The sequence below is a fragment of the Eleutherodactylus coqui genome, chromosome 7 (genome assembly GCF_035609145.1).
Source record: "Eleutherodactylus coqui strain aEleCoq1 chromosome 7, aEleCoq1.hap1, whole genome shotgun sequence".
NCBI lineage: Eukaryota > Metazoa > Chordata > Amphibia > Anura > Eleutherodactylidae > Eleutherodactylus > Eleutherodactylus coqui.
The window spans coordinates 48,289,480-48,342,678 of NC_089843.1; the positions used below are offsets into that span (position 1 = coordinate 48,289,480).

The 53,199-nt window shown below is 45.5% G+C and overlaps 1 protein-coding gene across 2 annotated transcripts; it reads left to right on the forward strand.

The window, feature by feature from the left end:
* The first annotated feature begins 560 nt into the window (after positions 1 to 560).
* Positions 561 to 27,683, forward strand: CD8A (CD8 subunit alpha). Of its 2 annotated transcripts, XR_010785803.1 has the most exons (7): positions 561 to 672; positions 8,064 to 8,417; positions 8,616 to 8,696; positions 15,936 to 16,055; positions 18,710 to 18,743; positions 23,596 to 26,661; positions 26,726 to 27,683. XR_010785803.1 is itself a non-coding variant. In XM_066572968.1 (6 exons), exons 1-6 carry the CDS (start codon positions 573 to 575, stop codon positions 23,651 to 23,653), a joined length of 747 nt encoding a protein of 248 aa, XP_066429065.1. In that variant the 5' UTR covers positions 561 to 572; the 3' UTR covers positions 23,654 to 27,683. The 2 variants fall into 2 exon arrangements, 1 of the variants encoding a protein (XP_066429065.1); XM_066572968.1 differs by having other exon boundaries at positions 23,596 to 27,683.
* Positions 27,684 to 53,199: the final 25,516 nt, after the last annotated feature.

Here is a 53,199-nt window from a genome sequence, read left to right on the forward strand (position 1 = left end):
AAGCTCCCGTAGTCTAGGTGGTGGTTTCCTCTCCAATACGCCCCCATGTAGGCTCCTGCCAGCATTTTCAGCATACCCGAGAGCCCCTCCAACAGCACTGATAATAAACAGCAGATTTTTCTGGAGGAAACCATGGCCAGCCTCATATTTCACCTGCATTGTAGTATTACAGGATGGCCATTCACATGAAGTAGTATTAACATGATGGCAGAAGGCCTGCTCAGATGAGAGCTTCTCTTACTGACCACCTCTCTGTTCTAGGACATAGAGGACAGGTCCTGAGTGGAGAACCCTACTCTATGATGTTCATAAGCCTTAATGGTGCATATCAACAGGCAATGCCATCTTGGCGCAATCCTTTTAAGGTCCACTTATTTAGGACCCATCTATTTAGCAGCCATTGGAAGCCTATACAATACTATATTATACTCAGGTCTACCTGGGTGATTAGAATACCATAGTTATGTATTGTCTATTATGTTTAACTTGTTTTCTACATTTGTAATATTCATCTTAGTGTGTGATTCTGACATCACATCCTCTCTAGTGCTGAGACCCCAGGTGTGTGAATCATGTCCTGTGCTGCCAGTCAGCGAGAACTGCAGCGCGCAGTGGTCTCTCACACTATGTTAACCATCACTTCTCTTCCAATTCTTCTCTGCCTCTTCTTATGTAAGTCACATTTATATTTATCAATTTACATCAAATATGTTGTAGGAATGCCATTCATTTTTTTATATCCCCCCGGTGACCCCTGATGAAGAATTGCATATTGGAATATAAATTTTTATATATTTTTTGGTGTATTTATTATTTTAAAAAATTAAGGGTAAAAAAAACAACTTTTTTTTATTTTTTCTTTAATTAATTATCTTTATTATTATTACTTCTAAATGCATCAATTGGGATATTTTATCAAAATCTATACTCTTTCCTGAGTGGATGTTTTCTATTTTTTTTTCTTATAGTATAAGCTCCTGTTTTCACGGACGGGGATCAGAAATGCCACTTTGTGGCTATGCCCTATTACTAGTTAACATTCGCCTGCCCTCCAAATGTTATTTTTTGTATTAAAAGTGTATAAGCAATAGGAGTTTAATGGAGTTTTAAGACAGGACTTTGCATTGTGAATTATGTAATTAATGAATATTTTGGTTCCATATAAATATTTTATTTTTTATTATTATTATTAACAAAAAATATTATTGCTGCAATAAGAAAAAATTTTTTTTTTTATATTTATTTGCTTGTTATAGAGAAGGACGGATCCACGTAACATCACAGAAACGATGATAATGATGATGATGGATATTTTTAGTATTGGTTATTAGTTAATATTATTCAATGCATCTAATATATATTAGCATGTATGTTTACTAGGAAGAGGGGAATAAGCATGCCTTTGGGAGACAGTCAGAAAACACCATCTCTCCAAACACATTTAGTTATTGGGCGATTCTGTGTTTCGCTGATTCCTAATGAATTTTACCTACAGTGTTGAGTTTGTTGAATTTTTTTTTACATGTATTTGTTTTTGGAAATCTTTTTGTAATTAAATATTTAAAGTTTGATAAGTGAAAATATACAAACATGTCAATTCATGAGATCGTATGACACACGAAAGACCTAAGCTGGTTATAAACATTGGATAAAGGATAGCCAAATCTGACTGCTTCAGATGACAACTTAATATGTTTGGGAGAACCTCCCAACTGTCTCGATCCCAGAGATTTGAGGAAAGATGGACCATGCATGCTCAATGCCCCCTAAGAAATAGAATGCATGCACAGCCGAGCTAAGCTTGCACGTTGATGTTATGGTGGAGAGATAGCTTGATAGTAAGGTAGTATAGTGTAGCCTGACCGGCTTTAGATGCACAAGTTTAGCAGAATGTTTTCAAGGTGGCTTTGAAGGATCGATGAAGGATCTTTAGTTTAAATAATGTCTTACTGTATCAATGATATTCTCGAATGATGATGATGAATAGAAGTATTACTTATTTCTAATAAGGCTGCCTCACTACCCAGATATCACAAACAGCCTAATGTATAGTAGATGCCCGCATATCTCTACTGGCTAACATTGATTGATATGGTCAAGGGTGGACATAGAGGTGAGTGGGGCCCAGAGCAAAATGGGGTCCTTTTGGTGCTGGTTAATACACCACATACTTGTTTACTTACTCAGTAGGACCTGTGGAGAGGGAATCCCTGTACAGGCTCTTACCACCCACTATAATGATTGATTCCGCCAAGATCTACCTAGGAGCCCCATGACAACAACATGAGTTGCCTCTGTGGTATATATACCATTAGAGCTGACGGTTTTTTTTATGTTGACCATAGCTGTAACAAGTCTACTGAATCTGTCATTATCATTGGCTGCTGAAAACGTTTTTGCACCGGCCAGAACCATCATTAGGGTGTTGCGGTTACTGGATGGCCGGGTAGCATCTTGGTTGGGGCAGTAAAGTGGTCAATAGCTCCATTGGTGATGCAAGCCTGTGCAGATTGCAAATTAGGTGTCCACTGGTTGTAGGTTGTTCATCTAAAGCCGTCAAGTCATTAACAATGCACAGCCAGTGAACATTAAATTCATTAATGAGCTGCATGGACTTACATCACCATCAGGCATCTTGGTTGCATCTCTGCTGAAAGCAAGATGTAACCCATCCTATACAACGACCGCTAGATGAGAGCGGACCTTTAGGCTGCAGCAGCCTTCTACCACGACAACCTGCAGATCTCCGCTCATTGCCTGATGGCACTTGAAATTGATGAGCTACAGCTGGACTCACTACTTAATAGGTGCTGCCTAGCAATCAGTGGAGATCCACAGGTGGCTGCAGCAGAAAGCTGCAGCATGTATGGGAAGCCTTAGACTTATTTTCAAAAGTTTTTTTTTTGTAATCTCATGTAATTAACTTTTTTGATTTTTGTGTTTATTAACTATTGGATGAGAAAATACAAAAAGATAATGATTAGAGATGAGCGAGCATACTCGCTAAGGGCGATTACTCGATCGAGCATGGCCCTTAGCGAGTACCTGCCTGCTCGGGAGCAAAGATTCGGCTGCCAGCGGCAGGCGGGGAGCGGCGGGGGAGAGCGGGGAGGAACGAAGGGGAGATCTCTCTCCCTGTCTCCTGCCCGCTCCCGCCTGCTTATGGCCGCAACTCACCTGTCACCCACGCTGGCAGCCAAACCTTTTCTTCCGAGCGGGGAGATACTCGCTAAGGACAATGCTCGATCGAGTAATTGGCCTTAGCGAGTATGCTCGCTCATCTCTAATAATGATATTTACATGTAGGCTTTCCTCCAAGCAATCCCTCTCATCATTTCAAAATTATCTACTCCTTTACTGTCTAGGATCTAATAGTAAACGTTCTTGGAGTATTATCATTCGATCAGTGATAAATCTTCAAACTACTTGACAAAATATTGTGAACAAAAATGATGGGCACATTTTTTTATAATGAAAGCCCTGAGGTCGGGTTCATATCTTTCATTGTTTTGTTCTAGAATTGCTGCTATAGGAAACCACAAACAACATGTAAAACATTTGCTAATTTTTGCTCATTTAATGTAACGGTACAAATGTCACTAAATACGAGGGACGGGGTAGGCTCTTAATAGAAAAAACCCGCAGCAAATCCCGGGTAAGGCTGACTCCGGACTGAGCTGTGGGAATGGCATCTTCATAAATGCAATTCAAAAACATTTTAAAATATTCTGTTAATGAGATATAGAAAAATAAAAAAGTTTTAGTTTGTCCTAAGTAGCAATGAGGAAACTTCTCATAGTTGCTTGTGACTGATCCTGATGACCAATTAGTCAAAGAAGAAAGGAGGGTTAGTCAGGTTTAATTTTAATTTTGGCTTATCCTTTGTTGTTCTCAATTCAGATGAGATCTGAGATAAGACCATTCTCTGCATAGGCTGGGGTCACACCTGTGCTATCAGTTGCCATTGCTCAACTCTGTTCCATGAGCCAAAAAACTGGAAGTGTCGGATCTAGCATATGCCGGACACAAATGGCACCTGACTGATCCTATTGGCTATAATTGGGTCCATCCAGCTCTGGACATAATAATGGGGCACATGGTGCCATTTTGTCTGGAACAGTCACCGTGGATGTGAACATCACCTAAGACAAACTTGCCATGCATGTTAATAGGGAATTTGTAAGTGCTTACCGTTGGTCTAACACCAGTGGAAGCTCTTGGTGGCAAATTTTCATTACTGTACTTTCTATTAAAAGAGTTGTCTCACCAAGACATGTCCTTCTTGAAATGTTGCCGTGGTTGGCTTCTCTAATCTCCAGCGATTAGTTTTTATTGCCTGCCATGCTATAGCCATGTCTATTGGAGCAGGAGGAGCTTTTATAGAGTGGCACTCCATTTGTTCTCTTGGGTGGAGGGGGTCCCCACTCCAGGACAACCATAGGCACTAATAGGGCATGTGGACCAAAGTTGTGTCTTTACCAGAAAACACATTTAAGGAATCATATTTTTACCAATAAAGACAATGAATTCTAAAACAAAAATCCATCTTTACTCTTCTATGATGGAAATTAGAAATTTACGAATCAGTAAATCTTTGAAATTACACATTTTCTGGGTTCACGTATTCTCTTGTGCTATATGAAAAAGAAAAATGGTACTGATTCTACGATCGCTCATCAATACCACATGGCTGGGTTTTGTCTGTCATCCTTGAGGACCAGGCCAGTTTTTTAATGTTATCTCTTTACATTGTGGTGGTCATTCCTTTTTGGTAGTCATAGCTGTATAAGGCCTTTTTTTTGCTTTATCAGTTATGCGTTATTTATGTGCTGCTTTTTAGTATATATGAATTAATTTATTTTAATTTTTGCTTTATAAAAAATGCTGAGATAAAGCAAATCCACCACAGATCATAAATAATGTTATAAATTTATTGTATAAGTTGTTATATTTGGGGCATACCATAAGTGGAAATTGCTGATGTGCTGGTACTGACATTTAATTAATTGCATTTATTTTTACTATTTTTTTTTTCTTACACATTTACTTTTTGTTAACATTTTTTGATAAAATACCAACCAACCAAGATGATCGTGAGAGATCAGTGGTCTGGGCAAGATACATAAACCTAAAAGGTAGAAAAGGAAATGAGGGGAAATATACTGTATTGTGCCATCCTATATCACTTGACACAGCAGGTACGCGTAAAGCGATAAACAATATCAAAGACATTTTGATGATAACCATGAAATAACACCATCGGAGGGACGAAACTTGTATTGCATTTCTTTTAGTACAATAGAGAAGAAATGTATTCCTATTTCACCCCTTATTCTTTTCCAAAAATGAGGAAGACGTAGACCTAAAAGTCAACTTGGGGCAGAAATGGATAGCAACTAGAGATGAGCGAGCATACTCTATAAGGCAAACTACTCGAGCGAGTAGTGCCTTATTCGAGTACCTGCCTGCTCGTCTCTAAAGATTCGGCTGCCGGCGCGGGTGAGAGGTGAGTTGCTGCGATGAGCAGAGGGGAGCGGGGAGGAGGGGGAGAGAGAGGGAGAGAGAGAGATCTCTCCTCCATTCCTCCCCGCTCTCCCCCGCCCCCTGCCGGCAGCCGAATCTTTAGAGACGAGCGGGCAGGTACTCGAATAAGGCACTACTTGCTCGAGTAGTTTGCCTTATCGAGTATGCTCGCTCATCTCTAATAGCAACTTGACAATGCACAGATATATCAGAAAAAATACAATCAAATGACTTAGCAGCTACATTGGACGCTTCAACGCTCAAAGAACCACAATGGAGAGTCACAAACAAAAAGCTCAGAGAAGAAAGTAGAGTTTTTCTGTCATACAGGACGAGTTGAAATATTTGCCTGGTTAGAATGTCCGGCTACTAATATATTCTATACTCAGTTATCTGGAGGAAGTCTTCTTGCAGTCTCCAAAATACATATTTGTCCTCTGTAGAAGCCTTAGAGCAAGCCTGCACAGCATACAGCCTGCGGGTCACATGCGGCCCAGCAGAGGATTTATAGCGGCCCACAGACTGTGACCTGGCTATGATGTCAAGAGGATAGTTGCTAGCCTCTTGACATAATAGTCATGTTACAGTCCGCGGCACAGTCATGTCACACTAGCCACTGCTAGCGGTAAGGTCTAAACTTTACTGCTAGCAGCTAACAATAGCGGCTAGTGTGACATGACGGTGCAAGGTTAAAGGAAGGACAGTCATGGGACTGGCCACACTGCGCAGCACCAGGCCGGTCTCATAATTGTCATCCAAGTCAGGAAATGTCCTGTAGGCTGCGGAAGCAGCGGTACGGCAGAATCTTTCAACCTGTCCTACAGTATTTGGAGCCGTGTTTATGTTGCAGTAAGTGCACTGCAGGGTGAAACATTTTCTGTGATTTTACTTGGGCTATTTCTTGGGTTCCTAAGTATATATAGAGCAGCAGTTGCACAATAATAGTTTTTCTAAAAAAAAACTTGCATACACATTCTGTGTCCAAATACCAGCATGAACCAATAGAGGTCCGTGCTCAGATCTATTCAGCAGCAGACCAAGCTTCCTGATGTTTGCTATATAGTTCAATCATTAAGCTATAGAATAGGTTTTTAGTGGCTTTACTTATAAAGTGAGTCGCTGAAAACCTATCTGCAGCCCCAAGAGGTTTGCCGATTTTAATTTTGGCCCCTTCCTACTGCCAAGTTGTGCAGGCCTGTCTTAGTGTCTGCAATGAGTTCCTCCATTCTTTGTAGATAAAGTACTTCTTAAACCCTTTCCATTATGGAAGGAGGTCTGGATGCTGATATTTTTTGTTACGTTTTTATTTTTTATCCAAGATTGGATTTTTAATTTTGATCTTTTTTTTTTACAACAATGTAATGTAAGGCCTCCTTCCCACGAACGGATTTACGCCGCGTAAATCCGCGGAAAAAATCCGCTGCGTTGCCCCATGCTATTAGGTTCTATTGAACCTAATAGCACAATGCTCACGATGTGTAATTCCACCGCGGAATTTCGCACAGTGAAATCTCCCGTCCTCACCCGCAGCATGTTCTATTTGCCGCGGGTGTACGCGCTGACGGCTTCCATTGCAGTCAATGGAAGCCGTCCGTTCACGCTATCTCCCGCTGCAACCAGCGGAAGATAGCGTGAAAAAACGCTTCCCCGCCTACCGCCGCGCGTCATATGACGCGGCCGGCGCGGCACGTGACACGGCCGGCGGCGTCATGTGACGCGGTGGGCGTGTCACATGACGTGACGGCGGTGGGCGGGGAAGCGTCTTCACGCTATCTTCAGCTGGTAAGTATGGGGTCTCTGGGGGGCGCCGTGACGGGCTTCACTGCGGAATATTACGCGGCGGAGCCCGTCACGCTCGTGTGAATCCGGCCTAAGGCAGTTGTTGGGTAAAACCTAAGCAAGCCTTAACAAAAAGAAATATGGTTAGACAACCCTGGGGACCGGCTCCTTCAATGGGCTATCTGCCCTGTAATGCAGTCAAAGATAGTACCCCTTCTCTTGAGTCTCTGCCTTTAGATGCTCCCTCTAATCTCGGCCATTGGAAGGAGCAACCAGTTTGTAATACAATTTCTGCCCAACTCATTGCTAGGCAGCATGATGGCATGCTTGTCATGATGTTGCTACTTTCTCCTGCTCATGACAAGCATACGCATCATATGTCTAAGGGCGCCCACCCACTGGCGTTTTTTTACCTGCGTTTTGCGTTTTTCCTGCACAGGCATAGAGATAACATGTGTTCCTGTCCACTGGCGTTTTTTTTGCGTTGCGTTTGCGTTTTTAATATAGGAACTGTCAGTTGCATATGTGTCCTTATTTTTCTCGTAATGCACCCATGAATGTCAATGGAAATTAACAGAAAAGCCGCGAAAACGCCGCGAAAAACGCGCGGAAAAATCGCGGGACACGCGGCGAAAACGCTGCGTTTTTTTCCCGCGGAAAACGCAAACGCCAGTGGGTGGGCGCCCTAATAGTATTAAAAACAACATTTTGATGTTTCATCCAACACTGGTCTATGATTCCTTATGTTGCATCTTTTTTAGGTACTCACCAGCTGAAGCTTACCAGCAATCCTTTGCAAAGGGGCATCCGAAAGACAATGACTTTGAGCTGTCAGGTTGAATCCGGTGAAGCGAATGATGTTGGGGTCTTCTGGTTCCGTCATCTGAAATCGGCCACGTCACCAGAATCCATTGTGTATCTCAGTGCCACAAAAAAACCAACATACAAGGATCAAAAAAGTGGCAACGATCGTTTCATCCCAAATGCATCAGGATCTACTTTCACCCTGGACATTAAAGAATTCGATGAGAAAGACCAAGGAACTTACTATTGTTTGATTAATAAAAATTCAGTGCTACATATCAGCCCAGGTTATCAGCTTATCTATACTGAAGGTAACTACGTCCAGAAATGTATATATCTCAACAGATAATGGCCCATTGGCTCAATTCATGTGATGTTCTCTTCTGTTGTCACTTGCATAGAATTAAATGACAAATTAGACAGATTATAACCCATGGAATAGATGACATTGGATAATTACGACCAGATATTCTACTTTCAATTTTTTTGATGCTTTTTCTTTTTTTTAGTAGCAACACCCAAACCAAAATCGACAAAACCGCCTCCTGCTGCAACGACAGACCCAGGAGATCCATGTAACTGTGGCCCAGGTACGTGCTGCAAGATCCTATCAGTGGTAGGGCATAGCTAAACGGGGATTCTGGTGGAAAATGTGCCCTTGGAGTTTGGTGTCGGGGAGTTTGCTTTGGTTAGCGTATTGGTGACTGGTGATTGGTGAAGGTAGTGAAAACTTGTGCCAAATTTTTTTTTAATATCATAGTCTTGTATCTGATCAAAACATTCTTAAATGAGATTTCCGGTTTAATTGGATTCATATGAAAAAATAGATTTCTGTCTTTTATTAAAGAGGTCTTTTGATTTATATATAAAATGTGGCAGTGTAAGGGAATGATACAACATAATAAAAACCCCTGGTATGTACTTAGTATATCGCCAAATGCTGCAGTGCCACCATTCCTGCCCCCCTGTCTTTATTTACATTGTCTGCATCAGTGAAGTGTCTGTATACCTCCATGGCTGCTCCAGTCATTTGCCTGCCCCAAAACAGAGCGTCACTAGTTATGTCCCATTAACCCTTTCCAATCCAATTTGTATCCTGGTTTTCTTAGGGGGCTTACTCTTTTTCTGCCGCTATAAAACGGCACTATCTGCTGGCTAAAGCCAGTACTGCATGAGGGGATGCATTGAATAGGCTCCGACAGCAAAAAGGCTGGCAAGATACAATAAGAAAACCCCGACGGATGTTTTCCAACATCAGAGCTGTACAGCCCTAAATCATAATGTCTTTAGATGTCAGACAATGGATTGGAAAGGGTTAACAGTGCTAGGCCTATCAAATACTAGCCAGAGTGACTTGTATATGAGGTGTCATAATGGCCAAAAGACCGGTGATGTCACAGGTCACATGATGTCTGCAACAGGGGTTTACATTTGAAAAATGAAATGTGGGCAACAGCTTTTCTGATGTGGTTACACTTGGAATTTTTGCAACCGATTTGACGAGGAGTCCGCACTGATTCTGCGGTAATTCTTATCACTTTCCATTGGAATTCCCATTGTAGTATTATGGTGTGGATTTTTTTATGCATGTAGCTTTCAAATCCGCATGCAGGAAAAAAGAAGTGACAGTCCACACGCAGATGTGCCCATTTCAAAGAGGTTAATCCACATGTGGATCCATGGCCGTGCAATGCCAGCTGCAGGTTTCTAGCGACCGGATTCTGTGTTGAATTCCACCTAAGGCCTCAGTCAGACGGGAGTGTTTGCTGCGCATGTTTTCTGCATTTGCGATTCGCATCTATTAGAACCAATGTTTTTCAATGGCAGCGGTCACGTGTCCGATTTTTACATGCGCAAAAAAGTCCATGACGCAAATTATAGGACACTGTATTTTAAAACTCAGCTATCTGGGTTCGCAAAGAATTTTCTCAAAAACGCAGGACTTGCCATTGCCTGCTATTGTGTTCTTTAGAACATGCCGCACTGTGCAAAATTCTATGGCCATGGTAATATGTAATAAAGAAATAAGCCATACTCACCTCCTTAACCCCTTGAGGACACGACCATTTTTTTTTCTAATTTTGCTTTCTCCTCCCCATTTTTAAAAATGATGACTTTTGTATTTTTCCATTCACAAAGCTTTCTGAGGGCTTGTTTTTTTCAGAGCGAGTTGTATTTTTCAATGGCACTATTTAATGCACTGAAAAACCTCAAAAATGTTTTTAAATGGAGTCCAATGTAAAAAAAAATGCAATTTTCGACATTTCAGGGGGGTCTTGTTTTTATGGCATACACAGTGCAGCAGAAAGGACATGTGACATTCATTCTGTGAGTCAGTATGATTAAAACAATACCACATTTATTTAGTATTTTGCTGTCCTACTCCATGTTTTCAATGGGACTAGCAGTGCTGCCGCTGGCCCCACTGAAAACACTGGCGATATTGCAGCGGTTTTTTTGCTCTGCTGGGCAAGTGTTTTCACTCGCTCTCGCAGCACAAGAAATAAAAACGCCAGTGGGTGTGAGCCCTTACTTTGACAGAATGGACTTTTCCGAATGTGGTGATATCAAATATGTTTTGCTTTTTTAATATAAATACGGGAAAAGCGCTTTCTTAAAAACGTTTAATATCCTTTATTTTTTATAATAGCAGCATTCTTTATTCACTTATTTTTACTTTTTTTTTTAATCCCCAGACGTCGTCCTCATCTGCAGGGGGGGGGATGGAAGAGCCAGGAGCAGGAACTGAGCTCCCGCCCCCTCTCTGCCTCCTCTCCGCCCCTCTGCACTATTTGCAATGGGGAGAGGCGGGAGGGGGTGGGGCTAATTCTCGAAACTTAGCCCCGCCCCCATCCCACCTCCTTTCATTGCAAATAGTGCAGAGGGGTGGAGAGGAGGCAGAGAGGGGGCGGGAGCTCAGTTCCTGTTCCTGGCTCTTCCATCCTCCCCCCCTGCAGATGAGGACGACGTATATCGGCTTGGCGTGAAAACCGAGCCGATATACGTTCGTGGGAATGCAGCCTCATTGTTGGGAGTAGGGAGAGGGGTTGTTTGGAAACTCAGATTACCAATCAGGCCATTTAAATGCTGCTGTAAGAATTGATAATGGCATTTAAAGGGTTAACAGCTGTGATTAACTTGAACTCAAATCACCGCTGTTGTGACCCAGACATGTAGGAAGTGGACTCTGCTTTCAAGCCTGAGCCATATTAAAGACACACACCTAAAATGTCCATATAGGTCTCGGAGCATGAAAAGGTTAAATGGCCCCTGATCTAGCCCTGGTCACTACTAGATCAAACACAGGAAGCTGATAGCAGTCATATGCCATTAATTGTGCACTTGATAGCTCGGCCAATCACAGGCTCCAGTGGTCATATGCTATTCGTGGCAGAATCACTGCTAAAGCCTGAGAGTGCCCGAGCAGTGATGTGCAAAGTGAACTGCATGTGATCGCTACCAGATTTTTCTGGGTTAGGAGAGGCGCTGGATCAAGTTGTTTGTCAGTATTTGTTGCAAAGTGTGCTGTTGGGACATTCCTTACACATTGTGGCTGTTTTTGGACAGGCGGTAATGTGTCCTCAGGCTGTGTTTTGGCAAGCAGTCTTGGGCATTCATGAAATGTCAGTGAGTGCTACCGCCCCTGGTGTATTACCATTGCTACTGAATAAAGTTCTCTCTCCTTGCTATTTTTTAGTTCTGTCTGTTTTCTCTCATTCTGTGAGGTTGGCACAGTGATCGCTAAGGGTCCTTTTATACAGGACGACTGGCGAGATTGGCACAGTTATCACTAAGGGTTCTTTTATATAGGGCGACTAGCAAAGTTAGCACAACAATCACTAAGGGTCCTTTTATACTGTACAATTCGTGAGGTTGGCACAGTGATCGCTATGGGTCCTTTTATACAGCACAACTGGCGAGGTTGGCACAGTGATCGCTAAGGGTCCTTTTATACAGGACGACTGGCGGGGTTGGCACAGTGATCACTAAGGGTCCTTTTATACAGAGCGACTAGCAACGTTGGCACAGTGATTGCTAAGGGTCCTTTTATAAAGTACAACTGGTGAGGTTGGCACGGTGATCGCTAAGGGTCCTTTTATACAGGGCAACTGGTGAGGTTGGCACGGTGATCGCTAAGGGTCCTTTTATACAGGACGACTGGCGAGGTTGGCACAGTGATCACTAAGGGTCCTTTTATACAGGACAACTGGCGAGGTTGGACCAGCGATCGCTAAGGATCCTTTTATAAAGGACGACTGGCGAGGTTGGCACAGTGATTGCTAAGTGTCCTTTTACACATAAATGATTTTAAGGCTGGGTTCACATGGGCATAATTGCTGTGGAATTTCCTTGCAGACCCTGATGGGGCAATTCTACCCCGTGTGAACCCAGCCTAAGGGTGCATTCCCACGAACGTATATCGGCTCGGTTTTCACGCCGAGCCGATATACGTCGTCCTCATCTGCAGGGGGGAGGCTAGAAGAGCCAGGAGCAAGAACTGAGCTCCTGCCTCCTCTCTGCCTCCTCTCCGCCCCTCTGCACTATTTGCAATGGGGAGAGGCAGGACGGGGCAGGGCTAATTCTCGGAACTTAGCCCCACCCCCGTCCTGCCTCCTTTCATTGCAAATAGTACAGAGGGGCGGAGAGGAGGCAGAGAGGGGGCGGGAGCTCAGTTCCTGTTCCTGGCTCTTCCATCCTCCCCCCCTGCAGATGAGGACGACGTATATCGGCTCGGCGTGAAAACCGAGCCGATATATGTTCATGTGAATCCACCCCACATTTGGCATTGCAGTAATCGTACTGACCCATAGAATATAGTTATCATGTCATTTTTGTTGCAGTGTGTGGGCGATAGAAACAAGACACACTGAAAGATGGCAGAATGTCATTGTTTTTTTTTCCATTTTACTTCACTTTGAACTTTTTTTAAAGTTTTCAGTATGCTATATGGTACATTTAATAGCACCATTGAAAAATACAACTCGTCCAGCAAAAAAACAAGCCCTCATACAGCGACGTCGATGGATAAATAAAGGAGTTAGGATTTGTTTAAATGAAAAAAATGCTTGGTCACTAAGGGGTTAAATACCTTGACCATGAGACGTGCTGCTATTATTCAGTTTCACCAGTGTAATCAGTGTGTTTTAATTTTACAGAAACATCAATTACTTTCTGTTACAAATTTGTTTTTGAGGGTGCGGGCAGACGAGCGTAGGCGTATTTACGTTCGCACGAGCGCAACGTATAATCGCCCGAGCGATCGTTTTTCACCGATCACGACCAGAGCTAGAAAGCGTATTTTCTAGAGATGAGCGAACACCAAAATGTTCGGGTGTTCGTTATTCGGAACGAACTTCCCGCGATGCTCGAGGGTTCGTTTCGAACAACGAACCCCATTGAAGTCAATGGGCGACCCGAGCATTTTTGTATTTCGCCGATGCTCGCTAAGGTTTTCATGTGTGAAAATCTGGGCAATTCAAGAAAGTGATGGGAACGACACAGATACGGATAGGGCAGGCGAGGGGCTACATGGTGGGCTGCATCTCAAGTTCACAGGTCCCACTATTAAGCCACAATAGCGGCAAGAGTGCCCCCCCCCCCCCCACTGTCAGCATAAAGATCGTCCTCCTCTGGCACAGCTGTAACAGCTGTAGCAGAGAAGAACGATGTTTGCCCATTGAATTCAATGGAGCGGCAATACAGCAGGTTCCACTGAATGCAATGGGCTGCCCGCGATCGCAGGATGAATGGTCGGAAAGGGGTTAAATATATAACCCCTTTCCTGCAATTCATCCAGAAATGTGTTACACTAAAAATATATACCGGCGTATAAGGCGACGGGGCGTATAAGACGACCCCCCAACTGTCACCTTATACGCCGGCAATACAGTGGAGCAAAGAATAAAAAGCATTACTTACATTTTTAGATGATCTGCGGCGCTCCTGCAGGCTGTCACTCCCTCCTAATCCACGGCAGACAAGCTTTCTCTATGAAAGGCTTTAAATCCCTGCCTCCAGAAAGACACGTGCCTTCAGCCAATCACAGCCAATGACAATGATGTCATTGAATGGCTGTGATTGGCTGTGTTTCTGGAGGCGGGGATTTCAAGCCTTGAAATCCCCGCCTCCAGAAACACAGCCAATCACAGCCATTCAATGACATCATTGTCATTGGCTGTGATTGGCTGAAGGCACGTGTGCTTCTGGAGGCAGGGATTTAAAGTCTTTCGTGGAGAAAGCAATACTCTGCCGTGGACCAGGAGGGAGTGACAGCCTGCAGGAGCACCACAGATCATCTAAAAACGTAAGTAATGATTTTTATTCTTTGCTCCACTGTATTGCCGGCGTATAAGGTGACAGTTGGGGGGTCGTCTTATACGCCCCGTCGCCTTATACGCCGGTATATATTTTTAGTGTAACACATTTCTGGATGAATTGCAGGGAAGGGGTTATATATTTAACCCCTTCCCGACAATTCATCCTGCGATCGCCGGCAGCCCATTGCATTCAGTGGAACATGCTGTATTGCCGCTCCATGGAATTCAATGGGCAAACATCGTTCTTCTCTGCTACAGCTGTTACAGCTGTGCCAGAGAAGAAGGATTTGTCTTCTATATGTTCTCAATGGGGTCAGCGCTGCTGCCGCTGGCCCCATTGAGCGCATATAGAATGCATCCATAGCGAACCGCGGGAGGGGCAGACTTTCATATCAGGCGGACACCTTATCTCCCCAGCCACTCACAGCAGGGGGGTGGTATAGGGCTTAAACGTTGCAGGGGGAAGTTGTAATGCCTTCCCTGTCTTTATATTGGCCAAAAAAAAGCGCTAACGTCTCAGGGAAGAAAGTTTAAGTAACCCGGACACCGCATGGTGTTCGTTACGGATAATGAACATACCGAACACCCTAATATTCGCACGAATATCAAGCTCGGAAGAACACGTTCGCTCATCTCTAGTATTTTCGTTTGTTCCTACTTTGCAAACGGTCTTTTCGGCGATCGAATATGCGTTGGCGCGTATTTCGGTTGCATATGTTCCGTTTTTTTCGAATTGCCGTTTTTACGCGCCGTAAAATCGCCCATGTGAACGAATACATTCGAAACCATTGCCTCAGATGGTCACGTATATACGTTTGGTCGCAAAAACGCGCCGTTTATGCGCTCGTCTGCCCGCTCCCTGAATTTGTTGCAGTGTGATTATTCAAAAAATCATTAGAAGCGAAAATGCAGCCGTCATTCACTTTTTATTCATTGTCCATTTTATGTAGCATAAAAAAATCCCCCTTGGCTCATTCACTAATCGCTCACTTTAAATACCGATCATTCAGTCGTTCTCAGTCACTTATACACGATTTCTCGTTTGAATGATGTACCTGCCTGTGTAATCCGGCTGCCCGAGCTAAATTGTTCGTTTGATCGTTTTTTTTCTGCAAACAGCTAAAAGTTTGTAAATTTGGCGAATAAACCTAATTTGCAGGAGGAAGGGGTTGAATAATTTTGACTGCAGTTGTACCTGCTGTAACACGATAGGGAATTTGCATGCATTGACCACAATCGTCAAACAACTCAGGAAGTAAAAACTATACTAACGAAGGTCGTGCTATTCTTCTCTGCATTGTGGATTGACATGTGGTTAGTAATCAGGCTCATACAGCATATCAGACACAGGTGTAATATTTTATAATACATACCACAGATGTTTATGGTATCTATGCCCCAAATAGTACAGCTTATTGTGAAAGCAGTCTATACATGTAACTATATGAAGTATAATAAGCCTGTTGTGTGTACGTTGTGTGATTACTACATATTTTCTCTTTTATCTGGCAGAGCAAAAGGATCAACCATCATTGGGTCTATCATGTGACATTTACGTATGGGCTCCACTGGCAGGAATCTGTGGGTTTTTTCTGATCTGCTTTCTGATCACTTTCATCATGCTCTGCTGCCGTAAGATATTTTTTATATCCATATAAAAATAAAAGTAGTATTATAAAAAAATGTGTATGTGTGTGTATGTGTGTATATACACACACACCAACAGTAAGGAACATCAGAGTGTATATATTATACACATACGCCTCTGATGTTCCTTGAATACATATACATGTTGAGATACATATATATATAGTGAGAGACAGTGACTGGCAAAGTGCTGGAGGGCAGATATGTTTCACCTAGAGTGCTCATATGTGGCTTTAGGGAGCACCTCGGCAGATACGTGCCACCGAGCGGCCTGGGCTCGGTGGAGGAAGCCAGCATTTGGGTTTCAGTAACACTAAGTTACTGACACATTGTAGTTTATGTAGTGGCTCCAAGCCGCATAGTCCGGGCCGGCTTTTCCTGGAGTGGTCAAAGCGAAGGGTGGGATGGCCACTCTCACGTACCAGGTGAGGCTGGTACCAGGCCGTACCAGGCCTTATAAAGCCTGGGCCTGCAGGTCTTGGAGCAGATGTTGGCTGAGAGAGCCAGAGAGACGGCTCAGTGGAGCTAGGAGCCCAGCGTGTGGCTGAGAAGGTCAGCGGTTAACAGGGAGACACCCCTAACCTCCACACCTAGGAGAGGTGTGTGCTGAGACCTCTGCAGGTCTGAGGACCAGACTGGCTGTGCACAGCAAGCGGTGTTTTTCAAGTGAGTAGTCAGGGCCGGTCTATGTGTAGTGAGCGCTCGGACGAGCAGGTGTTCATTTATGTTGGCCTGGAGTTAAGGCCTGTTTTGCTTTATTTTGTGCTAAAATAAACCCAGGCGAAGCCTGGACTACGAACTTTATTCCGTGTGTCACTGTCTCTGGCCTGTGGATGCCCAGGTTGCTACCTATCCTAACGCTAATCCCTCACATTATATTTTTATATATATATATATATATACACACACATGCAGTATGGACTCTAATGCTAAGTGCAAAAGTATTGGCACCCCTGTGTAATGTACAAAATCTAATTCTCTAACTGCCCGGTGTCGTACAAACATGAAATTTGGCACAACCATTCTTTAGGCTCTAAATAGGAAAAGTAAAGGGGTCACAACTTGATTATTCAATGCTTAGTGCAAAGTAAGTGCACCCCTATGTAATGTAACTTCCCGATGTCGTACAAGCATGAAATTTGGCAGGAGCATTCTTTAGATCCCAAATAGGAAAAGTAAAGGGGTCACAACTCAATTATTCAATGCTAATTGCTCAAGTAAGTGCACCCCTATGTAATGTAACTTCCCGTTGTCATACAAGTGTGAAATTTGGCGCGAGAATTCTTTAGGTCCTAAAGGCCCATTTAGACACAACGATGATCGCTCAAAAGATGTCACTCAAGCGACTTTTGAGCGATCATCATTGTGTCATTTACAGCGCAAGATGATCACTCAAGATGAGCGATCATCTTGTGCTGCCAGCGGAGGCTGCAGAAGGCAAGCGGGATGTCCCCGCTTGTCTTCTGCATACAGCTGTTCTCCTCCGCTACAGCGCCCGGCTGTTATACAGCCAGGCACTCAGAACGGAGGATGCAGAAGACAAGTGGGGTGTCCCTGCTTGTCCTCTGCATCCATATGTTTTCTGCATGGAGAGCCTGGCTGTTATACAGCCGAGCACTCTGTGCCAGGTATGGAGAACAGAGCTGGACCACTCTGTTCTTTATACCGAGCCTGTTATCAGGGACAGGCTACAGCTGAAACAATAGTATCAGCTGTATCCTGCTGTGAATCCCTGATAAGGCTCATCGTCATCTTTCAGCACACTGAAAGACAATCATGAGCGACGGCTTAACGAAAACTGCACGATGGGCGCACATTTACACGCAACGATTATCGCTCGAAAGACAGCTTTTGAGCGAATTGTGAGCAATAATCCTTGTGTCTAAATGGGCCTTAAATCAGCAGAGTGGGAGGGGTGGGACATTTTGCAGAGGGACATCAGTACATGCAGTCTGAGAAGAATCTAACGCTCCTCTATGTGTATGCATATTTTATTTCTTGGTTTCTCGGAAGTAACCACAACTTTATAAAAGTTTCCATGCCAACAACACGTAAACAAATGTATCAAATTAACTCAGGCAAAGCCGTGTATATCAGCTATCAATATATATGTCTTTTTACATGCCTGCACTGTGTATATGTCAAAATAGACAGCGGTATTTAAAGCGTTAACAGTTCCGACGAGAGACGCAGCTTGTTGGAACTGCTACCGCCAGGTGTGCGCTGTAAGAACAGCCGACACTCGATGTCTGTGGTCCCGTAGAGTGTCCCGCGATACGATTGCGGGATGCTGTGCGGTTGCTAGGCAGCCGCACAGCGTCTCGAGATCTGACCGGACAGGCTTGATAGAAGCCTGTCCGATCCCTGCACAGTATGATGTTCGTATCTTGCGAAGTTTGTAACTCGAACATTTGCAAGTAGGGGACTATCTGTATATATATCAACTGTATGGACATGTAAAAAGTGCTTAAAGAGAAGAGAGAGTTGATTGTTTCTTCTTATATGGTGGGGCTGGTAGAAGATCTTGCATTCTTAACTTTGACTGTGAGGTCCAGATAAAGTTAAACTTGCATGATACAGGAAGACACAGAATAGCACATAGTCAATGTTTTAATGCTCATTTTCTTGTCTTCTTTTAGGCACAAGGAGAAGGGTATGCCGGTGTAAGCCTAGGTGAGAACATCTCATGAATCGAACATGTCCAGCTTCAAGAACTGGCTGTCCTTAGAATAACACAACAAACATAACTCTATGCAACAAGATAAATATTTAGTCCGAATAGATTGCAGTCTAAAACACATCAAAGGCGGGGGTTGTGGTTCTTCCTGTTAGATCTTATTTTTGTTAACATCTCTGTTCTATAACACTCTATAAAGACATAAAACACTACACCTCCCAACATGACCTGACCTCTAGACATGGCCATAATACAACTCTCTTATACTCCACACCAAAGACACTACACCTCCCAACATGACCTGACCTCTAGACATGGCCATAATACAACTCTCTTATACTCCACACCAAAGACACTACACCCCCCAACATGACCTGACCTCTAGACATGGCCATAATACAACTCTCTTATACTCCACACCAAAGACACTACACCCCCCAACATGACCTGACCTCTAGACATGGGCATTATACACTTCTCTTATACTCCACATCAAAGACACTACACCAACCAACATGACCTGTGGATTTCACTTATCTGGATTTCAGTAAAGACTTTCATAGGGTTCCACATAAAGAGCTTATAGATAAGTTATTGAAACATGAAGTTAACCCTTTGACAGTCCGGTGGATTCGCAGTTGGATAAAAGATAGATATCGGAATGTTGTTGGTAACGAGTTACAAGTGGTGACCACAAGGGTCTCTTCTGGGTCTGGTTCTTTTTAATATGCTGGTGACATAGGGGGAAGGTTTAACAGGTGAGGTCTGTGTGTTAGTTGATGACACAGTGTATAATAGGGCTGATACTCCTGGTGGGGACTACAACGTGGAGAACAATTAAGCCTTACTGGATAAATAGTCAAAACAATGAAAACTTATGAAGAAAGACTTAAAGGACCACTCAGGTGAAAACACATTTTTCCATTTCTGCCCCCCTCACCTGATTGCCTGTCAAACTCTCGAAAGTCTCCTCCATATATTGCAGTCACATCCATGCAGTGCAGCCTCCAGTATGATATTTATCAAGCACCATCTTGATATTGAGATTTTTCCTTGCTTCTTCTTCCACTATTCTGTGCTGTCAATCCAATGACACTTCAGCACAACATAACATGAGCAGCTAGAGCCTGTACCATCTCTGCTTGCTGGGAGGACACTGTTTATCATTACTGTGTATATTCATCTAAATAAGCTGCAAACTATAAGTATACAGCCCCCCTCTAAAGAGCTTGTGTGGTAGGGTCCATTACAAAAAAAAAAACGGTGCTCTTTAAAGGGATTCGGTCATTAAAAAAAATGTAGCAATACTTACCTATTCCTTCCCAAGCAGTCGTCTTACCGCATCTTCTCCTCACCGATCTTCTATTGGCTCCTGCAGTCCCCCAAGTCACGTCACCTCCAGACGGCACTAGTCACTAGTGAAGTAACGTACACTGACCTGCTGGAAGGAGACTGCTCCAAAACAGAAAGTAGAGGATCCAAATGGCTGGAGGTGACGTGACCCTGGGGACTGCCGAAGCCAGGAGAAGATTGCTGAGTAGAAGATGTGGTAAGAAAACTGCCTGGGGAGGAATAGGTAAATATTGTATTTTTATGACAAAACTACTTTAAGTTATCACTGTCTGCCCATTGTGTCACATACACTGGGACTCAGTTGGATAGAATAAAGGGGGCGATAACTGTACTTGGTGCTAATTTAGAAAGACACAGGTTACATGGGTTGGTAATGGACATCTCAACAACTGGTAGGTAAGCAAAGTAAAATCCTGTGATTAGCGGAAATTTCAGTTTGACTATACAAACAGCTGCGGTCAGTATGCCTTGTGAGTGGCTGTGCAATATATGGTGTTGTGGATTTGAGCCATGCCACAGACTAAAAAAATACCCAACCACAGCTAAGTTTCATTTTTTTCTAAATTAACATAGCTATAGGAAAGTTTGTTTCATTTTACCTTTGCATTTCAGACAACTCTTTCTCATTATGTTACCATCAGCTCACAAAAGGCTCACTCCAGTGAAAACATATTTTTCCATTCTTGCCCCCCTCACCTGATTGCCTAACATACTATGGAGGTCTCCCCTATGTATTGCAGCCACTCTCATGCAATGCTGCCCCTAGTCTGAGGCACTATCTTGACAGTGAGATTTTTTTTACTCTCACATCAATCCCATGATGCATCAGCACAGCATTAGCTGAGGTGATACCATTTCTACCTGCTGTGGGACAATTTAATTATTTATCATTACCTTCTATATTCATCTAAATAAGTTACAGAGCATAAGTATTTAGTAAGTAGGATGAGTTGTGATCTCCTCTATTATACCTGTGGGGCAGGAGATGTGGCATCATCATTGGTAATTGTCACAGGACTGTCTGTTTACCCCTCTAGGCAGGTTCTGTGGTAAGATTCATGAAACAGACTGAGAAACTGATGAGTTTCAGACGGCATAAAGCTGAGTAGATGTGAGCTGGTCAGAATTGAGATCACATAGTAACATTCCATCTGAGGAAAACGAGGACAGGACTCTCAGACAGAAAGAAATAAGTAACCAAGGATATACTAGCTAACTTACAGCTACACAATGAATGAAAAAATACTTCAGTGACCCTTTAACCCCTTAACACTACAGGACATACAGTTACATCTTGCAGGTTCGGGGTATGTATGGAGGGGGATCGCAGGTCGCTTTTATTACTTTTTATTTTTAATAAACTTTTTTTAAAATACTTTTTACATTTTTTTCCCATAGGGGACATGAACTTGTGATGGTTTGATTGCTCCTGTTGTATGATGTAATGCCATAGCATTACAGTATGCCGCTATCTGACAGGCAATCTTTCAAGCTATGCCACAAGCATGACCTTGATAGACAATCTACAATAGCAGCCCTGGGCCTTTCAGAAGGCCCCCGGCTGCCATGGCAACCACATGGCAACCTGCAATATTATCACAGGGAGGACAGTGCAGGACCACCGAATATCGATTGAGGCATTTAAATGTCGCTGTCAGAATTGACGGCGGCATTTAAAGGGTTACAAGCTCCAATCAGTGGCTCTGCTTATCGGAGCTGCGATCCCCAACATACGCCTCTGGCTCCATTCATGAGGTAATGTAATAACAGTGCTGTACAACGTGTAACTTGGGGTTCGCTCGCATCAGCATATTACTTTGCATTTTTGAAGGATCTGTGACAATGAAACTGATAGCAAACAGAAACCGTACTTATTGTTTTTGTTTAAAGATCTGGTAGGCAGATGTATAAAAAGTTGATCATTGCTACTGTGTTTCCCCCGAAAATAAAACAGTGTCTTATATTAATTTTTGTTCAAAAAGGTTTAACCTTTTTACATGTATAGCTGCCTGGACACTATTTAAATTGACTTTTTAAATTAACTGTTAGCAGGGCTTAATTTTGGAGTAGGGCTTATATTTCAAGCATCCTCAAAACGCCTGAAAAATCATTTTGCATCCTCAAAAATTTTGGAAAATCATGCTATGTCTTATTTTCAGGGTATGTCTTATTTTCAGGGAAACAGGCTATTAGCTGGTTTCTGTTTTGTTCCATTTTTTTAATAGATCCTTTTTGTCACTAGAGAAAGATTTTGTCTTTCTTCTTCTCTGCACATGCTCATGGAGAAAACAAATCTGTTAGGCCACTTTCACGTGGCCGATAAAATTGAGTGAGATTTATACACAAATCTGAACCCCATTCTTTCGATCGATCGCAGCATGTCCTTTATTTGGACATTCCCTCGCATCACCCATTGTTTTCAATGGGACTGGCAAAGCATTGCACGGCGTGCGAGGTGCAAGAGAGTGCAATGCGAGGTTTACAAATTGAAAACAATGGGAAACACACCGCGATCCTCCGCCACTGCTTCGCTGAACACAAAAGTGCTCGCATTCGCGGGGAAATCGCACATAGGCGAGTATGATATTGGGCTGAGTTTTACGGCCCGATATCGCACTCACACGCATGAAAATAGAAAATGTTCCATTCAGTTATGTCATCCATTGACTATAATGTAAAAAAAAAAACTGGAAGGGCCCTTCCCGTTTGCTCCCTGTTTTTTTAATGGGGAAAACAGCATAGCAATCTGCGCTATTTTTTCTCATAAAAAAAAAGAAAGCAGACAGAACGTAACTGAGCAGAACCAATTATCAGAAAATCCCATTCTCCAAAAATTACAATTAATCTGTAGATGAACTGAACAAATAAGGGAAATTCTTTTCCAGCTACATCACTGGAAAACTAAGTAAAAATCAAAATCTGGTGGGGCAAAGACAAGCAATATTGGCTGTATCTTCACATCTGGGAAGCTTGTGGAAACCCATCATAGGACGGGAGAATGTATGGGGTCACAGGTGGGGATGGTACTTAATATCACTGCTCAGTCCTGTTAGGCTGAATGGTAATCCCACACTGTTCGTTCAGACTGAGGGTATAACCAGCGTCCTCAGTGAGGAGGAGCCAGAAGAAATGTGTACAAACTATGGCTGATTGGCCGTCTAGAAAACACACCTCCCAGCTGACAAATCAATCCACACACTGACAGGAAATTGTTCCCACTGGCTTCCAGCACCTAAATGAAGCTGCGCATGCAGAGGAATTACATGGGTCAGGCCTGACGCCGTGATGTCACCCCGTTCCCAATCCTTTGATGTAACTGGCAAACCATGATATCTTGAAAATTTTGACAAATTGAAACATAAAGTATACTTGAAAGTCGTAAAACTTTCCATGTATACGTTGATTAAGCTTTATTAATATAAAACTATTAAAAAAAACTTTGAGTTAAAAATCTACTGTCTATTAATCCATGCTTATCAAAATTTTGTTTAACAGGCCCATGGATGAGAAGAATGGTAAAATGAATAAAAATATTCCAAATAGGCACATGTGATGCACAGGATGAACTGATTGCCTTCTCTGCTGACTTTGCTTGACTGTAATTCCGGACACATCATAGCAAAAGTCCCACCTGCTCTATAAAGCCTTGTCGCTATATTACAAGTACTCATTTCTTCAAGAAACCTAGAAGTAAATCACTTATGATGTCAAATCTGTATTTCTGGATGTAGTACTGTACATTAGAAGTTATTGCTAGACATTGTTTTTGATATTCTTTCTTTTTTAGTCTGAGTGACATTTTAAAGGTAGAAAAGAGCATCTTTAGTAGAGTGTTGTACCATGTTAGCCAACCATACACCTTTTTTTTCATTGGCTGAGGGCTCAGTCACACGGGCGCCGATCCGCCCGTGTTTCTGTACGAATCTGACAGCTGCACTGTAGGTGCGGACAACTCTCCGCACCGGCCGGTGAAAGAACACATGGCCGGCAATGGAGCCGGTCATGCAGAGAGTCGTCCGCACGTGGTGCGGCTGTCTTCTCGTGCAGAAACACGGGCAGATCGGCGCCCGTGTGACTGAGCCCTAAGCCTGACCTCACATAAGCATAATATGGGCACATGTACAGTACATCAATTTGTATCATGGTGGTTCAGTAGTTAAAGCAGTTTTCTGGAACTTTACTACTGATGTCCTATTCTCTGGTGCAGCTCGTTGGTGCACGCTCTTCGGAGACCTGATACAAAGTCCTAAAAGGTAGAGCAGAAGAAAAAGATGAAAGTGGCACTCTTATCATGGCTGAATAAATGAACCATTTAGGCCAGGAGCACACTACCATATTTTAGCTGCCATTTCACATCCCTAATGTGAAACTCAGAAGCGTAACTTGAAGCTGCCGGGCCCCAGTGAAAAGTGTGGAACTGGGCCCCGAACTACAAAGCTTCATTGATAGTATTGGTTTGCAATATGGGCAAGAGAGACTTTATGGGCCCTCTAGTGCTCCTGGGCCTGGTGCGATCGCATCCTCTGCACCCCCTATAGATACACCCATGGTGGTAGCCCGACCTCAGTGCAGGTCTCCTGATCCAAACTCTGAGCATCATACATTACTATTATGCTTGACGTTCAGGTCAGGAGACCCATGATCAGGCTGGGTTGCACTTTATAGATGCAAAACGATGGCCAAAGCATGGTAGTGTGCTCCAGGCCTTATTCTGAGGATGGCTTCCATCGCCTTCTTTGACTCTTTAAAACCACTCTCTACTCTGGAGAATATGTGAGCTTCCTCAACTGGGACCACCCTCTATTAATTTAGAATCACTAGTAGATATTAAGAGGTAATAATTTTTAAGAGTGATGAAAGAGTTCCACTGCAACAGTCTTCTATATATACACTCTTTATAAAAATAAATCAAGAACCTAGAAGGAGTTGTCATGCAAAAAAACCGCATGCAGTTCCATCTCAGGCAGATATACAAATAATGAGAGATGTGGAGTGATTAGATGAACGGTCTTGCCACCTGAGGCCCTAAAAGTGGTTCTCCCCTTGGCCTATAAAAAGCTCTCAGAAGCTCATTGCGTGTAGTGACCTTTTCTTCCGCTTGTGTGGAGCTTGTTGACCCCTAGACACCTTTATAATACAATTGAAAAGATTTTGCCCAGTTAGCAGAGTCTGAGAGGGGCGCATTGATGAAATACAAGAAGCTGAATGGTCTTATCGACAAATTTCCCTTGATCTGGGCCGTTCTGACCCAACTGTTATGAGTTGTTGTGACCAGAGGATGCATGAGGACATGCACACAAGGCAATCAGGCTCAGGATGTCCTAAACAGATGACTAGTAGAGAGTATAGTATGATTGTTTAACAAAGACAAGCAGCTATAACTATTTTATTGTCTGCCATCTAGAGACACGTGGCACCATCGTTACACCTCTGTGTCTGTCTGAACCATTTCCAGGTGCTTGGCTGCAGGACATTTGGTCTCATGGTGCCCATTATGTAGCTGGTATGCTACAGAGTGGAACCAGGTTGTCTTCTGCAATGAACCCAGGTTTAGTTTGGGCGATGACGACAGTCGTGTTTGTGTCTAGAGACCTCGGGGCGAGACCCTCAATCCTGCCTTTGCTGTGGAGCGGCACACTGCCCCCACTGCTGGTGTGATGGTCTGGGGGCCATATTACACAACATTCGGTCACCCCTACAAGTGGTATAAGGGACAATGACAGCTCAGCGATATGTTCAAAACATCCTGCAGCCACATGTATTCTTCCAAGGCGGCTTCCAAGAGGCATTTCCCAGCAGGATAATGCTCGGCCACACACTCAAGGATGTTACAGGAATGACTCTACAACATTGTCACACTTCCATGGCTGCCCAGTCGACAGATTTATCATGAATAGAACATGTATGGAACTGTCTGGGACACCAACTTTCACAGCCTACAAGTTTACATGATCCAGAGGTTCAGTTAAAGCAAATGTAGAGTAATATGCCACTGGATACCACATGGAACATGTATGCCTCCATGCCTACCCATATTACATCTTGTATCCAATCTAGGAGTGGCCCAACGAAGTACTAGAGCCTCCATGCCTGCTCGTATCACATCTTACATCCTAACTAGAAGTGGTACAACAGGGTACTAGAGCTTCCATGCCCACCTGTATCACACCTTATATCCAAGCTAGAGGCGGTATAACAGCGTACTAGAGCCTCCATGCTCGCCCGTATCACATCTTGTATCCAAGCTACAGGTGGTACAACAGTGTACTAGAGCCTCCATCCCCTCACCCCCCACCCCCGTATTACATCTTATATTCAAGCTAGAGGTGGTACAACAGGGTAGTGGAGCCTGCATGCCAACCCGTATGACATCTGTATCCAAGCTAGAGGCGGTACAATAGAGCAATAGAGCCTCTATGCATCAAAACTAGAGGGGGTATAACAGAGTACTAGATCTTCCATGCCCGCCCATATCATATCTTGTGTCCAATCTAGACACAGTTTAACAAGGTACTAGAGCCTCCATGCCCACCTGTATCACATCTTATATCCAAGCTAGAAGTGGCCCAACAGAGTACTAGAGCCTCCATGCCTGTTCGTATCACATCTTACATCCAAGCTAAAGGTGGTACAACAGGGTACTAGAGCCTCCATGCCCACCTGTATCACATCTTGTATTCAAGCTAGAGGCGGTATAACAGGGAACTAGAGCCTCTATGCCTGCCTGTATCACATCTTGTGTACAAGCTACAGGTGGTACAACAGGGTACTAGAGCCTCCTCCCCCCCCCCTCCCCAACTCCTGTATTACATCTTGTATTCAAGCTAGAGGCAGTACAACAGAGTAGTCGAGCCTCCATGCCCGCCTGTATCACATCTTATATCCAAGCTAGAGGCAGTACAATAGGGCAGTAGAGCCTCCATGCCCGCCCATATCACATCTTGCATCAAAGCTAGAGGGGGTATAACAGGGTACTAGAGCTTCCATGCCCGCCCATATCATATCTTGTGTCCAATCTAGGGACAGTTTAACAGGGTACTAGAGCCTCCATGCCCACCCGTATCACATGTTGTATCCAAGCTAGAGGCAGTACAACAGGGTACTAGAGCCTCCATGCCCGCCTTATCATATGTTGTATCCAAGCTAGAGGCAGTACAACAGGGTACTAGAGCCTCCATGCCCGCCTTATCATATGTTGTATCCAAGCTGCAAGCAGTACAACAGGGTACTAGAGCCTTTAAAGGGTCAGTTTTCCAGATTAAATTCTGCTTTTGCTCTGATACTGTAATCACGTACTTATACCAAAGTTACAATCACACAGAGAAAGTTTCATTCGCTTCCGACCACTTGTACTGGATGCTTGATTTTTTTTTTACAATGAGTGTATATTTTTTCTAGTTGCATCAGTTGACATAAATTTGACAAGACGTTTCTTTCCAGTGATAAACGATATATCAGAGCATGTAACGACCACCTCTGGCTGCGGCTTATAAAACTGTGTCACATTATTGCACCTGTGGATGACAACTGCACTTTAGTTGTGAGATGCCGGTTATATTTGTTTGTATGTGTATTTCCTACTAGTAATAAACTTGAAATGTTTTTCACTTTTAATAGACTGACATTTTATATGCAGTAGGTAATAAACCTCAGAGAGAACTTAAAGCTTCACAGTTAAAACTACACACAAAGTTGAGTAAGAGCTAATGCCCACGGCCAGATTAATGCCGGGTTCCCCACCGCGTAAATCCGCTGCAGAATAACGCAGCTATTAGGTTCTATTGAACCTAATGGCTTAGTCCTCACATGCAGAATTCTGCCGCCGATTTACGCCACAGGAAAAAATTGCAGCATGTACTATTTTACCGCATTTTTCTGCGGCGGGAGGGCTCCATTAATATAGTATTAATGGAGATCGCGGAAAAACACAGTAAAAAGCGCATTTTTCCGTGATCGCCAGCGGGGACTTTTTTGTTTATCCCCGCGGCTTAAAACCGCTGGAGTATCCCGCTCCGTCCGTGGGCAGGAGGCCTTACTTTGCAAATGTTTCTGGGTTCCACTTGTTTTCCATTCACACTCAATCTGAAAGCAAAATAGTTATCTGTAGGCAGTCATGTGACCCATGAACTCACCTATAACCAGGTTAGTAAGGCTTTATGGTGAAAAATTTGGTGGGGGCAGAAGCCCGGCTAACTCCTTATCAAATATAAGAGTGGTGGCCGCATATAGATGTAGCCCTTTCCACTGAAGTCTTTTGGAAGTTGTGGGGATATTTGAGCTATTAAAGGGGTTGTGTCAAATTATAAAGTCGACAGGAGATGAAATAACTTTAAGATCGATGGGAGTCTGACTGCTGGGACCGCCACTAACCCTGAGAACTGGGGTCCAGTCAGTCCCCGAGTGAAGGGAGAGGAGGTTGTACAAGCAGGATGCTGTTCCCTTCACTTCAATGACAGCGCCAGAGATTGCCGAAGCTCTTGAACTTGGTAATCACTGTAATAGCAGTATGCCTGTGTGTCCTCCACTCTATTCATTTGGGGACAGACCGAACTCCCATTCTCAGGATCGTTGGGGTCCCACTGGTTGGACCACACCAATAATAAACACATCCCCTATTCTTTGGATATGAGATAACTTTATAACTTGGCACAACCCCTTTAACTCCCTTACACTTTAAAAGAGAGAAACAAACTAATGTGTCTTACCTTTTTTTGGCTTTATTGGATTGCCAAATTACCATTGGGGGGGTTGGGGTGGAGGGGATAGATGGACTTTGTTCCACCATGATATTAAAACCACCTGGCTAATTTAGTGTAGGTTTCCATTGTGCCACTGAAACATCTCTGACCTGTTGGCATGTTTGGCAGAGTGTGCATATGTTCTCTGTAAGGAAATGGGAATTAACCACAGCAAGATGCCTGTCCATAAGCTCTCCGATTTACATGGACAAAGCTCATAGACATGCATTAGTATTCCTATTTCTTGTCCACAGTACGTTTTTTATGGGGACCATGAAAAAAACTTCAATTTCCACGGCCCCATACTAGCTTGTAAGAGGCCTTATGCTATATGCACACTAGCATATTTGGGGTCTGTGTGCTGCCCATGTAATTCCACAAACACTACACAGCTCCATTATAGCCTATGGGGCTATATATATATATATATATATATATATATATATATATATATATATATATATGGATGTTTTTTTCCCATTGACCTATGGTCTTCATGAAAGACCTCAATGCATGTCCTATTCCTGTCTGTTTCACCAATAAGAAATAGGACATCATAAGACATGTATGTCTGTATTGGACAGCACAACTATCCAAGTGAGTTGTGCCCAAGTCTCTTAAGCAGAACTACTAGATACAGCTAGTGTGCACCAAGCCTTAAGAGCAAAAGAATTGGGCATGTTGAAATCCAACATTTCCAACCCTTTTTTCACCGAACGTCTGGAGATTAGGTGGTCGTCCAGTCTCGCCAAAATCAGTAGATTACACTGAAATTCATCCTATATACAGTATATGGTCAGCATAAAAGTAAGGAAGAAACATTGGCCAAAATAAGTGTTTTTTTAATTCTTTCCTTGAGTTTGTATTCAGTTGTGTAAGGAGCTGAAGTCAGCGAACTGGTTAAACTATCATTGTGTGTAAGAGAACAAAAAGGAAGGCCACCGCTTCTATAAATAGGTAAACTGTTAACCTGTGGTTGTAAGATCCGAGAATTCACTCTCCAATATGGCGCTACATAATATGCGTCTATTTATATAGCTTGGACTTAACCCCTTAAAGACCAGAGTGTTTTACCCACGTGGTGGTTTTATGCCCTGGTTACCATCACCCTATCGTCAGCTGTTGTTCCCTATGCCAGTACAAGAACCGTAACCACCAACACAATATCTTTCACTTTGTCTTCTGTTGCAACCTGTAAGATAACCTCATCTTCATATAACCATTTTTTTCTAGCGCATTATCAACCACACCATCATTAACACAAATAATATTTTCTCATAATGCAGCTTATATTAAAAGGAAATAGCCCTAATGAGGGGAAGGTGAGTGCTAGCAATGTTATGACTAAGCCACCAACATCAACTTCTGTGTTTTCTTCTATTCTTCACTGGATACAAATATAACTACCGATACCACAACTACACCTTCTCCTCAGAATCTGCCCCCAAGAGTAAAAGATATAGATTACTCTGCTACTTTTGCGATGAGCACAGATTACCAAAGTTTCCAGAGAGATAAGCAGAATCCAACATACTTACAAAGAAACATCGAAAAGCTATGTGCAAACCGTCGAGGAACCCTACATTACGAGGAAAATTAGCAGAGACTATATTTATAGTCGATTGGGAGAATTGAATATGCAAATCCAGTAGTGATTCTAATGAGGATGAGAAACTTTCACCCAGGACACAGTCAACACAACGAGCTTCAAGTGTCTATACGATGCAACAACCGTCTAACAGGTTGTGGTTCGATTCAGAGTCTGAGGAACCACATAGATATATTTTTCTGAATAAGGGAGAAATGGAAGGCACATCTGCTTAGATCACAGGAGCATCTGATTATTTTACTTCTTCAACTCCACTGAAGGCACAATATCAGCTGACAAGTCAATCTGTTATAATGGTGCATAACTGTTTCTGAAGCTTAAAGGGGTTGTCCCGCGGCAGCAAGTGGGTCTATACACTTCTGTATGGCCATATTAATGCACTTTGTAATGTACATTGTGCATTAATTATGAGCCATACAGAAGTTATCAGAAGTTTTTCACTTACCTGCTCCGTTGCTGGCGTCCTCGTTTCCATGGAGCCGACTAATTTTCGCCGTCTAATGGCCAAATTAGCCGCGCTTGCGCAGTCTGGGTCTTCTTCTTATCTCAATTGGGCTCCGTGTAGCTCCGTGTAGCTGTGCCCCGTCACGTGCCGATTCCAGCCAATCAGGAGGCTGGAATCGGCAATGGACCGCACAGAAGCCCTGCGGTCCACCGAGGGAGAAGATGCCGGCGGCCATCTTCAGCCGGTAAGTAAGAAGTCACCGGAGCGCGGGGATTCAGGTAAGTGCTGTGCGGATTTTTCTTTAGGTCCCTGCATCGGGGTTGTCTCGCGCCAAACGGGGGGGGGGGGGGGGGTTGAACAAAAAAAAAAAACGTTTCGGCGCGGGACAACCCCTTTAAGAAAGGTCCCAAATTCTTCAGAGTCCCCACACTTATTTTTCTTTAGTGCGGTTGACAATGAGACTTCTCAATCTACTGGAGAAACCCATTGCAACAACTTTAGTTGACAAAAGCGACTACACTTTCTTTTTCGGATATTGACCAAGATACCACCGTGAGATCAACAAACAGCACTGATGATGATCTGGATCTTGATGAAGATTTAGAAGCTCTAGCAGGCCACTGTGAAAGTCATGCCATGGAGCCAAAATATATTATTTTTGATTGCTCCTTGAGATTTCTGATATCTCTAATACCCTTTCAAGCCACACTGCGGCATCCGAGCAGAGGCTGTGCGTTGTGGGGGAGACCACAGGGAATTAAGTTGGATGTCACAGGTGGTTCTGCGATCTCTCCTGACAATGGCGACAAATGGCCCAGCCATGTCGCCCATGTGAAGGAGGCCTAAGTAGAGAGAGGGAGCATTGAAGAGAAACTGTTTGTGATATTCTGTATTATGAGCATCGTTTAATGCAACTGCAAAACAAGTCTGCCTTACTGTAAACTGTTAATTATTGAAGTTTGTTAATAAGGGCTTAGTAAACAAGATGGATGTCACAGGTTATCTGTAAAATGGAACAATACCTCCGCAGCGCCACTTGTTGGATATCAGCATTCCTTCAAATCAATGGCTGACCCTTTATACAGAAATCAAAAATGCTCTTGCCATAAGCAATAACTATAAATTGGATCCCTCTAAAATATGACTTTTATTGAAGTGCTTAACAAAAAGATTGCACATGGAAACAAAAACAACACCCAGTATATAGTGCAGACGTATATATATTTATATAGTGGTTCATTACCATCCACATTGTCAATGTTATCCCATATTCTGATAGCTGTCGGTCTATGACTATAGTTATGTTTGCATTTATTATTCAGCAGGTCAGTACTGGAGAAAATGATGAATGGTCAAAAATTGAGCAGGGCCTGCATTCCCCATGAAGATCGGTAACACCAAATAGGTCCTCCTAACTGGAGGGACAATGAAGCACTACCTATACCATCTAGGGGACCGCGGGGATGAAGGAATCCTCTGCCACAGCTGTGGCAGAAGTCCGAGATGCTATTACCATTGCTTTCAATGGGGCTAGCGCTGCTGTGGCCCCACTGAAAGCAATGGGTTGCAGGCAACCCCCGCAGCAATTGCAGCGTCCGAGAAGTGGGCCACAGAGAAAGAAGTCTCCTTGTAGGAGGTGCAGTAGAAGTAGCAGGGATGTCTCTTGATGAAGAAGTGTTAGTTGTCTGCAGTGAAACAGGGGTAAAGGGCAACAGGCAATCCCGCATCTCCTGCTTGTTGCTTTCCCACGTCTGCGGTTCTGGTCGTGGGCCAAAAAGGAACCTGCTCGTTGGGTTATGAACCATCTCACCTGATTGAGTATGCTTGTCTATCTGCTAAGACAAGTCCAGCGGTTTACTGGAGGCAGAGGGAATCTCCTCCTCTGGGCAGTCCTCAGCTGCAGACTGTTGCTCTGCGACAGGGGTGACCCCCCCTACTTTTTCCTCAGCCTTGGCGGAAACTTTTCGTGGACTGAAAATCTACTGTAGAACAAGAGGGCTGGGCGCCATCCTGGCTCTGAACACAGTCCACATGTACAGTTGGTTGCTCATCATGTAACGCAGGCAACTCCATACGGTCCAACAACACTACACAGTCTCTCCGTAGTCGGTAGCGCATCTCTGCTATGTACAATTCAAGATTTTCTTCTTGCATCTTGATCACACAACTTAGTCTGGCACCACCCTGACAAATGTCCATAGGCTTAGAGGACCCGCAATCTATTTATAAGAGTCAGAGGGATCTTGTCCTGGACAACTGAGTAAATAGAGGGTCTTGAAACTGAAAGTCATTTCGCCTACGCGCTGTGCAGGCAAAAGTCCTTCTGCGACTCAGAGAAAAATCTAACGTTTGTGCGCACGGGCCTGATGCATATATGCCAAGCCCGCAATGCTGTTGGGTGGGGGGGAGACAGTTTGGCTCTGCAAAGCTGTTCTCCCCCTTCCCTCCCCCTCGCCAGCTCTCTGCGGGGCGGAAGCTAGTGTGCTAAGCTCCCACTCCCTGTCCACACCTTGTAGTGGCCAGCAATGGGACGGGGCAGAGTGGAGCTTAGCTCTGCCCCCGTCCCGCCTCTTCCCATTGCAAACATCTAGCAAGGGGCAGAGAGAAGCAGGGAAGGGGGTGAGAGTTTAGCAGTCACACTACTAACTCCATCCCACCTCCGTTCTCCGGTAGCTGTCATAGGCTCCCATGGTAGTCTATGCAGCCAGCAGCGGCGTAAAAGTGCCCGGCCGAAATGCACTATCTTGGCCAGGCGGGCGCTTTTAAGCTGTGGAAATACGTCCATATGAACTGATGCATTGTAAACAAATGCATCAGAGGGGCAGTGTATATCGGTCGGGCATGAAAACCTGGCCGATATACGTCCATGTGAATCCAGCCTTAGGAAAAACCTAAAAGTGGGGGATTGCTTTTACGGAGTCAATTTTTTTAGTTCTTTTCTGCACAAGTGAGCAATGGGGCCTGGAATTTATTTGGTTGTGCCCTGAAATCCAATGGGTGTTCCCTCCATTACAAGCCTAGCCATGTGTCCTGTAAGTGAATTGGGGCTACAATGGGGGTATTGCTGAACAAAGAACTAGTGCTATAAAATTTGGGGTGTGTCTCCCCAGTTTTTCCTGCTTTAGGCTGGATTCACACGAATGTATATCGGCTGGGTTTTCACGTCGAGCCGATATACGTCGTCCTCATCTGCAGGGGGGGAGGATGGAAGAGCCAGGAGCAGGAACTGAGCTCCCGCCCCCTCTCTGCCTCCTCTCCGCCCCTCTGCACTATTTGCAATGAAAGGAGGTGGGCCAGGGTGGGGCTAAGTTATGATAATTAGCCCCACCCCCGTCCCGCCTCTCCCAATTGCAAATAGTGCAGAGGGGTGGAGAGGAGGCAGAGAGAGGGTGGAAGCTCAGTTCCTGCTCCTGGCTCTTCCATCCTCATCCCCCCTGCACATGAGGACGACGTATATCGGCTCGGCGTGAAAACGGAGCCGATATACGTTCGTGGGAATGCACCCCACAACAAAGAAAACTGTCATGAAAGTGACATACTGTATTTTTCGTTTTATAAGACACACCTGATGATAAGACACACTTAGGTTTTAGGGAAGAAAAATAGGAAAAAAATATTTTGAACTCAGAGCAGGCAGTGAGGGAGGTATTATAGGAGGCTTAAAGAGCAATATTACTGCCTCGGAATGAAGAATATACCACTAGGTCAACCTGCCATTCAGGATCCAGGAACAGCCGAGTGTAATTGCAATAATAATTCCATTAGTTGTCACCAAACTTTTCAGGAACCCTGCAAGGCAGGTCTCATTATGGTGAGATATAATGTATAAATTTCAGCACACCTAGGCACCAATCAGCTGTACCAATGGGCAGTTCTCCTCTCCTACTATGGAGCCGGCAGCTGTGTGATAAGGTGGTGAGGAAAGCCGTCCATACGTACAGCTGACTGGTGGGGAAGAAGCAGCAGTTCCCTCTGGCATTCACTAATCAGCGACTGCTATGGAGTGGACCTGCGATCCTTATCACACAGTACGGTAGGAGAAACGCCAGAAAGAGCAGCTGATTACTGAGCGTTGGAGGGAAATGCTGCTGCTCCCTACTTCAACAAGCAGCTGTTAGTAATGGCGTCTCTCCTCCCTTGCTATGTATGCGCTCCCGGCTGGCAGCCGTGAGTAAAGGATGTGCAATCCTTCTTATATAGCTGACAGCCAGATCCAAATTTTGGTACCTTTGCTTTATAGGATGCACTGACTTCCAGCTCTCCCTACTTTACATGAAAAAAATAGTGTATCTTATAAAGCGAAAAATAAGGTATTTGTGGAAAAAATGAAATTTTACTTATTTTTCATTTGCTTTATAATAATTTTTGCAAAAAAACATAGGGTTAGAATGCTCACTACAAACCTAGATAAATGGACTAAGTGGTCTGGAGTTCAAAATGAGATCATTTGTGGTGGGAATTCTATCGTCTAGGCAGTTTGATGGCTCTACAAGTAAGCAATGGGGCCTGGAATTTATTCAGCTATGCCCTGAAAGTCAAAGGGTGTTCCCTCCGCTTTTACGACTGGAGGCGGCTGCATAGACTCTTATGGGAGCCTATGACAGCTGCTGGAGAAGGCAGGTGGGATGGAATTTAGCAGCATGACTGCTAAACTCCCACCCCTTCCCTGCTCCTCTCCGCCCCTTGCCAGCTATTTGCAAAGTGAGGGTGTGGGATGGGGGCGGAGCTAAGCTTTTATGTGGATGCACTGTGCAAATTGTCTTGTCTGCTGTTATGTATGTCTGCTGTTATGTAGGTTAATGTCTGAAAGTGGATGGGACATGTCTGAAAAAAGTCACAAGTTTGTCTAGTCACATGGTGTCATATGACTATAAATATGAGTGATTGAGAGTAAGGTGTGGTCTTCTGTTTACTTCAATGGTTGAGAAAGGAGGAAGAGTGCCGATCACATGGGGGTACCTTCAACTCTCATGTGGTGAAGTGATGGAAGTGGAGGAAAGGTATCCTGAGGCCTACCATTCCAGGAACCTCCTTTGAGGAGTGAAAATGAGAGAAGAAAGGAGTCCACTGTGCAGTTGTCAATCTACTGAGTTCAATGGAGTGTCTGCAGAGTGTTGTGCCCCCCTCAGGTGTTATCCTGTATCCTGGAGTGTGTGTGTCCAGGACCAGAGCATTACAGATAACGAGACTGTAGGTCTGATATCATCCTATGTCCTTCCTCCCTGACCATCAGCTCAAAACTGTTTTTTCTTGCACATGTGAGGAAAGCTGTACTCTACAAAGTAAGAAGTAAAGTTTGCCAGTCACTGCCCATTCTCAGTGATTGAGTTTCCAAGTTATATTGTGTGTGGACTCTCTTACTTCTATCGCTGGGTAATCAACGGTGTGAAAGGAACGGTGGTGTCACGAGTGACAGATTCTACAGTCCACTACACAACTATACAGGTAACCGCCGACGCAGCGTTGCCTGGAAGAGGCCTAGCGGTGCCTTGGCTGAGGTTCCGTGCATCCCTCTGGTGAGGAGTCTGGTAGAGCCATCATGACAAGTGCTGTAGTGGTCCAGAACACCATCCTGGTCCCCTCCATAAATATCATACATGCTTTGTCCTATGTGAATGCATTGTGCAAAGATGTCCTATCCAGTGTGTGTGTTGCACAGCTGTAGCATCTGAAGGGTTAACTTTAATAAAATCATTGCATGCCTGTAAATGTATCAGTTTGTGCCATGTGGTACAAGTGAAGTGATAAATAGGAGTGATTGAGAGCGGGAAAGGAGATCCATCTTGCCTGCTACAGAGTGCTAACACAGAGCCTCCATGTAGGTGAAGATGGAGGAAGAAGAGCGACTTCCCATAACGTTTGGATGTGAGAAAGAGAGAGAGAGAGAGAAAGAGAGAGAGAAAGAGAGAGAGAGAAAGAGAGAGAAAGAGAGAAAGAGAGAGAGAGAGAAAGAGAGAGAGAGAAAGAGAGAAAGAAAGAGAGAGAGAGAAAAAGAGAGAAAGAGAGAGAGAAAGACAGAGAGAAAGACAGAGAAAGAGAGAGAGAGAGAGAGAAAGAGAGAGAGAGAGAGGGAAAGAAAGAGAGAGAGAGAGAGAGAAAGAACACTACTGAAGTTCTAAAACAGATACCCGTTCACACCACAGGCTTTTCCTGTGCAGCCATCCGTAATTAGGATCACCACACAGAGGTACTTTATTGAGACACCCACGCATCTGCCATGCGAGGTATGTATTGGCTAAGCCTTCCTGAATAATTGTTTGCCAGAGTGTCTGTTGAGTGACCCCTACCCCCTTCCTCCTCTGGAATGTTCCCAATCCAGGACCAGTGACATACAGATAACGTGGACTGTAGGGCTGTATTCATTCTGTATCCTCCCTACCTCTGAGCTATAGCCTGTTACTATCTAAAGTGAATTGCACCTGCATGACCTGTTAAACAAGTTATTATTCTTAAGTAAAGTTATACTGGGCCCTAACCATTCCTAGGGACCCAAGGTACTACACACAAATCTCTGTGTTCATTACTCCGCCGCATAGAATATTGGTGCATGGGAACGGTGGCGTCATGAGTGATTTGTACTACTACTCCCCATATCCCGTCTATTCGCATTACCTATCATCGGGGTGTCAAAGCTGGCATGCGATTCTGTTCTGGCCTTGGCTACGTGTCATCCCTCAGGGACCAGAGTGCCCTCTCTATCCTGCCAGCTATTCAGTGTGGGCCTCATGTCTCGGTCACTTCACTTACATGCGCAAAGAAAACATGACTATTAGAACCAATGGTTTCCTATGGAAAAATTCAGATGAAAGAATTTTAGCAGCACCTAAAAAGATAAGACATCAACAACTGAAATTCCCTGCTGTGTGAAAAGATAGGACCTGACCTATCTTTGGTGCGCAATGCGCAGAAGCCTCCATAGACTACTAGGGGGAGTATGCGAGGCTGCTGGCATGGGGAGAGTAAGGGATTTCCCTGCAGTGGGGAGAGAGAGATGAAGGAAAGCCTCAGGGGAACCCCCTTCTCTGCAGGTTTTCCCTTCATCTCAGCAGGGCTGGAGGGATATTCCTGCAGCGGAGAGAGAGAGAGAGATGAATGGAAGCCCTAGGGGAACCCCTTTCTTCTCCGTGCGGCTGGAGGAATTCCCTCATAGCACAGAGAGAGGGGTTCCCCTGCAGAGGAAATGGCAGTCCTGACGCGCTTGATTAACCTTCTCTTTCTGCCAGGTTTCCTCATAACCTGGATCTCCCTTCAGGGTGCTTAAGATCCTGCCAACCTCCAGCCACCTCACTGCCATGCTATATGGGCTCACACTATGTCCTACAACCTAAATGCATTGTGCAATACTCAAGTGCCTGCAGGGGAGATGTAGGGATATCCATGCTGCGGGGAAAGAGAGGTTCTCCTGCAGTGGAGAATGAGGAAATCCCCAGCAGCGATTTTGATGCCCATGTAAATGGGCCCTCAAAATACATTTTCTGCCATGTTCCTTAGCAGAATTCACACTTTCATTTTGATCTTGGTGCAGATGTTCTGCTATGTGCATACAAACCCTCAGGGTGCCTTCACACTGGCGATTGTGATTTTGCCACAAGAAAATCATGTGTTTTTTTGCCATTTTTGAGCTTTAGTGATGCTTTTTCCTGAGAATATTGTATTGCTGCTGCCTGCAACTTTCTCGTATGATAAAATTGTGAGATTTTATCCTGTGAAGTCAATAGGAGTTTCTAATGTTAAAACAGCACTGCACGAAAATAGCACGTTTGTGCGTTGCGATGCGATAAAAAGGACGCTCCCTAAGAAAAAATTTTTTTTTTTAAATTGCATAATGCTGAAAGATAGGACCTGCTGCAATGTTTTATTAACGCGTCATCACAGGAGTGAAAACATTACAAATGGGAAGGAAACCACGGAAAATCTAAAGTACCAATCAGTAAGCTGTTGCTGGGATAGCGATTTCGGGAATAACAGCTTCTATCTCAGGTGGGGCACCTCCTATGCCCCCTTGAGGCTCATAGTGAGATCCCAGGAACTTATTAACTCTCTTTGACTACTCTGTAGGACCCTCTGGGTCAGTACAGTTACACCCCCTACTTCAAATATAGCCGTCCTCAGCGTAAACTACAAACTGCAGAACAAGGCAGATTACCCACCTAAAATTATGACAGTCCTTTTTGTTGAGAAAGGAAATTTCAGTATTTACAAGTATGTATTTTAGAAGGAGAACCGTTGGGTTAAGATGGAGTCTTAGATTCCAGCTAGCTAAGGGGCCCTTATATAATCTATCTCCCCATATTCTGATGGTTGCATATATCTTCAGTGTGCATTAAATTATTATATTTTAATGTAGTGTCATGTGGGTAACCTAGAAGGAAAGAATTCAAAAGTTAGCAGTAGTCAGAGGTTATGATTCATAAGTCCTGCAAAGTACACATAACTAAGAACAACCTGAAAAAGAAAGCATATAAACTTTAACTGTGAAGTCCAGTTTTCAAAGTCTGTAAGGTATTCACTTTACCGAATGGCAGGAGAGACTGTCTCTTATCACTGTGGTCTTCATCAATAAACAGGAAACAAACTAACATGTCACTAAGTAGTCTCTTGGGGCCAATTCTTGAACGTTGCCATTTCTCTGAGTAGTCTCTCAGGGCACACAGCTTAAAGGGGTTGTCCCGCGCCTAAACAGTAAAAATTTTTTTTTGCCCAGTCCCCCAGGTACTCCAAAGGAATACCGCTGCCATGTGTTACTTAAAAAAAAATAAAAAAATCTCTTACCTGAATCCCCGTTCAGCATCTTTAAAAAGTCTTCTATCCAAAATGGCGCCACTGGTCTTCTCCCACGGTGCACCGCGGGTCTTCTCCCATGGTGCACCTTGGATGTTCTTCTGCAGTCTGCGTTCCACTGTCGATTACAGCCACCCCATTGGCTGATCGGCACCACGTGAGCTACGCGATGACGCGGAGAAGAGGGAGGAGCCAGGACGCAGCTCGTGAGCCCGGACCATCCAGAAGAGGAATCGTCTCTGCGCAAGCGCGACTGTTCCTGCGACCCGAGGAGAAGTTTGGTCGGCGCCATGGAAACGGGGACGCCAGTACAGGGGGGGGGACCCCCTGTAGGTAAGTAAATAACTTCTGTATGGCCAATATTTAATGCACGATGTATATTACAAAGTGCATTAATATGGCCATACAGAAGTGTTTAACCCCACTTGCTTTCGCAGGACAACCCCTTTAATATTTGTAATCCAAAGGGAGAAATGAATAAAACACTTCGACCATAAAACACGGACGAAAAAAGAAAAACAAAAACCATTTCCCAAACAAAAGTACAAAGAAGTGTATAATTAATCCCGATAGTGAGCTGAAAGCTGTACTTTGTTGCTTCTCATAGAGCAGCTGAGGGCCAACAACAGGATTGCTGGAAGTCTTCTCCGAGAAGGAGATGGACGGTTATCAGGAACTTGCGATAGGTTCTGTCTCAAAATCTGCTGTAGATTTGTGGTACTGGAGATTGCAAGTTCATCAATTGATGCTGATACCAGGCCCATGGGTTATTTAAATCAAGGGGCGATGGGCACACAGTGTCCTGTACCTTTGTTGGTTCAGCTTCAGACTCGGAGTTTGTTTCCCTGCTATTAGAGTCTGTTAATTCTGGTGAAAACGTGGAGGGCATGCATAGCTTGAGTCGATTACGGTATACGATCTGAGATTTTCTGTTAGGCTGAGTGATGCAATATAATCTTTTCTCTACAGAGGGAATAGAGGAGATGTCGTACCGTTGTAGCTCCCAGCGGGAATCAAGTTTACCGGTGCATTCTTCTTTACGGAGCTGTACTCGATCTCCAATTTGTAGCATCATTGCATGAGCTTGTCAAAGTCAGCTTGCTGTTTCTGCCGTACCCCTTTCAGACAAATATCCACAATGAGTTGGCCCTTTTTAAGTCAACGTTGATACCCATTTGGTTGTTGGTAAGGGATTGATTTTGTCAGGATCCTGAATTTCCAACGCCAAGTCTGAAGGTAATTTTCCCTGTCTGCCTAACATCAGGTAATAAGGTGTATACCCGGTGGAACAATGAGGTGTGTTGTTATACATATAGATGAGTTCCGGAAGAATGTCAGGCCAATGAGGTCTTCTATTTGAAGGGATGGTTTGGAGCAGCTCTAGGATGGTCTGATTTGCTTTTACACATAGCCCATTTTCTTGTAGGTGATAAGCGGTGGTTCTAAATTGCTAGCACTGGTAGACACATCACAATTCTTGAAACAACTGAAACTCGAAGGCAGAACCTCTATCTGAGAGAATTCTCTGTGAACATCCATAGTATAGGATGAAGTATTTCCACACAGTAACAGCTGTGGTTTTGGCAGTTAGGTCTTTAACAGGGATAGCCACAGTGAATTGGTTATAGTGATCTATCATAGTCAGTACATAGCTATATCCCATCAGGCTAGGCTCAATCTTCAAGTGATCTGTGGTAAAGAATTTCAACGGTTTACTTGTAATGATGGGGGTGTAGAGCAGCTTTTTGATCAGATCTAGTTTTTTATCGGGCCTCGCAGGTGGCACACTCTTGGCACCACTTGACCCTTATTCCTATCCAATAGAACCGACGGTGGATAGTGGCTTCTGTCTTATATACCCAGAAATGTACCGACAGATCATGATAAGCAGCCAGAACCTGACTAGCATCCCACCGGGAATCAGTATCTGATGTACTGACTGGAGATAGGATCTGTGGAGTTCCTTAGCATGAGACCTTTTTGTAGGAACAGCTTTTTTTTCTGTCTCCAGAAACACTGGAGTTCCGGGTCTGGCAATTTTGGACAATCTCTTTTGGGATTGTTCTGGACAACAAATATTTTTGAAAGTCCCTGAAAGTTCAGTTGTCTTGCTGTAGCAAGAGCCATTTTTGATGGTCATTTTGAAAGTCTGGGGATTTTCTGCATGGCAGATGAGTAGCTTTGCTGAGCTGGCTAAATTCCAAACTCAGGCATTTCTACTTCTTGCCATTGATTTTCTTCTAGGGGGTAGGCAATAGTTTTAGGTAGTCTAGACAGCGCATCGGCGTTGGCGTTAGCTTTTCTATCTCAGTATTTCACACTAAAGTCGAATTGGCTAACCTGGAGAGCGATCTCTGCTCCAAAGCTCCTGTCTTTGCGGAATTTAATTGGGCAACAGGATTGTTGTCACTATAGGCCACAAATTTTGTGGCTGCTAAATAGTCTCTAAATTTTTCTGTGATGGCCCACACAAGTGCCAGTAGTTCTAATTTAAGGGAGCTATAATTTTGATCATTTCGCTCTGAGCCTTTCAGGGAATAGCTGGCATAATCAATCAGTCTCCCTCTTTTCTTTCTTGCACCTGACTCAGTACTGCACCCAATCCCTTGAGGCCAGCGTCCATGTAAAGATTTAAAGACTGAGTATAGTCTGGATGTGCCAAAATTGGGGTGTAATTAGTTTTTCCTTGAGAACTTGAAAAGTGTGCTCTTGTTCTTCTCCCCAGTTGATGAGAATAGGTTTACGATGGGGTTCCTTACAATGTCCTCTCAATATTTCTTGCAGTGGAGCAGCAATGCAAGCAAAGTTTGGTATAAAGCACCTATAGTAGCCTACCAACCCTAGGAAACTGCAAACATCTTTCAAAGTCTTTGGGGTAAGCTAGTTTTTAGTGACTTCTGTTTTCTCGGGATCTGGACATACTCCATCAGCTCTGACAATGTGATCCAGGTACTTGACTTGTGTTTGTAGCAGATTGCATTTGGATGGTTTCAGTTGAGTTCATGGGTAAAAAGGATCTGAAATACTTCTCTTAGGTGTTGCAAATGATCCTCGTAGGTTTTGGAATATATAATGACATCATCTAGGTACAGAAAAACAGTTTTAAAGTTCTTATGACCCACACAAAGCTCCATAAGTCTTTGAAAAGTGCCTGGGGCATTGCACAATCCGAAGGGCATACAGTTGAACTCAAACAGACCCATAGGAGTAGTGAAGGCTGTTTTCTCATGATCAAGCTCGTACATGGGGAACTGCCAATACCACTAGTGAGATTTAACATGGAGAAATGGGCGGCAGAGCCTAAAGTGGTCAAGAACTCAATTCTGGGCAGCGGATATGCATCTTTGTGAGTGATGATATTCAATTTGAAGCAGTCAACATAGAACCAGATACTAGCATCTTACTTTTTTACCAGTACTATAGGTGCTGCCCAGGCGCTGTAACTTTCCCAAATGATATTATCTTTCAACTTTCAAATCAAAGATTTAACTTGCTGATATAAAGAGGGTGGTATTGGACGATATTCTTTTATGGGTGCGTGACCATCCGTGGGGATAGTGTGGGAAATGCCTTTGATGCAACCAAAACCCATAACGTGTTTGCTAAAGGCAGCTTGCTTTTTTCGAGCCATGTCCCATGCTCCTTGTATTTGATTCATATCTGTTTAACGCCCAGCACTTACTTTCTTGGTAGCTATAGTGGTGACAGTGCTTACAGTAGGGACATGCACCTTTGGAACAGACTCTGGTAGGTCGCAGTGACTCAAGAGGGGGTCTATGCTCAGCGGACACCAGCTGTGAAGAGGACTTCTGGCGCTCCAACTCTCCCATCTTCTTACACAATGTTTCCCCTTTACAGGTTAGCTGGACTATCTGTTTCTGCATTTCATGCAAGGATTCTTTTCTAAACGCGCACCTGTCTGTGTGACCTGTAGGGGCTGCTCCCGTTTGCTATGTCGAAGCGATGTCTCTTCACCCAGACCAGTCAAGGTTCTGATTTCGCCTATTTCGGCCACCTGGGGTTCTGCTCCCAATACTTGCATGGCCAGTTCTTTAACCCCTCAGTGACGGTCCCATAGTGTTTTTACGTCCTGGCCTGCTGGGCTTAATTCCTAGAGGATGTAAAAACATGCATCCTCTCGGAATGAAACCCCTGCAGGTTCAGGACGTGATAGCTCCATGTTAGCCGAGAGGTAGCCGACAGCATGGAGCTGTCATCCAGGGCCGCGGAACCCCACCCCCAGTCACACGATCGCCGGTATCTACCGGATACCGGCGATCGCGTTAAAGTCAATGGGCTGTTAAAAAAAGTGAAGTTTAAGCTCCCCTTACGGATCGGAACCGTAAAGGGAGCAGAGAGTACTCACCCCCGGTCCTCCGCACCGTCCGGCGTCTTCCATCTTCTCCCCGAACCTGCCGACGTCTGCGCACGCGCGCCAGACGCATTATGTCTCGCGCATGCGCAGAGAGCCGGGAGGCCTGGGAAATTTAAGAACTCCCTGCTCCCGGCTAGTATGAGAAACCGAGAGCAGGGAGCTGTCACCGGGAGCCGCTGTATGCGGTTCCCAGTCACATGATCGCTGCTATCCAATGGATAGCAGTGATCATGTAAAAGTTAAAAAAAGTTTAAAAAGTGTAAAAAAAAAAGAAAAAAAGTTTGTTTCATCTCCAATGGATAACGGCGATCACGTAAAAGTAAAAAAAAAAGCTCAATTTTCACCTCCTGTCACGGATCGGATTCGTGAGGGGAGGTGAAATTACTTAAATAAGACCACCGGCGATGTCTCCTGACGGAATCCTTATCCGCAGACCTTCCCCCAGTTTTGGCGCATGCACCGGTCACCAAAATGGCGGACGCAAGCGCAGAAGCTGGGGAGGGCAAGAGGAAATTTAAAATCTCCTTGCTCCTGGCTACTAAAGGTAGCCAAGAGCTTAGAGATGTCACGGGGGGCCGCGGTGAGTGGTCTTAGGTCACATGATCGCCATTATCCATTGGATAATGGCGATCACGTAAAAGTCAAAAGACAGTTAAAGTTTGACGCTCAGTTCAGTTTGGGCCCCGTTGTGCATCCAGACAGAAAATTAGGGCCACAACGGGTATGTTTCTGAACACGGGACAAATGGGGGTAGACATTTTGGGTTGAACGTCTTCATTCCTATGTATGCTGTACAAAAAAACCTGTTTTTAAAATGACATAATTGATAAAAGAAACAAAAATCGTAATTTTTTACTTTTCATTTTTTACTGCTTTGCTTTGATTCATTAAAAAACTGTTGGGTCAAAACACGCAGCACAGCCCTAGATTAATGCGCTAAGAGGTCTAGTTTTGGCCGCTCAAGGGGTCTACAAGTGAGCAATGGGGCCTAAAACGCCTTCAAGCAAAATGTCTGATCTGAAAGCCACCAGCTGCTTCTTTCAGTTTGGGCCCCCTTGTACATACAGACAATAGATTAGGGCCACAATGGGTATGTTTCTGAACACAGGACAAATGGGGGTATGCATTCTGAGGTGTAAATCCTCATCTTCATGTGCACTATAGAAAAAACCTGTGTTAAAAATTACGTATTTGCAAAAATATGAAATTTTATTTTTTCTACTCTAAATTGCATTAATTCCTGAAGAGAAACTGTGGGGTCAAAATATTCCTGACCCCCCTCAGTGAATACACTAAGGGGTGTAGTTTTTTAAATGTGGTCATTTGTGGGGGTATCTATAATTCTGACACCTATGAGCCTTTGCAATCTTGGCTTGGTGCCGGAAAATAAAGTGTTCCTCAAAATGTTAATAATTATTAATGTTAAATTTGTACGTCTCCTAAATGGTTAAAAAAAAATGAAAGTTTTTCAAACGTGCATTCAGAATAAAGTGAAGAGATGGAAATATATATCTTTGCAACATGTTGTACAGTATGTTTGCACATATTTGAGATATTACAGTTGAAAATGTGAAAAAATTACAATTTTTTCAAAATGTTCCCAATATTGGCACTTTTAATAAATATCCATAAATACTATGAGTCTATTTTTTCCACCTATATGAAGTACAACATGTGGCAAAAAAACAATGTCAGAATCACTTGGATATACAAAGCCTTCACGGAGTTATGATATGCTAAGTGACTAGAGATGAGCGAGCGTACTCGGAAAAGCACTACTCGCTCGAGTAATTTGCTTTATCCAAGTATCTCCCCGCTCGTCCCTGAAGATTCGGGTGCCGGCACGGAGCGGGGAGCTGCAGGGGAGAGCGGGGAGGAACGGAGGGGAGATCTTTCTCTCCTTCACTCCCGCCCGCTCTCCCCTGCTCCCCACTGCGACTCACCTGTCAGCCGCAGCGGCACCCGAATCTTCAGGGAGGAGCACAGCGATACTCGGATAAAGCACATTACTCGAGCGAGTAGTGCTTTTCCGAGTACGCTCGCTCATCTCTATAAGTGACACATGTCTGTTATGGGGCGGAGCTACAGACAGAGTGAGGGGTTACAGAGGTAGGTACTGCAGGGCTGAGGTAACAGACAGGCTGTGGGGTTACAGAGGTAGATACTGCAGGGCAGAGGTAACAGACAGGCTGAGGGGTTACAGAGGTAGGTACTGCAGGTCTGAGGTAAAATACAGGCTGAGGGGTTACAGAGGTAGGTACTGCAGGGCTGAGGTAACATACAGGCTGGGGGGTTACAGAGATAGGTACTGCAGGGCTGAGGTAACAGACAGGCTCGAGGGGTTACAGAGGTAGGTACTGCAGGGCTGAGGTAACAGACAGGCTGTGAGGTTACAGAGGTAGGTACTGCAGGGCTGAGGTAACATACAGGCTGTCGGGTTACAGAGGAAGGTACTGCAGGGCTGAGGTAACATACAGGCTGTGGGGTTACAGAGGTAGGTACTGCATGTCTGAGGTAACATACAGGCTGGGGGATTACAGAGGTAGGTACTGGAGGGCAGAGGTAGCATACAGGCTGAGGGGTTACAGGGCTAGGTACTGCAGGGCTGAGGTAACAGACAAGCTGTGAGGTTACAGAGGTAGGTACTGCAGGGCTGAGGTAACATACAGGCTGGGGCTTACAGAGGTAGGTACTGCAGGGCTGAGGTAACATACAGGCTGGGGGGTTACAGAGGTAGGTACTGCAGGGCTGAGGTAACATACAGGCTGGGGGGTTACAGAGGTAGGTACTGCAGGGCTGAGGTAACATACAGGCTGGGGGGTTACAGAGGTAGGTACTGCAGGGCTGAGGTAACATACAGGCTGGGGGGTTACAGAGGTAGGTACTGCAGGGCTGAGGGGTTACAGAGGTAGGTACTGCAGGGCTGAGGTAACATACAGGCTGGGGGGGGGTTACAGAGGTAGGTACTGCAGGGCTGAGGCAACATACAGGCTGGAGGGGGGTTACAGAGGTAGGTACTGCAGGGCTGAGGTAACATACAGGCTGTGAGGTTACAGAGGTAGGTACTGCAGGGCTGAGGTAACATACAGGCTGGGGGGTTACAGAGGTAGGTACTGCAGGGCTGAGGTAACATACAGGCTGGGGGGTTACAGAGGTAGGTACTGCAGGGCTGAGGTAACATACAGGCTGTGGGGTTACAGAGGTAGGTACTGCAGGGCTGAGGTAAAATACAGGCTGGGGGGGTTACAGAGGTAGGTACTGCAGGGCTGAGGTAACATACAGGCTGGGGGGTTACAGAGGTAGGTACTGCAGGGCTGAGGTAAAATACAGGCTGGGGGGTTACAGAGGTAGGTACTGCAGGGCTGAGGTAAAATACAGGCTGGGGGGGTTACAGAGGTAGGTACTGCAGGGCTGAGGTAACATACAGGCTGGGGGGTTACAGAGGTAGGTACTACAGGGCTGAGGTAACAGACAGGCTGAGGGGTTACAGAGGTAGGTACTGCAGGGCTGAGGTAAAATACAGGCTGGGGGGTTACAGAGGTAGGTACTGCAGGGCTGAGGTAAAATACAGCCTGGGGGGTTACATAGGTAGGTACTGCAGGGCTGAGGTAAAATACAGGCTGAGGGGGTTACAGAGGTAGGTACTGCAGGGCTGAGGTAAAATACAGGCTGGGGGGGTTACAGAGGTAGGTACTGCAGGGCTGAGGTAAAATACAGGCTGGGGCGGTTACAGAGGTAGGTACTGCAGGGCTGAGGTAAAATACAGGCTGGGGGGTTACAGAGGTAGGTACTGCAGGGCTGAGGTAACATACAGGCTGGGTGTTACAGAGGTAGGTACTGCAGGGCTGAGGTAAAATACAGGCTGGGGGGGTTACAGAGGTAGGTACTGCAGGGCTGAGGTAAAATACAGGCTGGGGGGGGGGGTTACAGAGGTAGGTACTGCAGGGCTGAGGTAACATACAGGCTGGGGGGTTACAGAGGTAGGTACTGCAGGGCTGAGGTAAAATACAGGCTGGGGGGGTTACAGAGGTAGGTACTGCAGGGCTGAGGTAACATACAGGCTGAGGGGTTACAGAGATAGGTACTGCAGGGCTGAGGTTACATACAGGCTGAGGGGTTACAGAGGTAGGTACTGCAGGGCTGAGGTAACATACAGGCTGGGGGGGGGTTACAGAGGTAGGTACTGCAGGGCTGAGGTAACATACAGGCTGGAGGGGGGTTACAGAGGTAGGTACTGCAGGGCTGAGGTAACATACAGGCTGTGAGGTTACAGAGGTAGGTACTGCAGGGCTGAGGTAACATACAGGCTGGGGGGGTTACAGAGGTAGGTACTGCAGGGCTGAGGTAACATACAGCCTGGGGGGGTTACAGAGGTAGGTACTGCAGGGCTGAGGTAACATACAGGCTGTGGGGTTACAGAGGTAGGTACTGCAGGGCTGAGGTAACATACAGGCTGGGGGGGTTACAGAGGTAGGTACTGCAGGGCTGAGGTAACATACAGGCTGGGGGGTTACAGAGGTAGGTACTGCAGGGCTGAGGTAACATACAGGCTGGGGGGTTACAGAGGTAGGTACTGCAGGGCTGAGGTAAAATACAGGCTGGGGGGTTACAGAGGTAGGTACTGCAGGGCTGAGGTAAAATACAGGCTGGGGGGTTACAGAGGTAGGTACTGCAGGGCTGAGGTAAAATACAGGCTGGGGGGGTTACAGAGGTAGGTACTGCAGGGCTGAGGTAACATACAGGCAGGGGGGTTACAGAGGTAGGTACTACAGGGCTGAGGTAACAGACAGGCTGAGGGGTTACAGAGGTAGGTACTGCAGGGCTGAGGTAAAATACAGGCTGGGGGGTTACAGAGGTAGGTACTGCAGGGCTGAGGTAAAATACAGCCTGGGGGGTTACAGAGGTAGGTACTGCAGGGCTGAGGTAAAATACAGGCTGGGGGGGTTACAGAGGTAGGTACTGCAGGGCTGAGGTAGAATACAGGCTGGGGGGGTTACAGAGGTAGGTATTGTAGGGCAGAGGTAACATACAGGCTGGGGGGTTACAGAGGTAGGTACTGCAGGGCTGTGGTAACATACAGGCTGGGTGTTACAGAGGTAGGTACTGCAGGGCTGAGGTAAAATACAGGCTGGGGGGGTTACAGAGGTAGGTACTGTAGGGCTGGGGGTTTACAGAGGTAGGTACTGCAGGGCTGAGGTAAAATACAGGCTGGGGGGTTACAGAGGTAGGTACTGCAGGGCTGAGGTAAAATACAGGCTGGGGGGGTTACAGAGGTAGGTACTGCAGGGCTGAGGTAACATACAGGCTGGGGGGTTACAGAGGTAGGTACTACAGGGCTGAGGTAAAATACAGGCTGGGGGGTTACAGAGGTAGGTACTGCAGGGCTGAGGTAAAATACAGCCTGGGGGGTTACATAGGTAGGTACTGCAGGGCTGAGGTAAAATACAGGTTGGGGGGGTTACAGAGGTAGGTACTGCAGGGCTGAGGTAAAATACAGGCTGGGGGGGTTACAGAGGTAGGTACTGTAGGGCAGAGGTAACATACAGGCTGGGGGGTTACAGAGGTAGGTACTGCAGGGCTGAGGTAACATACAGGCTGGGTGTTACAGAGGTAGGTACTGCAGGGCTGAGGTAAAATACAGGCTGGGGGGGTTACAGAGGTAGGTACTGCAGGGCTGAGGTAAAATACAGTCTGGGGGGGTTACAGAGGTAGGTACTGCAGGGCTGAGGTAACATACAGGCTGGGGGGTTACAGAGGTAGGTACTACAGGGCTGAGGTAAAATACAGGCTGGGGGGGGTTACAGAGGTAGGTACTGCAGGGCTGAGGTAACATACAGGCTGAGGGGTTACAGAGGTAGGTACTGCAGGGCTGAGGTTACATACAGGCTGAGGGGTTACAGAGGTAGGTACTGCAGGGCTGAGGTAACATACAGGCTGGGGGGGTAACAGAGGTAGGTACTGCAGGGCTGAGGTAACATACAGGCTGTGAGGTTACAGAGGTAGGTACTGCAGGGCTGAGGTAACATACAGGCTGGGGGGGTTACAGAGGTAGGTACTGCAGGGCTGAGGTAACATACAGGCTGGGGGGGTTACAGAGGTAGGTACTGCAGGGCTGAGGTAACATACAGGCTGTGGGGTTACAGAGGTAGGTACTGCAGGGCTGAGGTAAAATACAGCCTGGGGGGTTACAGAGGTAGGTACTGCAGGGCTGAGGTAAAATACAGCCTGGGGGGGTTACAGAGGTAGGTACTGCAGGGCTGAGGTAAAATACAGGCTGGGGGGGGTTACAGAGGTAGGTACTGTAGGGCAGAGGTAACATACAGGCTGGGGGGTTACAGAGGTAGGTACTGCAGGGCTGAGGTAACATACAGGCTGGGTGTTACAGAGGTAGGTACTGCAGGGCTGAGGTAAAATACAGGCTGGGGGGGTTACAGAGGTAGGTACTGCAGGGCTGAGGTAAAATACAGGCTGGGGGGGTTACAGAGGTAGGTACTGCAGGGCTGAGGTAACATACAGGCTGGGGGTTACAGAGGTAGGTACTGCAGGGCTGAGGTAAAATACAGGCTGGGGGGGTTACAGAGGTAGGTACTGCAGGGCTGAGGTAACATACAGGCTGAGGGGTCACAGAGGTAGGTACTGCAGGGCTGAGGTTACATACAGGCTGAGGGGTTACAGAGGTAGGTACTGCAGGGCTGAGGTAACATACAGGCTGGGGGGGGGGGTTACAGAGGTAGGTACTGCAGGGCTGAGGTAACATACAGGCTGGAGGGGGGTTACAGAGGTAGGTACTGCAGGGCTGAGGTAACATACAGGCTGTGAGGTTACAGAGGTAGGTACTGCAGGGCTGAGGTAACATACAGGCTGGGGGGGTTACAGAGGTAGGTACTGCAGGGCTGAGGTAACATACAGGCTGGGGGGGTTACAGAGGTAGGTACTGCAGGGCTGAGGTAACATACAGGCTGGGGGGTTACAGAGGTAGGTACTGCAGGGCTGAGGTAAAATACAGGCTGGGGGGTTACAGAGGTAGGTACTGCAGGGCTGAGGTAAAATACAGGCTGGGGGGGTTACAGAGGTAGGTACTGCAGGGCTGAGGTAACATACAGGCTGGGGGGGTTACAGAGGTAGGTACTGCAGGGCTGAGGTAACATACAGGCTGGGGGGTTACAGAGGTAGGTACTACAGGGCTGAGGGGTTACAGAGGTAGGTACTGCAGGGCTGAGGTAAAATACAGGCTGGGGGGTTACAGAGGTAGGTACTGCAGGGCTGAGGTAAAATACAGCCTGGGGGGTTACAGAGGTAGGTACTGCAGGGCTGAGGTAAAATACAGGCTGGGGGGGGTTACAGAGGTAGGTACTGCAGGGCTGAGGTAAAATACAGGCTGGGGGGGTTACAGAGGTAGGTACTGTAGGGCAGAGGTAACATACAGGCTGGGGGGTTACAGAGGTAGGTACTGCAGGGCTGAGGTAACATACAGGCTGGGGGGGTCACAGAGGTAAGTACTGCAGGGCTGAGGTTACATACAGGCTGAGGGGTTACAGAGGTAGGTACTGCAGGGCTGAGGTAACATACAGGCTGGGGGGGTTACAGAGGTAGGTACTGCAGGGCTGAGGTAACATACAGGCTGGGGGGGTTACAGAGGTAGGTACTGCAGGGCTGAGGTAAAATACAGGCTGGGGGGGGTTACAGAGGTAGGTACTGCAGGGCAGAGGTAAAATACAGGCTGGGGGGTTACAGAGGTAGGTACTGCAGGGCTGAGGCAAAATACAGGCTGGGGGGGTTACAGAGGTAGGTACTGCAGGGCTGAGGCAAAATACAGGCTGGGGGGGTTACAGAGGTAGGTACTGCAGGGCTGAGGTAACATACAGGCTGGGGGGTTACAGAGGTAGGTACTACAGGGCTGAGGTAACAGACAGGCTGAGGGGTTACAGAGGTAGGTACTGCAGGGCTGAGGTAAAATACAGGCTGGGGGGGTTACAGAGGTAGGTACTGCAGGGCTGAGGTAAAATACAGCCTGGGGGGTTACAGAGGTAGGTACTGCAGGGCTGAGGTAAAATACAGGCTGGGGGGGTTACATAGGTAGGTACTGCAGGGCTGAGGTAAAATACAGGCTGGGGGGGTTACAGAGGTAGGTACTGTAGGGCAGAGGTAACATACAGGCTGGGGGGTTACAGAGGTAGGTACTGCAGGGCTGAGGTAACATACAGGCTGGGGGGTTACAGAGGTAGGTACTGCAGGGCTGAGGTAAAATTCAGGATTGGGGGGTTACAGAGGTAGGTACTGCAGGGCTGAGGTAAAATACAGCCTGGGGGGTTACAGAGGTAGGTACTGCAGGGCCGAGGTAAAATACAGGCTGGGGGGGGGTTACAGAGGTAGGTACTGCAGGGCTGAGGTAAAATACAGGCTGGGGGGGTTACAGAGGTAGGTACTGTAGGGCAGAGGTAACATACAGGCTGGGGGGTTACAGAGGTACTGCAGGGCTGAGGTAACATACAGGCTGGGGGGTTACAGAGGTAGGTACTGCAGGGCTGAGGTAAAATACAGGCTTGGGGGGTTACAGAGGTAGGTACTGCAGGGCTGAGGTAAAATACAGGCTGGGGGGGTTACAGAGGTAGGTACTGCAGGGCTGAGGTAACATACAGGCTGGGGGGTTACAGAGGTAGGTACTGCAGGGCTGAGGTAAAATACAGGCTGGGGGTTTACAGAGGTAGGTACTGCAGGGCTGAGGTAACATACAGGCTGGGGGGTTACAGAGGTAGGTACTGCAGGGCTGAGGTAAAATACAGGCTGGGGGGGGTTACAGAGGTAGGTACTGCAGGGCTGAGGTAACATACAGGCTGGGGGGGTTACAGAGGTAGGTACTGTAGGGCAGAGGTAACATACAGGCTGGGGGGTTACAGAGGTACTGCAGGGCTGAGGTAACATACAGGCTGGGGGGTTACAGAGGTAGGTACTGCAGGGCTGAGGTAAAATACAGGCTTGGGGGGTTACAGAGGTAGGTACTGCAGGGCTGAGGTAAAATACAGGCTGGGGGGGTTACAGAGGTAGGTACTGCAGGGCTGAGGTAACATACAGGCTGGGGGGTTACAGAGGTAGGTACTGCAGGGCTGAGGTAAAATACAGGCTGGGGGGTTACAGAGGTAGGTACTGCAGG

Bases quoted from the DNA above. Each gene is read 5' to 3' on its own strand.
- CD8A (XM_066572968.1), top strand. From the start codon at position 573: ATGTCCTGTGCTGCCAGTCAGCGAGAACTGCAGCGCGCAGTGGTCTCT. The intron at 673-8,063 runs GTAAGTCACATT...CATCTTTTTTAG, and splicing joins TCTTCTCTGCCTCTTCTTAT to GTACTCACCAGCTGAAGCTT. The intron at 8,418-8,615 runs GTAACTACGTCC...TCTTTTTTTTAG, and splicing joins TCAGCTTATCTATACTGAAG to TAGCAACACCCAAACCAAAA.